The sequence below is a fragment of the Pseudoliparis swirei genome, chromosome 23 (assembly GCF_029220125.1).
Source record: "Pseudoliparis swirei isolate HS2019 ecotype Mariana Trench chromosome 23, NWPU_hadal_v1, whole genome shotgun sequence".
Taxonomy (NCBI): Eukaryota; Metazoa; Chordata; class Actinopteri; order Perciformes; family Liparidae; genus Pseudoliparis; species Pseudoliparis swirei.
Window position 1 is genome coordinate 1,920,956 of NC_079410.1, and position 70,677 is coordinate 1,991,632.

At 43.3% G+C, this 70,677-nt stretch overlaps 4 protein-coding genes and 1 long non-coding RNA gene across 5 annotated transcripts in view; 2 read left to right on the forward strand and 3 right to left on the reverse strand.

Moving 5' to 3' along the window:
• Positions 1–17,320: 17,320 nt before the first annotated feature.
• Positions 17,321–19,028, reverse strand: LOC130188764 (eukaryotic translation initiation factor 1b). The gene is made up of 4 exons (XM_056407244.1): positions 18,855–19,028; positions 18,081–18,244; positions 17,859–17,960; positions 17,321–17,787 (listed from the first exon to the last, which is right to left on the reverse strand). The coding sequence occupies exons 1-4, from the start codon at positions 18,883–18,885 to the stop codon at positions 17,743–17,745; spliced, it is 342 nt and encodes a 113-aa protein (XP_056263219.1). The 5' UTR covers positions 18,886–19,028; the 3' UTR covers positions 17,321–17,742.
• An 835-nt stretch (positions 19,029–19,863) lies between these two features.
• si:ch211-198p11.6 (uncharacterized) lies at positions 19,864–23,772 on the forward strand. Its single transcript, XM_056407242.1, has 5 exons — positions 19,864–20,004; positions 21,159–21,211; positions 21,328–21,438; positions 21,789–21,926; positions 23,566–23,772. The coding sequence occupies exons 2-5, from the start codon at positions 21,188–21,190 to the stop codon at positions 23,650–23,652; spliced, it is 360 nt and encodes a 119-aa protein (XP_056263217.1). The 5' UTR covers positions 19,864–20,004; positions 21,159–21,187; the 3' UTR covers positions 23,653–23,772.
• Positions 23,773–33,481: 9,709 nt separating this feature from the next.
• On the forward strand, positions 33,482–34,569 carry LOC130188765 (uncharacterized). Its single transcript, XR_008830646.1, has 3 exons — positions 33,482–33,562; positions 33,756–33,958; positions 34,119–34,569. It is a non-coding gene; the product is annotated as an uncharacterized LOC130188765 (long non-coding RNA).
• Positions 34,570–41,205: 6,636 nt separating this feature from the next.
• On the reverse strand, positions 41,206–47,719 carry LOC130188446 (transmembrane protease serine 9-like). The gene is made up of 10 exons (XM_056406818.1): positions 47,665–47,719; positions 45,829–45,849; positions 45,025–45,187; positions 44,668–44,936; positions 44,357–44,502; positions 43,928–44,276; positions 43,574–43,745; positions 42,370–42,623; positions 42,144–42,244; positions 41,206–41,787 (listed from the first exon to the last, which is right to left on the reverse strand). Exons 1-10 carry the CDS (start codon positions 47,717–47,719, stop codon positions 41,503–41,505), a joined length of 1,815 nt encoding a protein of 604 aa, XP_056262793.1. The 3' UTR covers positions 41,206–41,502.
• A 19,025-nt stretch (positions 47,720–66,744) lies between these two features.
• The window catches only part of arl6ip1 (ADP-ribosylation factor-like 6 interacting protein 1), a 5,171-nt gene continuing 1,238 nt past the window's right edge, over positions 66,745–70,677 (reverse strand). Inside the window, exons 3-6 of the mRNA XM_056406869.1 lie at positions 70,555–70,674; positions 69,440–69,557; positions 69,107–69,191; positions 66,745–67,557 (exon numbers count right to left, since the gene is read on the reverse strand). Coding sequence (XP_056262844.1) covers positions 67,439–67,557; positions 69,107–69,191; positions 69,440–69,557; positions 70,555–70,674 — 442 coding nt within the window. The 3' untranslated portion in view covers positions 66,745–67,438. The remainder of the gene's footprint in view (positions 67,558–69,106; positions 69,192–69,439; positions 69,558–70,554; positions 70,675–70,677) is intronic.

Here is a 70,677-nt window from a genome sequence, read left to right on the forward strand (position 1 = left end):
TCAGGACTGTGAACTCCGACCTCACCAGGACCCCCACATAGACCCACACAACTGCCTCTTAGGCACACACACACACACACACACACACACACTTACTGTAAATATTGTGTTGTTTTTTATTGTAAATAGTGTGTACTTGTTGCCCTTGCACATTCCTGCTGAGCATTGCCACTTTCATTTCACTGCACACCCTGTGTGTGTATGTGACAAATAAAACATCTTGAATCTTGAATCTTGAATAATAACTTTATCGGTTTTAAGAACCAAACTTGATATAAATTCTGAGAATTCAGATATAAACTCTGAATATGGACCTGGTGGCCGGTACAGAATCACAAATCGAATTGGCTGTAGTGTTTTCCAGGTTGGATGTGAAAGACTAAGAACAAGGCTTTCAAATGAGGTGGAGTGTAATTTTGGTTGAGGATTAATTAATAGGCTCGATTCAAAGATGGCTGCTACTCCACCTCCTCGACCGGTGCCTCGAGGAATGTGAGTATTAATATGACTTGGAGGAGTCGATTCATTCAGGCAGACATATTCTTCATGGCTCAGCCAGGTTTCAGTTAGGCAACATAAATCAATGTGATTATCTGATATTAAATCATTCAGTAACACAGCTTTAGATGACAGAGATCGAATATTTAGGAGACCACATTTAATAGACCTGTTTTGTTGCACTGCTGAAATAATGGTGTTAACTTGTATAAGGTTATTGTGTCCGACTCCTCTTCTGCTTACTTTTGATTTATTTAATTGAAGTGGCCGTGGGACAGACACAGTCTCTACTCTAAAGTCATGGGTGGGTAACTGCTCGAATGGAAGAGCAGAAGGGTGTTAAACTACAACTCTGCTCCGGTTCCTGATCTGAACCCTGGGTTGTCATGGATTAAGTCCGGTGATCAACTTGGTCATATTCGCAGAAATGAGACGCGCTCCGTCCAACGTGGGATGAATGCCGTCTCTCCTCATCAGATCAGGCTTTCCCCAGAAAGTCTTCCAGTTGTCTACGTAGCCCACATTATTCGCTGGGCACCTCGACAGCCAGCGGTTGAAGACGACATTCGGCTATACAATTCGTCTGTCTGCAAATTTGTGTACTTCTCTGTACTTGTGTGTACTTTCCTCTACTTGTGTACTTCTCTGTACTTGTGTGTACTTTCCTCTCCTTGTGTACTTCTCTGTACTTGTGTGTACTTTCCTCTCCTTGTGTACTTCTCTGTACTTGTGTGTACTTTCCTCTCCTTGTGTACTTCTCTGTACTTGTGTGTACTTTCCTCTCCTTGTGTACTTCTCTGTACTTGTGTGTACTTTCCTCTCCTTGTGTACTTCTCTGTACTTGTGCGTACTTTCCTCTCCTTGTGTACTTCTCTGTACTTGTGTACTTTCCTCTCCTTGTGTACTTCTCTGTACTTGTGTGTACTTTCCTCTCCTTGTGTACTTCTCTGTACTTGTGCGTACTTTCCTCTCCTTGTGTACTTCTCTGTACTTGTGTACTTTCCTCTCCTTGTGTACTTCTCTGTACTTGTGTGTACTTTCCTCTCCTTGTGTACATCTCTCTACTTGTCTGTTCTTTCCTCTTCTTGTGTACTTTCCTCTACTTGTGTACTTCTCTCTCCTTGTGTACTTCTCTGTACTTGTGCGTACTTTCCTCTCCTTGTGTACTTCTCTGTACTTGTGCGTACTTTCCTCTCCTTGTGTACTTCTCTGTACTTGTGTGTACTTTCCTCTCCTTGTGTACTTCTCTGTACTTGTGTGTACTTTCCTCTCCTTGTGTACTTCTCTGTACTTGTGCGTACTTTCCTCTCCTTGTGTACTTCTCTGTACTTGTGTGTACTTTCCTCTCCTTGTGTACTTCTCTGTACTTGTGCGTACTTTCCTCTACTTGTGTACTTCTCTCTACTTGTGTACTTCTCTGTACTTGTGTGTACTTTCCTCTCCTTGTGTACTTCTCTGTACTTGTGTGTACTTTCCTCTCTTTGTGTACTTCTCTGTACTTGTGTGTACTTTCCTCTCCTTGTGTACTTCTCTGTACTTGTGTGTACTTTCCTCTACTTGTGTACTTCTCTGTACTTGTGTGTACTTTCCTCTCCTTGTGTACTTCTCTGTACTTGTGTGTACTTTCCTCTACTTGTGTACATCTCTGTACTTGTGTGTACTTTCCTCTCCTTGTGTACTTCTCTGTACTTGTGTGTACTTTCCTCTCCTTGTGTACTTCTCTGTACTTGTGTGTACTTTCCTCTACTTGTGTACTTCTCTGTACTTGTGTGTACTTTCCTCTACTTGTGTACTTCTCTGTACTTGTGTGTACTTTCCTCTCCTTGTGTACTTTCCTCTACTTGTGTACTTCTCTGTACTTGTGTGTACTTTCCTCTCCTTGTGTACTTTCCTCTACTTGTGTACTTCTCTGTACTTGTGTGTACTTTCCTCTCCTTGTGTACTTCTCTGTACTTGTGCGTACTTTCCTCTCCTTGTGTACTTCTCTGTACTTGTGTACTTTCCTCTCCTTGTGTACTTCTCTGTACTTGTGTGTACTTTCCTCTACTTGTGTACTTCTCTGTACTTGTGCGTACTTTCCTCTCCTTGTGTACTTCTCTGTACTTGTGCGTACTTTCCTCTCCTTGTGTACTTCTCTGTACTTGTGTGTACTTTCCTCTCCTTGTGTACTTCTCTGTACTTGTGTGTACTTTCCTCTCCTTGTGTACTTCTCTGTACTTGTGTACTTTCCTCTCCTTGTGTACTTCTCTGTACTTGTGTGTACTTTCCTCTCCTTGTGTACTTCTCTGTACTTGTGTGTACTTTCCTCTCCTTGTGTACTTCTCTGTACTTGTGTACTTGTGCTTTCCTCTCCCTTGTGTACTTCTCTGTACTTGTGTGTACTTTCCTCTCCTTGTGTACTTCTCTGTACTTGTGTGTACTTTCCTCTCCTTGTGTACTTCTCTGTACTTGTGTACTTTCCTCTCCTTGTGTACTTCTCTGTACTTGTGTGTACTTTCCTCTCCTTGTGTACTTCTCTGTACTTGTGTGTACTTTCCTCTCCTTGTGTACTTCTCTGTACTTGTGTACTTTCCTCTCCTTGTGTACTTCTCTCTCCTTGTGTACTTCTCTGTTCTTGTGTACTTCTCTGTACTTGTGCGTACTTTCCTCTCCTTGTGTACTTCTTTTCCTCTCCTTGTGTACTTCTCTGTACTTGTGCGTACTTTCCTCTCCTTGTGTACTTCTCTGTACTTGTGCGTACTTTCCTCTCCTTGTGTACTTCTCTGTACTTGTGCGTACTTTCCTCTCCTTGTGTACTTCTCTGTACTTGTGCATACTTTCCTCTCCTTGTGTACTTCTCTGTACTTGTGTGTACTTTCCTCTCCTTGTGTACTTCTCTGTACTTGTGTGTACTTTCCTCTCCTTGTGTACTTCTCTGTACTTGTGTGTACTTTCCTCTCCTTGTGTACTTCTCTGTACTTGTGTGTACTTTCCTCTCCTTGTGTACTTCTCTGTACTTGTGTGTACTTTCCTCTCCTTGTGTACTTCTCTGTACTTGTGTGTACTTTCCTCTCCTTGTGTACTTCTCTGTACTTGTGTGTACTTTCCTCCTTGTGTACTCCTCTGTGCGTGTGCGTACTTTCTTCTCCTAGTGTACTTCTCTGTCCTGGTGTGTACTTTAGTCTCCTTATGTACTTCTCTGTACTTGTGTACTTTCCTCTCCTTGTGTACTTCTCTGTACTTGTGTGTACTTTCCTCTCCTTGTGTACTTCTCTGTACTTGTGTGTACTTTCCTCTCCTTGTGTACTTCTCTGTACTTGTGTGTACTTTCCTCTCCTTGTGTACTTCTCTGTACTTGTGTGTACTTTCCTCTCCTTGTGTACTTCTCTGTACTTGTGTGTACTTTCCTCTCCTTGTGTACTTCTCTGTACTTGTGTGTACTTTCCTCTCCTTGTGTACTTCTCTGTACTTGTGTGTACTTTCCTCTCCTTGTGTACTTCTCTGTACTTGTGTGTACTTTCCTCTCCTTGTGTACTTCTCTGTACTTGTGTGTACTTTCCTCTCCTTGTGTACTTCTCTGTACTTGTGTGTACTTTCCTCTCCTTGTGTACTTCTCTGTACTTGTGTGTACTTTCCTCTACTTGTGTACTTCTCTGTACTTGTGTACTTTCCCTCCTTGTGTACTTCTCTGTACTTGTAAATACTTTCCTCTCCTTGTGTACTTCTCTGTACTTGTGTGTACTTTCCTCTCCTTGTGTACTTCTCTGTACTTGTGTGTACTTTCCTCTCCTTGTGTACTTCTCTGTACTTGTGTGTACTTTCCTCTCCTTGTGTACTTCTCTGTACTTGTGTGTACTTTCCTCTCTTGTGTACTTCTCTGTACTTGTGTACTTTCCTCTCCTTGTGTACTTCTCTGTACTTGTGTGTACTTTCCTCTCCTTGTGTACTTCTCTGTACTTGTGTGTACTTTCCTCTCCTTGTGTACTTCTCTGTACTTGTGTGTACTTTCCTCTCCTTGTGTACTTCTCTGTACTTGTGTACTTTCCTCTCCTTGTGTACTTCTCTGTACTTGTGTACTTTCCTCTCCTTGTGTACTTCTCTGTACTTGTGTGCACTTTCCTCTCCTTGTGTACTTCTCTGTACTTGTGTGTACTTTCCTCTCCTTGTGTACTTCTCTGTACTTGTGTACTTTCCTCTACTTGTGTACTTCTCTGTACTTGTGTGTACTTTCCTCTCCTTGTGTACTTCTCTGTACTTGTGTACTTTCCTCTCCTTGTGTACTTCTCTGTACTTGTGTACTTTCCTCTCTTGTGTACTTCTCTGTACTTGTGTGTACTGTCCTCTCCTTGTGTACTACTCTGTACTTGTGTGTACTTTACTCTCCTTGTGTACTTCTCTGTTCTTGTGTACTTTCCTTCTGTACTTCTCTGTACTTGTGTACTTTCCTCTCCTTGTGTACTTCTCTGTACTTGTGTGTACTTTCCTCTCCTTGTGTACTTCTCTGTACTTGTGTACTTTCCTCCTTGTGTACTTCTCTGTACTTGTGTACTTTCCTCTCCTTGTGTACTTCTCTGTACTTGTGTGTACTTTCCTCTCCTTGTGTACTTCTCTGTACTTGTGTACTTTCCTCTCCTTGTGTACTTCTCTGTACTTGTGTACTTTCCTCTCCTTGTGTACTTCTCTGTACTTGTGTGTACTTTCCTCTCCTTGTGTACTTCTCTGTACTTGTGTGTACTTTCCTCTCTTGTGTACTTCTCTGTACTTGTGTACTTTCCTCTCCTTGTGTACTTCTCTGTACTTGTGTGTACTTTCCTCTCCTTGTGTACTTCTCTGTACTTGTGTGTACTTTCCTCTCCTTGTGTACTTCTCTGTACTTGTGTACTTTCCTCTCCTTGTGTACTTCTCTGTACTTGTGTACTTTCCTCTACTTGTGTACTTCTCTGTACTTGTGCATACTTTCCTCTACTTGTGTACTTCTCTGTACTTGTGTGTACTTTCCTCTCCTTGTGTACTTCTCTGTACTTGTGTGTACTTTCCTCTCCTTGTGTACTTCTCTGTACTTGTGTGTACTTTCCTCTCCTTGTGTACTTCTCTGTACTTGTGCATACTTTGCTCTACTTGTGTACTTCTCTGTACTTGTGTGTACTTTCCTCTCCTTGTGTACTTCTCTGTACTTGTGTGTACTTTCCTCTCCTTGTGTACTTCTCTGTACTTGTGTGCACTTTCCTCTCCTTGTGTACTTCTCTGTACTTGTGTACTTTCCTCTCCTCGTGTACTTCTCTGTACTTGTGTGTACTTTCCTCTCCTTGTGGACTTCTCTGTACTTGTGTACTTCTCTGTACTTGTGTGTACTTTCCTCTACTTGTGTACTTCTCTGTACTTGTGTGTACTTTCCTCTCCTTGTGTACTTCTCTGTACTTGTGTGTACTTTCCTCTCCTTGTGTACTTTCCTCTACTTGTGTACTTTCCTCTCCTTGTGTACCTCTCTGTACTTGTGTGTACTTTCCTCTACTTGTGTACTTCTCTGTACTTGTGTACTTTCCTCTCCTTGTGTACTTTCCTCTACTTGTGTACTTTCCTCTACTTGTGTACTTCTCTCTACTTGTGTGTACTTTCCTCTCCTTGTGTACTTCTCTGTACTTGTGTGTACTTTCCTCTCCTTGTGTACTTCTCTGTACTTGTGTGTACTTTCCTCTCCTTGTGTACTTCTCTGTACTTGTGTACTTTCCTCCTTGTGTACTTCTCTGTACTTGTGTGTACTTTCCTCTCCCTTGTGTACTTCTCTGTACTTGTGTACTTTCCTCTCCTTGTGTACTTCTCTGTACTTGTGTGTACTTTCCTCTCCTTGTGTACTTCTCTGTACTTGTGTGTACTTTCCTCTCCTTGTGTACTTCTCTGTACTTGTGCTTTCTTTTCTCTCCTTTTGTACTTTTCTTTACTTGTGGGTACTTTCCTCTCCTTGTGTACTTCTCTGTACTTGTGTGTACTTTCCTCTTCTTGTGTACTTCTCTGTACTTGTGTGTACTTTCCTCTCCTTGTGTACTTCTCTGTACTTGTGTGTACTTTCCTCTCCTTGTGTACTTCTCTGTACTTGTGTGTACTTTCCTCTCCTTGTGTACTTCTCTGTACTTGTGTGTACTTTCCTCTCCTTGTGTACTTCTCTGTACTTGTGTGTACTTTCCTCTACTTGTGTACTTCTCTGTACTTGTGTGTACTTTCCTCTCCTTGTGTACTTCTCTGTACTTGTGTGTACTTTCCTCTCCTTGTGTACTTCTCTGTACTTGTGTACTTTCCTCTCCTTGTGTACTTCTCTGTACTTGTGTGTACTTTCCTCTCCTTGTGTACTTCTCTGTACTTGTGTGTACTTTCCTCTCCTTGTGTACTTCTCTGTACTTGTGTGTACTTTCCTCTACTTGTGTACTTCTCTGTACTTGTGTGTACTTTCCTCCTTGTGTACTTCTCTGTACTTGTGTGTACTTTCCTCTCCTTGTGTACTTCTCTGTACTTGTGTGTACTTTCCTCTCCTTGTGTACTTCTCTGTACTTGTGTGTACTTTCCTCTCCTTGTGTACTTCTCTGTACTTTCCTCTCCTTGTGTACTTCTCTGTACTTTCCTCTACTTGTGTACTTCTCTGTACTTGTGTGTACTTTCCTCTCCTTGTGTACTTCTCTGTACTTGTGTGTACTTTCCTCTCCTTGTGTACTTCTCTGTACTTGTGTGTACTTTCCTCTACTTGTGTACTTCTCTGTCCTTGTGTGTACTTTCCTCTCCTTGTGTACTTCTCTGTACTTGTGTGTACTTTCCTCTCCTCGTGTACTTCTCTGTACTTGTGTGTACTTTCCTCTCCTTGTGTACTTCTCTGTACTTGTGTGTACTTTCCTCTACTCGTGTACTTCTCTGTCTTTGTGTGTACTTTCCTCTCCTTGTGTACTTCTCTGTACTTTCCTCTACTTGTGTACTTCTCTGTACTTGTGTGTACTTTCCTCTCCTTGTGTACTTCTCTGTACTTGTGTACTTTCCTCTACTTGTGTACTTCACTGTACTTGTGTACTTTCCTCTCCTTGTGTACTTCTCTGTACTTGTGTGTACTTTCCTCTCCTTGTGTACTTCTCTGTACTTGTGTGTACTTTCCTCTCCTTGTGTACTTCTCTGTACTTGTGTGTACTTTCCTCTCCTTGTGTACTTCTCTGTACTTGTGTGTACTTTCCTCTCCTTGTGTACTTCTCTGTACTTGTGTGTACTTTCCTCTCCTTGTGTACTTCTCTGTACTTGTGTACTTTCCTCTCCTTGTGTACTTCTCTGTACTTGTGTGTACTTTCCTCTCCTTGTGTACTTCTCTGTACTTGTGTACTTTCCTCTCCTTGTGTACTTCTCTGTACTTGTGTGTACTTTCCTCTCCTTGTGTACTTCTCTGTACTTGTGTGTACTTTCCTCTCCTTGTGTACTTCTCTGTACTTGTGTGTACTTTCCTCTCCTTGTGTACTTCTCTGTACTTGTGTGTACTTTCCTCTCCTTGTGTACTTCTCTGTACTTGTGTGTACTTTCCTCTACTTGTGTACTTCTCTGTACTTGTGTGTACTTTCCTCTCCTTGTGTACTTCTCTGTACTTGTGTGTACTTTCCTCTCCTTGTACTTCTCTGTACTTGTGTACTTTCCTCTCCTTGTGTACTTCTCTGTACTTGTGTACTTTCCTCTACTTGTGTACTTCTCTGTACTTGTGTGTACTTTCCTCTCCTTGTGTACTTCTCTGTACTTTCCTCTACTTGTGTACTTCTCTGTACTTGTGTGTACTTTCCTCTCCTTGTGTACTTCTCTGTACTTGTGTGTACTTTCCTCTCCTTGTGTACTTCTCTGTCTTTGTGTACTTTCCTCTCCTTGTGTACTTCTCTGTACTTGTGTGTACTTTCCTCTCCTTGTGTACTTCTCTGTACTTGTGTGTACTTTCCTCTCCTTGTGTACTTCTCTGTACTTGTGTGTACTTTCCTCTACTTGTGTACTTCTCTGTCCTTGTGTACTTTCCTCTCCTTGTGTACTTCTCTGTACTTTCCTCTCCTCGTGTACTTCTCTGTACTTGTGTGTACTTTCCTCTCCTTGTGTACTTCTCTGTACTTGTGTGTACTTTCCTCTACTCGTGTACTTCTCTGTCCTTGTGTGTACTTTCCTCTCCTTGTGTACTTCTCTGTACTTTCCTCTACTTGTGTACTTCTCTGTCTTTGTGTGTACTTTCCTCTCCTTGTGTACTTCTCTGTACTTTCCTCTACTTGTGTACTTCTCTGTACTTGTGTGTACTTTCCTCTCCTTGTGTACTTCTCTGTACTTGTGTGTACTTTCCTCTCCTTGTGTACTTCTCTGTACTTGTGTGTACTTTCCTCTCCTTGTGTACTTCTCTGTCCTTGTGTACTTTCCTCTCCTTGTGTACTTCTCTGTACTTGTGTGTACTTTCCTCTCCTTGTGTACTTCTCTGTGCTTGTGTACTTTCCTCTACTTGTGTACTTCTCTGTACTTGTGTGTACTTTCCTCTCCTTGTGTACTTCTCTGTACTTGTGTGTACTTTCCTCTCCTTGTGTACTTCTCTGTACTTGTGTACTTTCCTCTCCTTGTGTACTTCTCTGTACTTGTGTGTACTTTCCTCTACTTGTGTACTTCTCTGTACTTGTGTGTACTTTCCTCTCCTTGTGTACTTCTCTGTACTTTCCTCTCCTTGTGGACTTCTCTGTACTTTCCTCTACTTGTGTACTTCTCTGTACTTTCCTCTCCTTGTGTACTTCTCTGTACTTGTGTGTACTTTCCTCTCCTTGTGTACTTCTCTGTACTTGTGTGTACTTTCCTCTCCTTGTGTACTTCTCTGTACTTGTGTGTACTTTCCTCTCCTTGTGTACTTCTCTGTACTTGTGTGTACTTTCCTCTCCTTGTGTACTTCTCTGTACTTGTGCATACTTTCCTCTCCTTGTGTACTTCTCTGTACTTGTGTGTACTTTCCTCTCCTTGTGTACTTCTCTGTACTTGTGCGTACTTTCCTCTCCTTGTGTACTTCTCTGTACTTGTGTGTACTTTCCTCCTTGTGTACTTCTCTGTACTTGTGTGTACTTTCCTCTCCTTGTGTACTTCTCTGTACTTGTGTGTACTTTCCTCCTTGTGTACTTCTCTGTACTTGAGTGTACTTTCCTCTCCTTGTGTCCTTCTCTCTGCTTGTCTGTACTTTGCTCTCCTTGTGTATTTCTCTGTACTTGTGTACTTTCCTCTCCTTGTGAACTTCTCTGTACCTGTGTGTACTTTCCTCTCCTTGTGTACTTCTCTGTACTTGTGTGTACTTCCTCTCCTTGTGTACTTCTCTGTACTTGTGTACTTTCCTCTCCTTGTGTACTTCTCTGTGTACTTTCCTCTCCTTGTACTTCTCTGTACTTGTGTGTACTTTCCTCTCCTTGTGTACTTCTCTGTACTTGTGTACTTTCCTCTCCTTGTGTACTTCTCTGTACTTGTGTGTACTTTCCTCTCCTTGTGTACTTCTCTGTACTTGTGTGTACTTTCCTCTCCTTGTGTACTTCTCTGTACTTTCCTCTCCTTGTGGACTTCTCTGTACTTGTGTGTACTTTCCTCTCTTGTGTACTTCTCTGTACTTGTGTGTACTTTCCTCTCCTTGTGTACTTCTCTGTACTTGTGTGTACTTTCCTCTCCTTGTGTACTTCTCTGTACTTGTGTACTTTCCTCTACTTGTGTACTTCTCTGTACTTGTGTACTTTCCTCTCCTTGTGTACTTCTCTGTACTTGTGTGTACTTTCCTCTCCTTGTGTACTTCTCTGTACTTGTGTGTACTTTCCTCTCCTTGTGTACTTCTCTGTACTTGTGTGTACTTTCCTCTCCTTGTGTACTTCTCTGTACTTGTGTGTACTTTCCTCTCCTTGTGTACTTCTCTGTGCTTGTGTGTACTTTCCTCTCCTTGTGTACTTCTCTGTACTTGTGCGTACTTTCCTCTCCCTTGTGTACTTCTCTGTACTTTCCTCCTTGTGTACTTCTCTGTACTTGTGTGCTTTCCTCTCCTTGTGTACTTCTCTGTACTTGTGTGTACTTTCCTCTCCTTGTGTACTTCTCTGTACTTGTGTGTACTTTCCTCTCCTTGTGTACTTCTCTGTACTTGTGTACTTTCCTCTCCTTGTGTACTTCTCTGTACTTGTGTACTTTCCTCTCCTTGTGTACTTCTCTCTACTTGTGCGTACTTTCCTCTCCTTGTGTACTTCTCTGTACTTGTGCTTTCCTCTCCTTGTGTACTTCTCTGTACTTGTGTGTACTTCCTCTCCTTGTGTACTTCTCTTCTCTGTACTTGTGTGTACTTCCCTCTCCTTGTGTACTTCTCTGTACTTGTGTACTTTCCTCTCCTTGTGTACTTCTCTGTACTTGTGTACTTTCCTCTCCTTGTGTACTTCTCTGTACTTGTGTACTTTCCTCTACTTGTGTACTTCTCTGTACTTTGTGTACTTTCTCCTTGTGTACTTCTCTGTACTTGTGCGTACTTTCCTCTCCTTGTGTACTTCTCTGTACTTGTGTACTTTCCTCTCCTTGTGTACTTCTCTGTACTTGTGTGTACTTTCCTCTCCTTGTGTACTTCTCTGCTTGTGTACTTTCCTCTACTTGTGTACTTCTCTGTACTTGTGTGTACTTTCCTCCTTGTGTACTTCTCTGTACTTGTGTACTTTCCTCTCCTTGTGTACTTCTCTGTACTTGTGTGTACTTTCCTCTCCCTTGTGTACTTCTCTGTACTTGTGTGTACTTTCCTCTCCTTGTGTACTTCGCTGTACTTGTGTGTGCTTTCCTCTCCTTGTGTACTTCTCTGTACTTGTGTGTACTTTCCTCTCCTTGTGTACTTCTCTGTACTTGTGTGTACTTTCCTCTCCTTGTGTACTTCTCTGTACTTGTGTGTACTTTCCTCTCCTTGTTTCTCTGTACTTGTGTACTTGTGTACTTCTCTGTACTTGTGTACTTTCCTCTCCTTGTGTACTTCTCTGTACTTGTGTGTACTTTCCTCTCCTTGTGTACTTCTCTGTACTTGTGTACTTTCCTCTCCTTGTGTACTTCTCTGTACTTGTGTGTACTTTCCTCTCCTTGTGTACTTCTCTGTACTTGTGTGTACTTTCCTCTCCTTGTGTACTTCTCTGTACTTGTGTGTACTTTCCTCTCCTTGTGTACTTCTCTGTACTTGTGTGTACTTTCCTCTCCTTGTGTACTTCTCTGTACTTGTGTGCACTTTCCTCTCCTTGTGTACTTCTCTGTACTTGTGTGTACTTTCCTCTCTTGTGTACTTCTCTGTACTTGTGTACTTTCCTCTCCTTGTGTACTTCTCTGTGTACTTTCCTTGTGTACTTCTCTGTACTTGTGTGCTTTCCTCTCCTTGTGTACTTCTCTGTACTTGTGTGTACTTTCCTCTCCTTGTGTACTTCTCTGTACTTGTGTGTACTTTCCTCTACTTGTGTACTTCTCTGTACTTGTGTGTACTTTCCTCTCCTTGTGTACTTCTCTGTACTTGTGTGTACTTTCCTCTCCTTGTGTACTTCTCTGTACTTGTGTGTACTTTCCTCTCCTTGTGTACTTCTCTGTACTTGTGTACTTTCCTCTCCTTGTGTACTTCTCTGTACTTGTGTGTACTTTCCTCTCCTTGTGTACTTCTCTGTACTTGTGTGTACTTTCCTCTCCTTGTGTACTTTCCTCTACTTGTGTACTTGTGTGTACTTTCCTCTCCTTGTGTACTTCTCTGTTCTTGTGTACTTTCCTCTACTTGTGCTTCTCTGTACTTGTGTGTACTTTCCTCTCCTTGTGTACTTCTCTGTACTTGTGTGTACTTTCCTCTCCTTGTGTACTTCTCTGTACTTGTGTACTTTCCTCTCCTGTGTACTTCTCTCTACTTGTGTACTCTGTGCTTGTGTGTACTTTCCTCTACTTGTGTACTTCTCTGTACTTGTGTGTACTTTCCTCTCCTTGTGTACTTCTCTGTACTTGTGTACTTTCCTCTCCTTGTGTACTTCTCTGTACTTGTGTGTACTTTCCTCTCCTTGTGTACTTCTCTGTACTTGTGTGCTTTCCTCTCCTTGTGTACTTCTCTGTACTTGTGTACTTTCCTCTCCTTGTGTACTTCTCTGTACTTGTGTACTTTCCTCTCCTTGTGTACTTCTCTGTACTTGTGTGTACTTTCCTCTCCTTGTGTACTTCTCTGTACTTGTGTGTACTTTCCTCTACTTGTGTACTTCTCTGTACTTGTGTGTACTTTCCTCTCCTTGTGTACTTCTCTGTACTTGTGTACTTTCCTCTCCTCGTGTACTTCTCTGTACTTGTGTGTACTTTCCTCTCCTCGTGTACTTCTCTGTACTTGTGTGTACTTTCCTCTCCTTGTGGACTTCTCTGTACTTGTGTACTTCTCTGTACTTGTGTGTACTTTCCTCTACTTGTGTACTTCTCTGTACTTGTGTGTACTTTCCTCTCCTTGTGTACTTCTCTGTACTTGTGTGTACTTTCCTCTCCTTGTGTACTTCTCTGTACTTGTGTGTACTTTCCTCTCCTTGTGTACTTCTCTGTACTTGTGTGCTTTCCTCCTTGTGTACTTCTGTACTTTCCTCTCCTGTGTGTACTTGTGTCCTCCTTGTGTACTTCTCTGTACTTGTGTACTTTCCTCTCTTGTGTACTTCTCTGTCTTGTGTACTTTCCTCTCCTCCTGTGTACTTCTCTGTACTTTCCTCTACTTGTGTACTTCTCTGTACTTGTGTGTACTTTCCTCTCCTTGTGTACTTCTCTGTACTTTCCTCTACTTGTGTACTTCTCTGTCTTTCCTCTTTGTGTACTTCTGTACTTTCCTCTACTTGTGTACTTCTCTGTACTTGTGTGTACTTTCCTCTCCTTGTGTCTCTGTACTTCTGTGTACTTTCCTCTCTGTGTACTTCTCTGTACTTGTGTGTACCACTCTCCTTGTGTACTTCTCTGTACTTGTGTGTACTTTCCTCTCCTTGTGTACTTCTCTGTCCTTGTGTGTACTTTCCTCTCCTTGTGTACTTCTCTGTACTTGTGTGTACTTTCCTCTCCTTGTGTACTTCTCTGTACTTGTGTGTACTTTCCTCTCCTCGTGTACTTCTCTGTACTTGTGTGTACTTTCCTCTACTCGTGTACTTCTCTGTCCTTGTGTGTACTTTCCTCTCCTTGTGTACTTCTCTGTACTTTCCTCTACTTGTGTACTTCTCTGTCTTTGTGTGTACTTTCCTCTCCTTGTGTACTTCTCTGTACTACTTTCCTTGTGTACTTCTCTGTCCTTGTGTACTTTCCTCTCCTTGTGTACTTCTCTGTACTTGTGTGTACTTTCCTCTCCTTGTGTACTTCTCTGTGTGTACTTTCCTCTCCTTGTGTACTTCACTGTCCTTGTGTGTACTTTCCTCTCCTTGTGTACTTCTCTGTCTTGTGTGTACTTTCCTCTCCTTGTGTACTTCTCTGTACTTGTGTTGTACTTTCTTTCCTCTCCTTGTGTACTTCTCTGTCCTTGTGTGTACTTTCCTCTCCTTGTGTACTTCTCTGTCCTTGTGTACTTTCCTCTCCTTGTGTACTTCTCTGTCCTTGTGTGTACTTTCCTCTCCTTGTACTTCTCTGTACTTGTGTGTACTTTCCTCTCCTTGTGTACTTCTCTGTCCTTGTGTGTACTTTCCTCTCCTTGTGTACTTCTCTGTCCTTGTGTACTTTCCTCTCCTTGTGTACTTCTCTGTCCTTGTGTGTACTTTCCTCCTTGTGTACTTCTCTGTACTTGTGTGTTCCTCTCCTTGTGTACTTCTCTGTACTTGTGTGTACTTTCCTCCTTGTGTACTTCTCTGTCCTTGTGTACTTTCCTCTCCCTGTGTACTTCTCTGTCCTTGTGTGTACTTTCCTCTCCTGTGTACTTCTCTGTCCTTGTGTGTACTTTCCTCTCCTTGTGTACTTCTCTGTACTTGTGTGTACTTTCCTCTCCTTGTGTACTTCTCTGTACTTGTGTGTACTTTCTACTTGTGTACTTCTCTGTCCTTGTGTGTACTTTCCTCTCCTTGTGTACTTCTCTGTACTTGTGTGTACTTCTGTCCTTGTGTACTTTCCTCTCCTTGTGTACTTCTCTGTACTTTCGTACTTTCCTCTCCTCGTGTCCTCGTGACTCGTCTTCAGTCTCAGTCTGAGGACATGTTCACATTCAAAGTTCGCTTCTCGCAAAGCACGGTCAAAATGCCCGGATGTGACTTGATCCTCCCACTTTACCCAGAATGCATCAGAGGAGACTTGTGCGTACTCTGGCCAGCCGATATCCCAGAATGCATTTCACCAGCAACCGGAAACAGTAGCGGAGGAGAGAATAAACTACTGACAGATGACTTTTTATAAATACTACTGTTGGAGTCACGGAATGTAATGTTAGGATGTTTTCAGGCGAGAAGTTAGTAGTTTACAAATCAAATCTGTGGTCGGTTTGTTATGATTCAGCCTCATAAAGATCTGCGCCGTAGATCTGAGGTTCTGCTGCTCAGTGAGCTCCGGAGCGCCGGGCGCTCAGCGCTGTGTGGCCGCCGACAGCAGCCGGATCCATATATATATATATATAGAGAGAGAGAGAGCAGCCTGATGCATATATATATATATATAGAGAGAGAGAGAGAGAGAGAGCAGCCTGATCCATATATATATATATATAGAGAGAGAGAGAGAGAGAGAGAGAGAGCAGCCTGATCCATATATATATAATATATATATATATAGAGAGAGAGAGCAGCCTGATCCATATATATATATATACAGGACTGTCTCAGAAAATTAGAATATTGTGATAAAGTTCTTTATTTTCTGTAATGCAATTAAAAAAACAAAAATGTCATGCATTCTGGATTCATTACAAATCAACTGAAATATTGCAAGCCTTTTATTCTTTTAATATTGCTGATTATGGCTTACAGCTTAAGAAAACTCTAAAATCCTATCTCATAAAATTTGAATATTTCCTCAGACCAAGTAAAAAAAAAGATTTATAACAGCAAAACAAAATCAAACATTTGAAAATGTGTTTCCAGGTGTTTCGAGTTAATTAGACGATTCAAGTGATTTGTTTAATACCCTACTAGTATACTTTTTCATGATATTCTAATATTTAGAGATAGGATATTTGAGTTTTCTTAAGCTGTAAGCCATAATCAGCAATATTAAAAGAAAAGGCTTGCAATATTTCAGTTGATTTGTAATATAATCCAAATGACATTTTGATTTTAACATCAGAATAAAGAACTTTATCACAATATTCTAATTTTCTGAGAGTCCTGTATATATATATAGAGAGAGAGAGCAGCCTGATCATATATATATATATATATAGAGAGAGAGAGAGCAGCCTGATCCATATATATATAGAGAGCAGCCTGATCCATATATATATATATATAGAGAGAGCAGCCTGATCTATATATATATATATATATGAGCAGCCTGATCCATACATATATATATCTATAGAGAGAGAGAGAGAGAGAGCAGCCTGATCCATACATATATATATATATATAGAGAGAGAGAGAGAGAGAGAGAGAGAGCAGCCTGATGCATACATATATATATATATAGAGAGAGAGCAGCCTGATCCATATATATATATATATATATATAGAGCAGCCTGATCTCGGCAGGACTTTTTAAAATGCTCCGCTGGCTGACGTCTCCGTAGCGGTTAAACATGAGATATAATTCGGTTTGGAGGATCTAACGAGCACAAAGTTTATTATTTATTCACAGATAACGTTACATCAGTTTGACTGAGGGTTAAGATTCATAACTTAATATTTTAATTAAACTTTAACCTTGAACTCATGGTCTTTTTACTTTTGACCGAATTGTTTGCAATTACATGTGTAATAGAACTATATATACATACAAATATATATAAATGTATGTATATAACAATCTTTATTATATATATATAATCTAAATATTTATAAACAAAATATATAAATGGTTGGCAATTTTTTTTGTTTGTGTAAAAAATAATTAACAGTTAATAATTAGAGTAAACTCAGGAGCAAGAACAGCTGATGTGGTGACGTCATCAAGTCAGCTGCTGTTCTAATCGCTGAAAGACCTCCTCCCTTGTCCAAAAGAACACAAGTCTGTACTTGGAATTGAGAAACGGCGATAGTGTACTTGTTAGTGTACTAGAGTGGTACAGTGTACCTCTTAGCTTACTACATCTCAGGTATATGACATTCCCGTGAGTATTTGTAGCATTTGGATGTAAACAAACAATGCTTTTCAACTGCAGACATTTTATTGACCCAACAGACCTCAGTCAGGAGCATGGCTTCGTGCTTTGTGTTTTTTTACTGCATTACTTCAGCTTCTCTACATCTTTAACTCAGGTGTATAAATTATTGCATTATATATGAAAATTAAAGATCCAAGTGTCCGTAACCGCAGCTGCGGTACCAGAATAGTTAGCGGAGCCCAGAGGAGGAGGAGAAGTTCCTCCTCCTGTAAATCTGAAAGCATACTCGGGATGAAGTGAAGCGGTACCAGCAGGCGGTTCTGGAGGTTCCCCCGCACCACGGGGCTCGCTCGGACCGAACGCCCATTTGCGTTTAATACTTGGGTTAAATTAACAAAAATAATGATGAAACTCGTGCGAAAAATGTGCCGTTACATGAAGAGCAGAACACAAACGTGCCGGAGGGCGGCGAAGACGGTCCGGACTTTACTTGACGTGTAAACAGCGCCGATGGGCGTCTACAGACATGCCGGGGAAAAAAAACAGACTCCAGCGGTCGTAAAGTCGGGACCCTCCTGTACAAACCCCGCCCCCATTGCCATGAAAACACTCCAATGTGGAGACGCAACGTTTTATTGAAACACCTTGAAGTACAAAACAAAAAAGTTACATGAATCGGTGCCTCCATGTTGTGGCACAAGACCTAAAAAGAAAAATTTAAAAAGTATAGAAACAAACCGGGGGGAAAGGAAGTTTGTGAGGGGGGGTCTCACCACTCATCCCTGATGCTGTGTGGCGCTGCAGTGGCGTGTCTTTGTGAGAGCGAGCCTGCCCCCTGGTGGTGGGGGGGGCGGCGGGGTTACAGAATCCCATTTTTGTCAGAGGTAATTCACATGTTGGCTAATGGGAGCTGGTGGGGCTGCAAGGAGGGAGAGGGGAGAGAGGGGAGAGGGGGGAGGAGGGGCAACAGCAGCACATAGGGGGAGGGGAGTTTAATGGCCTTCTAGTCGAGAAGGAGAGAGGGCTGCGGGCAGCGTCTAGAAGCCGTGGACTTTGAGCTGCTCCTCCTTGGCCAGGCCAATCTGGAAAGAAAAGAGATAAATCAATGGACCGCCCCCCGGTGGGTTCCACGGGCGAGGGACCAGACGCTCACCTCGATGAGGAACTGGCAGATATTCTTGCGCTGGTCTCCCTGGAGCTGGATCACTTCACCATACTCTGGGTGCTCAATCACTGTCCCATTGCACGCAAACTTCTGTCGGGGGTCAGAGAGAGCAGACACAATGAGTCAGGTGTTTGCAGCGGTCGGCAAACCACGGGGAAACAAAACCGCTTCCACCTCACACGACAGACCAGCATGTGTGCATCGCTGTACCTTCTTGAAGGCCTTGACTAGCTTCTTCTTGTCATAGTCGATGGCAATGCCCTGGACAGTGGTGAGGGTCTTCCTGCCGTTCCTCTGCTGGATTCTTATGTGGATATAGTCCTCTGTCCCGGCTGGGAGGCGGTCATCACCCTTAGTTGCATCAGCAAAGGGATCTGGAAGTAGAACGACCACAAGACGGTTAAGCACACATTTACAAAGCTCATTTTAAACGATGTCAAGTCAGCTGTTCGCGTCTCCTTTGTTGTCAGTCTGGCAGACGCCCAGTGTTATTTTTTTTCTCGTTTTCTGGATGAACTGCGCAGGCGCAGAGAAGCCTGGCAGCGTTACTGCGCTAGTTTTAGTTTCCCAACCCGGGATTGCACGCGATTACCAGCCGTGACGTGGCGACTTTAGTCTTCGGAGCGTGAACCCGAGCTCCTACACTACAACCATGTGAAAACTAAAATGGTATTTTGGTGGTAAAAACTGATTCCCCCCCCCCCCCAGCGGCCATTCGACGTGTGTGAAGAATAAGCTAACCGGGCGCCGCTCGGGCCTCCAGGCGGCAGCCCGAGCGGAAGGCCTCCAGTCGGCCGAGTCGCCGAAATACCGTAAATTATACACATTTAATGAGACGCATAGAATACTTTGAGACGGAACGGTGCGATGGATTAAAATAAAGACGATAAAAGAACGACAGACAAGGGGGTGAAAACGGCCGTTAGCTTCGCGGGCACGCGCCCTTCCCCCACCTCACACCTCAGCTCCTTTATGACGACTTACCAAAAGTTTGGAGGTTCTGGATATCGGACATACGATAAGATTTGCTTTCCTTTCGGATGATAACTTGGTTAGCGAGCTAATCGTCGGGTGACTTTGACCGTTTTTTGAAGTCGTTTCTAGGTTTCTTCTTTCCTCGGGGACGCGGCTCTGCTTCGACGGTACTCACAAAATGGAGCTCTTCGGAAGCCCGTTGCTGGAAAACAAGGCTTTGTAGCCCCACCCCGAAACCTACGTCATCACGTTATTGACGTTCGAAAGGGGGGAGGGAGGGGGCGTGGTGGATTGGCTTGCCGCGCCCTAATATTGCTTAACTTTACTGGAAATCTGACGTCATCGTGTCAGGAACACAACAGAAAATAAAGAAATAATTAAATTGTGCATACAAAAAAGAAGAAAACAAATATTTAAATGTGAAAAGAAAATGTAATTAAGTATTAAAATAATGACAAAATAGTAAATAAACCTCAATTAAGGCTTCAGAAAACCAAAAATAAAGAAATAATATAATTGGACATGGAAGAATACAAAAATATATAATAAAATAATATTAAATACAATAATAATGAAACCATTTTTTCCGGTGCATCAGCATTTATACATACAGGGAAGCAATAACATATTTTAAAAATACTATAATTATGAAAATAGAATAGAATAAAAAGAAACATACATAATATATACAACATTAGAATATAATAAGAAAAATGCAAACATTTTACAAAAATATAGAATAATATTTAATTAACTAAAAAAGCAAACAAAACAACAGATGGAGCCAAACAAACAAACAACGCTATTATAGTTGAGTGATACATTTGGCCAGAGGTGATATATTATGTGTTATATATATCTATATTTATATAGATATATATATATATATATTTTTTATATATAGATATATATACCCATAAATCGTAAGCAAGCGTTGACTTTATTTTGCCCTTCGCGCTTCGTGCTCCTGGTTTTGTCCCTTCCGGAGACCCGTCCGCATCCGGCTCCATGGCGACCGTTGATCTTATTCGTTTTCAGCAAAAAACTCTCTTTATGTACAATTAACGATAGAAACCGGTCACGTGACTTCACTACAACTCCGCCCGCGTTCATATTTAGTGCACGCGGCGCGTGCATGAGAATACAGGACTTTAAAAAGGTAAGATGTTGTGTTTATGGTAAATGTTGTGTTTCTGCAGAAGGAAACGTGCACCAAAGCATCGCGAGTTCAAACGTGCAGTAACAAGCAGGATTCATCTTTATGATTACTATTATTATTAATAATAATAATAATAATAATAATATTTTAAAATGAATTCAATGTCTTCAGATCCTCTACTGCCGAAACCTATAAGTACAACACCACACTGCAAATGCGACAAGACCACTGACAATACATGTGTAAGAATAAGAAGAATATACACTTTTATTAATCCCCAAGGGGAAATTAGTTCTCTGCATTTAACCCATCCTTAGTTATTAAGGAGCAGTGGGCTGCGGTGAAGCGCCCGGGAAGCAACTGGGGGTTCAGTGCCTTGCTCAAGGACACTTCGACTTGCAACTAATGGGGAGAGCGGGGATCGAACCCACAACCCTGCGGTTGCAGGACGACCCTCTTACCCCACTGAGCTAAAGCCGCCCCGATAGTAATACTTCACTCTGTACTCAGTGGACATGTACAGTTATGTATTTAGCATGTACTCAGTGTACATGTACAGATATGTATTAGCATGTACTCAGTGTACATGTACATGTATGTATTCAGCTTTGATAGTTGTATTCAGTTAAAGTAGGAATACAACAGTATAAAGTTCTGCTGTCTAAATATTCTAAAAACATAGAAACTAAACCAACCTGAGTACACATAGTACTACAAGAAAAAGTAGGCTATTGTGAACATGTGAAGTTAAAAAGGTACAATACTGGTGAGAAGGAAAGAAAGAAAGAACAAAAGAAGGAAAGACAGAAACAAACAAACAAAAACAGAAATAATTAAAGACAAAGTGATGCTGCCGATACCTAAAATGTGAAATGTAAGAATAATGAACATCTCGTGGTTTCAGAGATATTTATTTATATTTGTAGTTAAATGTATTGAAATCTTTAAAAGTAGAAGAGTTGTACTATTAATACAATAATGTAAACTAACCGGTGGAGAGTTCATGTATTTAATGTGAATATATGTGAAATGTAACTATATTTGATATTGTTGTATACAGAAGTACAACACAGTACACACATGGAGATACACAGCATGTACCTCAGTGTCGTACAAGTACATCAATAAATAAATACTTCCTGTCCTCTCGCCAGAGTCCACAGATGTGAGCCGGGCAGCGAAGATGTCTCACAAAGAGACGGTGCAGGTAGGAAAGCAAACGTTTCTCTGAGCATGTACTCGGCCCTCGGCCCGGCTCGGCCCGGCTCGGCCCGGCTCGGCCCGGCTCCGTGTACTCATGTGTCTGCTGGCCCTGGTCCTCAGGTGGTGCCTATCTGGGAGCTTTCCATCCCGCTGCCGGCGGTGCTGATGATCACGCTGGGCCTCTACATGGTGGTCCTGGGGCTCGGGCTCTGGATCCGGTCCTGCCTCAAGGTCGGTGCCGCCGGACGCGTCTCACTTCTTTCCTGCAGCTCGTGGGATGTCAAATACAACGTGTACAACGTGTACAGCGTGTACAACGTGTACTGGAACTTGTACTGCACGTCGAAGCCGGACGCACACGTGGTCTTTGGCGCCCTCTAGTGGTAGAGAGCAGATACACCAGGAAACGTGACGAAAGGTCATGAGACATCAACATGTCAAACTGCTGCTTGATGAATCTGTCAGTTCTTTTCTTGAAGGGTTGAACTTAAAGTCCAACACGTCTTCTATAAACTCAGCAGCAGATTGCATGACGCGCCCACACAGAGCGGTCCGGCCTGACGCGCCTCCTGCCCCCACAGGACCGCTGCTCCCCGCAGTGCGCCGGCTGCTGTCCGGACGTCTCTCTGTACGAGCAGTGCTTCAGATTTGCGGAAATGTGCGACTGCCACCTGCCGACCGTCCGCTCGTGTCGGGCCGTCTCGTGCCCGTCTCCCTCGGTAAGTGACCTCCGCAGGTGACCTCTAAAGCAGTGGACAGGTGTGGTGTGAGGTGGTCGGGGGTTAAACCTGCAAAGGTAAGAACTCTCAGAGCAACACGAAGGCCAATCACAACGCGGCGCCTCTGTTTGCATGAATGTAAAAGAGGTGATATTCTAACTCAGTCAAATGGTTCGTGTCTGCAGATATCAAGCGCTTTACTTCAGGATGCAGTCCTAGAATTCTTCTCCTTTGTCCTCAGAAGGGCATGAAGGTGTGCGCTGACAGCACCACCAAGTGCTGATGGACAAATTAAATCTCTCTCTCATCATAATTACAATCAGATGCTAAACGACCCACTTAGCAACCAAATGACGTGTTCACATGTTGTGTTCCCGGTTGGCTGGCCTCCAGCCTGACTTCCCCCGCCAGGTGCTCACTGTGCAGGAGAAACCGGTTTCAGCTCGCCAACATGTTATGATCAACGAGCTGAACACTTATCAGAACACACAGGTGACGCTGCTCACACCTTCTGCTGTCAGACTGTGCTGTGGGTCTAAAGCTCCCCATAGATCCATGTCTATGTCTAAAGCTCCCCATAGACCTCAATGTGTGTCTAAAGCTCCCCATAGACCTCAATGTAGGTCTAAAGCTCCCCATAGACCTCAATGTGTGTCTAAAGCTCCCCATAGACCTCAATGTAGGCCTAAAGCTCCCCATAGACCTCAATGTGTGTCTAAAGCTCCCCATAGACCTCAATGTAGGTCTAAAGCTCCCCATAGACCTCAATGTAGGTCTAAAGCTCCCCATAGACCTCAATGTGTGTCTAAAGCTCCCCATGGATCTCAATGTGTGTCTAAAGCTCCCCATAGACCTCAATGTGTGTCTAAAGCTCCCCATAGACCTCAATGTAGGTCTAAAGCTCCCCATATATCTCAATGTAGGTCTAAAGCTCCCCATGGATCTCAATGTAGGTCTAAAGCTCCCCATAGACCTCAATGTAGGTCTAAAGCTCCCCATATACCTCAATGTAGGTCTAAAGCTCCCCATAGACCTCAATGTGTGTCTAAAGCTCCCCATAGACCTCAATGTAGGTCTAAAGCTCCCCATAGACCTCAATGTGTGTCTAAAGCTCCCCATAGACCTCAATGTGTGTCTAAAGCTCCCCATGGATCTCAATGTAGGTCTAAAGCTCCCCATAGACCTCAATGTAGGTCTAAAGCTCCCCATATAACTCAATGTAGGTCTAAAGCTCCCCATAGACCTCAATGTAGGTCTAAAGCTCCCCATATACCTCAATGTAGGTCTAAAGCTCCCCATAGACCTCAATGTAGGTCTAAAGCTCCCCATGGATCTCAATGTGTGTCTAAAGCTCCCCATGGATCTCAATGTAGGTCTAAAGCTCCCCATAGACCTCAATGTAGGTCTAAAGCTCCCCATAGACCTCAATGTAGGTCTAAAGCTCCCCATAGACCTCAATGTGTGTCTAAAGCTCCCCATAGACCTCAATGTGTGTCTAAAGCTCCCCATATATCTCAATGTGTGTCTAAAGCTCCCCATATACCTCAATGTGTGTCTAAAGCTCCCCATATATCTCAATGTGTGTCTAAAGCTCCCCATAGAGGTCTAGTGAACTCTCTCCTTGTATGTTTTCCTGCAGTGTGCTAAATGTGACTGCGCCTGCACCTGTCAGCCTCCCGAGTGCGACACCTGCAACTGCCTCTGCTTCGAGATCAGGATAAAGTAGCTGAGGATGGAGAGAGGTCACAGGAGAGGTGACGGAGGAGAGAGGATGGAGAGAGGTCACAGGAGAGGTGATGGAGGAGAGAGGATGGAGAGAGGTCACAGGAGAGGTGACGGAGGAGAGAGGATGGAGAGAGGTCACAGGAGAGGTGATGGAGGAGAGAGGATGGAGAGAGGTCACAGGAGAGGTGGCGGAGGAGAGGATGGAGAGAGGTCACAGGAGAGGTGACGGAGGAGAGAGGATGGAGAGAGGTCACAGGAGAGGTGACGGAGGAGAGAGAGGATGGAGAGAGGTCACAGGAGAGGTGATGGAGGAGAGAGGATGGAGAGAGGTCACAGGAGAGGTGATGGAGGAGAGAGGATGGAGAGGTCACAGGAGAGGTGACGGAGAGAGAGGATGGAGAGAGGTCACAGGAGAGGTGATGGAGGAGAGAGGATGGAGAGGTCACAGGAGGAGGAGGAGAGGATGGAGAGGTCACAGGAGAGGTGAGGAGGAGAGAGGATGGAGAGAGGTCACAGGAGAGGTGGAGAGGAGAGAGAGGATGGAGAGGTCACAGGAGAGGTGGACGGAGGAGAGGATGGAGAGGTCACAGGAGAGGTGAGGAGAGAGAGGATGGAGAGAGGTCACAGGAGGGTGACGGAGGAGAGAGGATGGAGAGAGGTCACAGGAGAGGTGACGGAGGAGAGAGGATGGGGAGAGGTCACAGGAGAGGTGACGGAGGAGAGAGGATGGAGAGAGGTCACAGGAGAGGTGACGGAGGAGAGAGGATGGAGAGAGGTCACAGGAGAGGTGACGGAGGAGAGAGGATGGAGAGGTCACAGGAGAGGTGATGGAGGAGAGAGGATGGAGAGAGGTCACAGGAGAGGTGACGGAGGAGAGAGGATGGAGAGAGGTCACAGGAGAGGTGATGGAGGAGAGAGGATGGAGAGAGGTCACAGGAGAGGTGACGGAGGAGAGAGGATGGAGAGAGGTCACAGGAGAGGTGATGGAGGAGAGAGGATGGAGAGAGGTCACAGGAGAGGTGATGGAGGAGAGAGGATGGAGAGGTCACAGGAGAGGTGATGGAGGAGAGAGGATGGAGAGAGGTCACAGGAGAGGTGATGGAGGAGAGAGGATGGAGAGAGGTCACAGGAGAGGTGATGGAGGAGAGAGGTCACAGGAGAGGTGACGGAGAGAGAGGATGGAGAGAGGTCACAGGAGAGGTGATGGAGGAGAGAGGATGGAGAGAGGTCACAGGAGGTGACGGAGAGAGAGGATGGAGAGAGGTCACAGGAGAGGTGATGGAGGAGAGAGGATGGAGAGAGGTCACAGGAGAGGTGACGGAGGAGAGAGGATGGAGAGAGGTCACAGGAGAGGTGACGGAGGAGAGAGGATGGAGAGAGGTCACAGGAGAGGTGACGGAGGAGAGAGGATGGAGAGGTCACAGGAGAGGTGATGGAGGAGAGAGGTCACAGGAGGTGGCGGAGGAGAGAGGATGGAGAGGTCACAGGAGAGGTGACGGAGGAGAGAGGATGGAGAGAGGTCACAGGAGAGGTGACGGAGGAGAGAGGATGCAGAGGTCACAGCAGAGGTGACGGAGGAGAGAGGATGGAGAGAGGTCACAGGAGAGGTGACGGAGGAGAGAGAGGATGGAGAGAGGTCACAGGAGAGGTGACGGAGGAGAGAGAGGATGGAGAGAGGTCACAGGAGAGGTGACGGAGGAGAGAGGATGGAGAGAGGTCACAGGAGAGGTGACGGAGGAGAGAGAGGATGGAGAGAGGTCACAGGAGAGGTGATGGAGGAGAGAGGATGGAGAGAGGTCACAGGAGAGGTGATGGAGGAGAGAGGATGGAGAGAGGTCACAGGAGAGGTGACGGAGGAGAGAGGATGGAGAGAGGTCACAGGAGAGGTGATGGAGGAGAGAGGATGGAGAGAGGTCACAGGAGGTGGAGGAGAGAGAGGATGGAGAGAGGTCACAGGAGAGGTGATGGAGGAGAGAGGATGGAGAGAGGTCACAGGAGAGGTGATGGAGGAGAGAGGATGGAGAGAGGTCACAGGAGAGGTGATGGAGGAGGATGGAGAGAGCTCACAGGAGAGGTGATGTAGGAGAGAGGATGGAGAGAGGTCACAGGAGGTGTGGAGGTGATGGATGGAGAGAGGTCACAGGAGAGGTGACGGAGGAGAGAGGATGGAGAGAGGTCACAGGAGAGGTGACGGAGGAGAGAGGATGGAGAGAGGTCACAGGAGAGGTGACGGAGGAGAGAGGATGGAGAGAGGTCACAGGAGAGGTGATGGAGGAGAGAGGATGGAGAGAGGTCACAGGAGAGGTGATGGAGGAGAGAGGATGGAGAGAGGTCACAGGAGAGGTGACGGAGGAGAGAGAGGATGGAGAGAGGTCACAGGAGAGGTGATGGAGGAGAGAGGTCACAGGAGAGGTGACGGAGGAGAGAGGATGGAGAGAGGTCACAGGAGAGGTGACGGAGGAGAGAGGATGGAGAGAGGTCACAGGAGAGGTGACGGAGGAGAGAGAGGATGGAGAGGTCACAGGAGAGGTGATGGAGGAGAGAGGATGGAGAGGTCACAGGAGAGGTGATGGAGGAGAGAGGATGGAGAGGTCACAGGAGAGGTGATGGAGGAGAGAGGATGGAGAGAGGTCACAGGAGAGGTGATGGAGGAGAGAGGATGGAGAGAGGTCACAGGAGAGGTGACGGAGGAGAGAGGATGGAGAGAGGTCACAGGAGAGGTGATGGAGGAGAGAGGATGGAGAGAGGTCACAGGAGAGGTGACGGAGGAGAGAGAGGACGGAGAGGTCACAGGAGAGGTGATGGAGGAGAGAGGATGGAGAGAGGTCACAGGAGAGGTGACGGAGGAGAGAGAGGATGGAGAGAGGTCACAGGAGAGGTGATGGAGGAGAGAGGATGGAGAGAGGTCACAGGAGAGGTGATGGAGGAGAGAGGATGGAGAGGTCACAGGAGAGGTGAGAGAGGATGGAGAGAGGTCACAGGAGAGGTGACGGAGAGAGAGAGGATGGAGAGAGGTCACAGGAGAGGTGACGGAGGAGAGAGGATGGAGAGAGGTCACAGGAGAGGTGACGGAGGAGAGAGAGGATGGAGAGAGGTCACAGGAGAGGTGACGGAGGAGAGAGGATGGAGAGAGGTCACAGGAGAGGTGATGGAGGAGAGAGGATGGAGAGAGGTCACAGGAGAGGTGACGGAGGAGAGAGAATATAAGGAGAGAGAGGATGGAGAGAGGTGACGGAGGAGAGAGAATATAAGGAGAGAGAGGATGGAGAGAGGTGACGGAGGAGAGAGAATATAAGGAGAGAGAGGATGACTGCTCCTCTCTTTGACCTTTCACCTCTAATATGACTTCAGTGTGACTATGGGAGGTGGACGGAGGTCGTGCGTCTCTCAATACCGTCTCACTTCCTGTCTGTGGCTCTCAGCTCCAAATGGTTCCGCCGTTGTCTTAAATATGTAAATACAACTATTTAATAATTCACGAAGGTCTCGTAACCTCCTCACGCGGCGGGTCACATGGCCACAGCGTAAATGTTTCGGCTCAAAGTAATTGTACATTTTTGTCTTTTTTGACTTAGAATATCATTGCAGTTATGATAAATGTTGCGCAACATGTTGTTATGGTGTGCTTAGTATACATGGTACATCTACCCAGCTCATACATTCTGTCTTTCTAAGTTTGATTAAATTCTGAAATGTTTTATGAATGGATTCATCACTTTGGTTTGTTTGTCCTTTATTAATAATCGTGATGAAGAATCTTTACAGCTCTTGCTCTTTAAAAGAGTTTCTGTGTACCTAATAAACTGACCACTGTAACACACCAGGAAATACAACATTTACTTTGCATGTCCTTTAATTTATCATATATTATCCACATGAATGAAACGGTCTCAGACCAAGAGGCAAAGACACAAAGACAAAGCAGATCAAGTGCTTTCACATTTAAAGACTCGGACCAAATAGCGATGCATTTGCAGCTGAAGTATTTCATGAGAGTAAATACTGTTAGTGTAGCTGAATGGCTTCAGGCAGATGTTCCCATTCTGGTCAGAAGCTCCTGTGAATATGAGGTAGATGATTGACAGGCGGCTCAGCCACTCTTCCTCTAAACATGAAGACTTCTTTCGTTCACCAGGAGGTTCCACCTTTTTGTGTCACACGTTGTGGCCTAAAGTTCTGATTTGATCCATTTAACAGTTCTTCAGGTCTGAAAGTGGACAAAATAAAGTAAATATATTCACCAACAGTTTAAAAAATCATTTTATGATTTCACACATTTCTTCATTGTAATGGTTTCAAAACGGTAATAATAATAATAATAATAATAAAACGTCCATCGGCTCCCTGTAGTTTGAGCCCTACTGAGATAAATATTAATATTTAGGGCTGTCAATCGATTAAAAAAAATTAACTAATTAATCGCACATTTTGAAATTCATTAATCGCAATTAAAAGTTTTTTTCTTCTTCTAAATCAATCTAAATGAACGAGTAATCCCTCCAGACAGCGTGTATTTTAGAAACTTGTTTAATTGTATTCTTTTTTAAAGACAAAACTTCACACAGAGCTGTGTTTTCAAAGAGGCTCCTACCTATAAAGTGCCAGCGAGGTATTTAATATCGTGGATGATAAATTGTTTCTTCAGTGAAACATCCAGATTAGTAAAACAAGGTGTATTAGAGACCCCATTGGTCCTGTCATCTTTAACATGAACAGCAGAACCAGTGGCCTTGATAAACTGACAATATGTCACGTTAACCCTCTGGAGGCTGGGGGCATTTTCTCGGTTTTACAAAAACATGTAAATTCACCTTTTAAAGTCTTTTGCACGTGACACATCCCAGTGTTCCCCCACCATTCTATCAGGGTGAGGCCCCGCCCCCCTGTCATGTTCTCTATCGCGCCAGATTACAGCAGAAGTAATGTACGGTTCTTTCCTTAGAGACGTCTTTGTTCTTTATTAAACTAAACGTCTGTTGTTGGTCGTCTCTACAGCAGAAGTAATGTACGGTTCTTTCCTTAGAGACGTCTTTGTTCTTTATTAAACTAAACGTCTGTTGTTGGTCGTCTCTACAGCAGAAGTAATGTACGGTTCTTTCCTTAGAGCGTCTTTGTTCTTTATTAAACTAAACGTCTGTTGTTGGTCGTCTCCAGCAGAAGTAATGTCGGTTCTTTCCTTAGAGACGTCTTTGTTCTTTATTAAACTAACGCCTGTTGTTGGTCGCTCTCCAGCAGAAGTAATGTACGGTTCTTTCCTTAGAGACGTCTTTGTTCTTTATTAAACTAAACGTCTGTTGTTGGTCGTCTCTCCAGCAGAAGTAATGTACGGTTCTTTCCTTAGAGACGTCTTTGTTCTTTATTAAACTAAACGTCTGTTGTTGGTCGTCTCCAGCAGAAGTAATGTACGGTTCTTTCCTTAGAGACGTCTTTGTTCTTTATTAAACTAAACGTCTGTTGTTGGTCGTCTCTACAGCAGAAGTAATGTACGGTTCTTTCCTTAGAGACGTCTTTGTTCTTTATTAAACTAAACGTCTGTTGTTGGTCGTCTCTACAGCAGAAGTAATGTACGGTTCTTTCCTTAGAGACGTCTTTGTTCTTTATTAAACTAAACGTCTGTTGTTGGTCGTCTCTCCAGCAGAAGTAATGTACGGTTCTTTCCTTAGAGACGTCTTTGTTCTTTATTAAACTAAACGTCTGTTGTTGGTCGTCTCTACAGCAGAAGTAATGTACGGTTCTTTCCTTAGAGACGTCTTTGTTCTTTATTAAACTAAACGTCTGTTGTTGGTCGTCTCTCCAGCAGAAGTAATGTACGGTTCTTTCCTTAGAGACGTCTTTGTTCTTTATTAAACTAAACGTCTGTTGTTGGTCGTCTCTACAGCAGAAGTAATGTACGGTTCTTTCCTTCAAGACGTCTTTGTTCTTTATTAAACTAACGTCTGTTGTTGGTCGTCTCTCCAGCAGAAGTAATGTACGGTTCTTTCCTTCAAGACGTCTTTGTTCTTTATTAAACTAAACGTCTGTTGTTGGTCGTCTCTCCAGCAGAAGTAATGTACGGTTCTTTCCTTCAAGACGTCTTTGTTCTTTATTAAACTAAACGTCTGTTGTTGGTTGTCTCTCCAGCAGAAGTAATGTACGGTTCTTTCCTTCAAGACGTCTTTGTTCTTTATTAAACTAAACGTCTGTTGTTGGTCGTCTCTCCAGCAGAAGTAATGTACGGTTCTTTCCTTAGAGACGTCTTTGTTCTTTATTAAACTAAACGTCTGTTGTTGGTCGTCTCTCCAGCAGCATGTCATTCTGTCTCTAGTGTCGGTCACTCTTCGGTCCGTGTATGTAATGTTATTTAGTTTTTTCGTTTCATTCCAAATACGGAATACGGAAATCACGTGGTTTTTTCGTTTTCCGTTTGAAAACCAAAAACGGAAAAACGGAATACCACCTCCGTATTTCGTTTCTGCTGTCTGAAACCAAAAACGACAGAACGGAAGTGCTTAAAATGAAGTCAAAATAAAAGCCAGTGATACATATTCGTATTGACCTTAGAAGAATATTAATTAATCAATATAAAGAATAAATAATTAAACCGGGATATTTTAACGATGCAAACACATAGCAGGGTAACGTTAGAAGAATATAATTTAGTCAATATAAAGAATAAATAATTAAACCTGGATATGTTAGCGACAGTGGTGACGACGGGAAGTTTAATATTCATGTACACAGCAAGAATCACCTTCTCACTTTGTGTGTGTGTGTGTGTGTGTGTGTGTGTGTGTGTGTGTGTGTGTGTGTGTGTGTGTGTGTGTGTGTGTGTGTGTGTGTGTGTGTGTGTGTGTGTGTGTGTGTGTGTGTGTGTGTGTGTGTGTGTGTGTGTGTGTGTGTGTTTGGTTGGAGGAGCAAGAAAGACTGTCCCACATTTACAAAACAAACAATTTGACCGCAAACATAACAGGAGGGTTAAATGTAGTTGACACTACAAAGGGTTGCATTTTGGGTAACTGAGTTTATTCTGTGTTTATCTCCATGATAGACGTGTTTAGGTTCGCCACTGCTATATTCACCCTTTTGCACTGAAGCCGCAGATGGACTCCAGCCTGTTACCTTACTTAGATATTGTACAACAAATGATGCATAGTGGCTGTAGTGATGTGGACATAAAAAACACTTGCTATTTGAATGTGGCTTGTAGAGGAACGTCCGTGGCCAATATTCGGAAGTTTGTAAAGACCACGGGTTAAAAGACAGCAGTGGTAGGACCAACAACTTGAAGCTGCAGTCTCAATGCAATAACACAGGTAGGGTGCAGTTAATTTATTTGCGAAAAATGCATACAGCGAAACTATAAGTGTGTGTAAGGTTAGTATGTTATACTTTAACCCTCCTGTTATGTTTTCTTACATACAGCCGTCATGCTCGGGTCAGTTTGACCCAAAGTGGTCAGAAACAAAAACATCCTAATAACTATAGTTTGTACCTCATCACCAACACCATTACTAACAATCCAATCAGTTTTAGTGGAATTGAGTTATTCACCCTCCATAGATTTAATGAAAATACATGTTCAAACAATTTTTAGGTACATTGAAAAAATCTAAATCTAAATTAAATTGCATTAGTTTACTATAACATGTATATTCTCCTACATTTTATTAGCATTTAGTTAAAAATTGTCATGGGGTGATGTAGATAAATAGAGATGAGACACCTGTGTTCAGGGTCATAATGACCCGCCCACTAAAAATCAAGCCGAATGAATCATAAAGGATTTGTATTGAAAGTAAACTTTAGTTATGTTCATTTATAGTGTTGATATGCATAAATTATGTTATAAAAGATGACCAAAGGCCAGCACATAGTCATCCTCTTGGTGCAGTATGGATCTGCAGAAATGTCACTCTTGTCTGTCTTCAAAACTTGAGAGCCCTGAACAGGTGTGTCACTCTCAGTCACCCAGTCTATTAAGTACTAGAGCACCATATTTATTAGGAGACATGAAAGAAAGCCTTACCTTAGTGTCCCATGTCCAATAAAGGTGTATTCAGGGAAAATGAGAAACATTTGTAAAGTGTGGTTCTCGTGGGGTGATGGCCGGGCACACAGGCAGGATATAGATGGTTCATACAAACAGATGGTAAGAAAGACTGTCCCACATTTACAAAGAGGGGGGGGGGGGGGGGGGGGACTCCATAATAGCTATTGTATTTAGTAGTTATATAGTTATTGTAACACGGTCCGAAAACTGTGCAGCTCCATAGCTCAGCCGCAAATAAATACCTGCCGTAAAGTGTGATCAATGTGGCATCATTCTATAACTTGCTTATATTTATTACAATAACAAATGATACGACATCTTTTAACATTAAAGTTAGACACAGATCTGATTAAAGGTCAACATCTGAATCCAACTAAATAATGTAGCCTACTGCTAATTAAATTTGTCTCTTACAACTATGAAAATGTAATGAGTAAAACATGTTTAAACTGCAACTAGTTTTCATAATCATCTATAATTCAAAACACTTAACAATTAATTGTAATTTAATTGGAGTTGAAGTTGACATTTCATGGCTTAACATTACAATGCAACATGTGTTCCTTTCTTTATCTTCAGGGTGGTCCTACCCAGCTGCAGGTGTCTTCGCATCAGAGGTCGTGTTGGAGCTGTTTTTGCATGACATTCACCCACCTTACCATAAGGCACGATGCCAGGTTTTTTTCTTCTCAAATTAGAATATGTTGTGCTATTCAATAAGGTCATGATGTTCTTTTTGTCTGTGTTTAAGGAGCAAGGAACCTCAACCTCTTCCTTACCATGCAGCCTATGTGGGTCACAAAATCCACATGGACCAAAATGAGAAAGATTGTCATGTTTGGCGTGACTCATGTGCTGGCAATAGATGGCTTCTCCAGCAAAATTGTTGGACAAGCTACTATGCCTGTAAAGAACAACCTCACCATCTACAATGACGTTTACAGGTAATTGAAAAGACTGTTGTCCTTGTACCCTAAACATTACAAATCATCCCCATTTTATGAGGTGTTTTAACAGGGTGTCTGTGGGTCAAACCCTTGTGTTGCCTTAGGGTCATTTGACCCGAATCAATATTCCTCCCCGCCTTAGGATTAATTTAACCCCATTCAATGTTTAATGTCGGTGTTCTTTGGTGAGTCAACAAACAAACATAAAGTGCCTCACTTAAACTTGGAAAACAATATTAATTCTAATAATTTTCTGGAGGTTTTAATTGCTGGCGTCAAATTGAATCAAAGGGTAATATATGTTAGTAAATATAAAAGGTAACAGGAGGGTGAAACATTGAATCGGGTCAAAATGACCCAAAAGCAGGGGAGGGTGTATTGATTGGGTCTAAATGACCTAAGGCAACACAGGGTTAAAAACAAAAAATGCATTTAAAATTAAATATCTTACAATTTCTTGAATACCATTTTGTCAGCTCTGAAAAATGCACTTGATTAGGAAGAGACGCACATTTCGAAAGTGGATTTAAATTAAATATGGCTTGTTAATGTATTAAAAGAAAATGCTCAACTTAAGTGGGATTAGTGTATGTGAAACCTTCATAATATATATTTTTTAGTTTTAGTTTAATTTGAATCAACGTCTAACTTGATTTGACTTATTCAAAAAGGACTTAAAACCCTTTTAAAGTTAAAACTACCTTAAAACTTGAAACCCTTACTACACATTTTGTAAATGTATCTGACACCATTACCCTTACCCTGTACCTGCCAATGTTTTTCTTGCAGGAGTGCAGTAATGGAATATGGGATGGGACCAGGTCAGAGTGGATCATGGAAAGGGTTCTAAGGTTCCTCACTCTTTTCATGCAGGAGAAGTTGGCCAGCCCCACAACACTGAAAGCCCACCATATCTCCAAACACCATCGACAAAGGTGATCGACATACAATGGTTTTGCTGATTATAAAGTTAATCAACATGTAATTAAATAACTATTTCACACTTTCATTAATTATTCAGAATGGTTAACTGAAGATATTGAAATGTGTGAAAGTAAGTTAGTCTGGGGGGGGCGGGGAAAATATTTGTTTATCAAGAATCTGAAAATGTCTATTTTGCAATGACAGAATCACAGAATCGAGAGAATCTGGCCAGAAATTAACAACCGAGTTAACTACCCATTGAAAGCTGCATTGGTCGAACTGGTGGATCAGGAGGAGCTGGACATGGAGGACCAGATGACTCGGTTCTGTGTCATCTTTGACATGCCAGTTGGCCCAGATCGGTGTTAACCGAACTGTGCAAGCATGGAATACACACAGGATTCCTGGTATGTCTTCGGTTGGTCTTTCAAGCCTTTTTAATGTGAATAATTATTTTCAAAATGTTTTACGATTGAATGTTTCTTAAACATGTTTAATCAAATACTAGAAGGAGCATGTTGCAATACATGGCATGGTTGTGACAGCCACATTGAATTATTATTACAGGGAGGGGGATACCAAATGACTTGGCCAGAGATGGATGCCCAAAGAAGCTGTCGACAGACCTTTTGCCAAATGCATCTGTGGCTGCAGACTGGTACGACCAGGAAGTGGGCTCACTGACACGAGTGTCAGACTTTGGCACCAACCCATTTCAAAGGTCACAGGACCAGGAAGCTGCAGTGAGGGAATTTGCTCTGCAGTGCCCTGATACAAGTGTCCTGCTGGACAATGCAGTGAATAATCTGCCACAACCGTTCAAAGATGGACTCAAAGGCCTCATCGACATCTCAAGGAGAAGTTGTCAACGCTGATGTTTTTTTGTGTGTCCAAATTGTTATTGTCTGTGCTTTTTATTTGGTTCAACTGATGGGATGTTTTTTTATTTTCTTCAAATGTTGGGGGTTTAAAGGGAGAAATATGTTCTTTTTGAATAAACACTTATGTCTTCAAAGTCTGGCACGAATTTCATTTTTAATCTCTAATGGGAAAGGCTGGACCTGTAACACCAACTATTGAGAGTGACACGGTGTGTTGACCCCCTGCCAGTGTGAGTAAGGCACTGGAAGATAGCTTGTTCAGTGACCTCTGACCTAGGTAACAAACGTACACCCCAAAATATACACACACAAGACGGTTGCAGCCGGTTTAGGGCGGTGAAGCCATGATAACTTCATACATCAGCCACCATCGTATCACTTGTTTCAGGCTCATAAGTCGGTCTCCCGACAGCGGGTATATTTGGACCCAGTGAAGATTTCCCACTGGAGGAGGACCCCTATGTGGTTAGGAACCTCGCTTGTTTATGAAGGGCAGCTTAAGGACCCTGACACCCTCAGTTTGGATGTCAATCTGACACCTATTGCTTCACTAAGAACACAGCTGATGTCTGAGCACTACAATCACACAGCAGGAACAAACATCAATGATAAACAATCTGAGCCAACCTATAAATCACATCATACTAAACACCATTTTGACCTGAGCTTGTAGCAGGTATGAAGCTTCAGTGAAGCTCAGTCAGGACGGTTCATACATCTGACATTCACTTTTCATTTGGAACAGCTCTTGGAAGGCAAAACTTTGATGATGTAAATCATGCGAGCAGATTGACTGCAGATGGAAGAATCAGAGGAATTGAGATCCAGCAATACAATTCAAATACAAGAATGTAATCCTAATGCAATGCTACCACTAATTCTGAAGGCTTCCTCTTTTAGGGGAGTAGTTAACTTGTGCTTGACATAAAGAATTAGAAAATACCAAAGATTGTCTTTCTTTACGAATCTAGAAGTGTGCAGATGTCATTGGATCAGATATAAGTACATGTGAGCTACTGCTCTGAGCTAAACAAGGCCATGACCTGCTGCTCTGAGCTAAACCTGTTGCTATTAGCTAAACAAGGTCATGACTTGCTGCTCTGAGCTAAACAAGGCCACGACCTGTTGCTCTGAGCTAAACATGTTGCTATTAGCTAAACAAGATCATGACCTGTTGCTCTATAAGCTACACAAGGCTCTGAGCTGAATATGGCTTATCTAAATGTACATGCAGAGATATAGCCAACAAACACAGGCAACAATGCCTAACAATCACGACTGTAAACTATGTGAGACATGTTAGAGATGTGAGGAGCTGTGCTCTCCATGTTTCACTCTGATACAATAACTCATGGAGTCAACTCCTCAAAACATGTTCACACAACACAGAGCTCCATCCTTCTGGAGACCAAAGGACTACATGATGATGATGTGATGTAGTCAGAGGAGTAAAGACACTGACAGCAGAGTCAGAACAGAACAGGTTACATGTTTATGATGATTTAGTTTATTTCGATCAGCAAAATATACAACAATCATAATTCAACAAAAGAAGAAAGTGGCTGACCGAAAATTAAGGCTGAAGCTAACGAGCTTATAAGTGCCCTAACCTATGATTTCTGAAAACTTATTTCAAAGAATCATATATATATATACACGCAGCAGCATACACACATACATATAAACATAAAGCGAAAACAAAACAAAAACGTGTCCCCATTAACTGTTGATGTAATGATGATGTAGTAATGAAGGTTACAGGTGAAGCACAGGTGGTGCTGTGACTGGGTGCTAACTGAAGCTGCTTAATAAGAAAAAATCAACTGTCTCTTTATTTTCAATTGTCAATATGTATTGCCTCGTGGTCATCATCCTCACTCTTCCATGTGGGAATGTTTAGTTCAAAATGACCCAAATAAAACAAGTAAATACATGATGTATACAACTATGCTGAAATTAACCATGAACATAAATATCAGAGAAATAACGGCATTAAATACATATGTATCACTAACAGATATCTGCCATCTAGCGGTATAAAGGTGAACCGTTTACTCTGCGGTGGAAATATAGTCTCTGCACAGAAACATTACTTTGATTAATCTATTAGGAACTGTGTTGCATCAAACAATGCAACGATTAAGTGAGAAGGTGATTCTTGCTGTAGGCTACATGAATATTAAACTTCCGTCGACACCACTGTCGCTAACATATCCAGGTTTAATTCTTTATTCTTTATATTGACTAATTAATATTCTTCTAACGTTACCCTGCTATGTGTTTGCATCGTTAAATATCTCCGTTTAATTCTTTATTCTTTATATTGATTAATTAATATTCTTCTAGGTTAATACGAATATGTATCACTGGCTTTTATTTTGACTTCATTTTAAGCACTTCCGTTCTGTCGTTTTGGTTTCAGACAGCAGAAACGAAATACGGAGGTGGTATTCCGTTTTCCGTTTTGGTTTTCAAACGGAAAACGAAAAAACCACGTGATTTCCGTATTCCGTATTTGGAATGAAACGAAAAAACGAAATAACATTACGTACACGGACCCTCTTCTCTTCTCTCTCCGTCTCGCCGCAGAGCTCCATGCCGGCGTGTCTGCGCGCGCATCGGGGCGGAGCAACAACAAAGTCGGTCCGTGTACGTTTTGTTAGTTTGTTTTTTCGTTTCATTCCAAATGAAATCAAAAACGGAAAACGGAAAACACCTCCGTATTTCGTTTCTGCTGTCTGAAACCAAAACGACAGAACGGAAGTGGTTAAAAAGTAAGTCAAAACAACAGCCAGTGATACATATCCGTGTTAACCTTAGAAGAATATTAATTAATGAACATAAAGAATAAAGAATTAAACGGGGATATTTTAACGATGCAAACACATAGCAGGGTAACGTTAGAAGAATATTAATTAGTCAATATAAAGAATAAATAATTAAACCTGGATATGTTAGCGACAGTGGTGACGACGGGAAGTTTAATATTCATGTACACAGCAAGAATCACCTTCTCACTTGTTGCATTGTTTGATGCAACACAGTTCCTAATATAGATTAATCAAAGTAATGTTTCTGTGCAGCTGTTATTATATTTATATTTCCACCGCAGAGTAAACGGTTCACCTTTATACCGCTAGATGGCAGTATACCTGTTCTTGATACATATGTATTTAATGCCGTTTATTTCCTCCGATATTTATGTTTATGGTTAATTTCCAGCATAGTTGTATACATCATGTATTTACTTGTTTTATTTGGGTCATTTTGTAACTAAACATTCCCACATGGAAGAGTGAGGATATGATGACCACGAGGCAATACATATTGACAATTGAAAAATAAAGAGACAGTTGATTTTTTCTTATTAAGCAGCCTTCAGTTAGCACCCAGTCACAGCACCACCTGTGCTTCACCTGTAACCTTCATTACTACATCATTACATCAACGGTTAATGGGGACACGTTTTTGTTTTGTTTTATTTATGTGTGTGTGTGCGTGTTTATGTATGTGTGTGTGTTTATATGTGTGTGTATATATGTGTGTGTATGTATGTATGTATATATGTATATGTGTGTATATGTATATATATATATATATGATTCTTTGAAATACGTTTTTCGAAATCATAGGTTAGGCATTTATAAGCTCGTTAGCTTCAGCCTCGACCCTTTCGGTCAGCCACTTTCTTTTGTTGAATTATGATTGTTGTATATTTTGCTGATCGAAATAAACTAAATCATCATCAACATGTAACCTGTTCTGTTGTGACTCTGCTGTCAGTGTCTTCCTCCTCTGACTACATCACATCATCATCATGTAGTACTTTGGTCTCCAGAAGGATGGAGCTCTGTGTTGTGTGTGAACATGTTTTGAGGAGTTGACTCCATGAGTTATTGTATCAGAGTGAAACATGGAGAGCACAGCTCCTCACATCTCTAACATGTCTCACATAGTTTATAGGAGTGATTGTTAGGCGTTGTTGTCTGTGTTTAGCCGTATGGCTATATCTCTGCATGTACATTTAGATAAGCCATATTCAGCTCAGAGCCTTGTTTAGCTTATAGAGCAACAGGTCATGATCTTGTTTAGCTAATAGCAACAGGTTTAGCTCAGAGTAGGCCTAACAGGTCGTGGCCTTCTTTAGCTCAGAGCAGTAGCTCACATGTACTTATATCTGATCCAATGACATCTGCACACTTCTAGATTAGTAAAGAAAGACAATCTTTGGTATTTTCTAATTCTTTGTCAAGCACAAGTTAACTACTCCCCTAAAAGAGGAAGCCTTCAGAATTAGTGGTAGCATTGCATTAGGATTACATTTCTGTATTTGAGTTGTATTGCTGGATCTCAATTCCTCTGATTCTTCCATCTGCAGTCAATCTGCTCGCATGATTTACATCATCAAAGTTTTGCCTTCCAAGAGCTGTTCCAAATGAAAAGTGAATGTCAGATGTATGAACCGTCCTGACTGAGCTTCACTGAAGCTTTATACCTGCTACAAGCTCAGGTCAAAATGGTGTTTAGTATTATGTGATTTATAGGTTGGCTCAGATTGTTTATCATTGATGTTTGTTCCTGCTGTTTGATTGTCGTGCTCAGACATCAGCTGTGTTCTTAGTGAAGCAATAGGTGTCAGATTGGCATCCAAACTGAGGTGTCAGGGTCCTTAAGCTGCCCTTCATAAACAAGCGAGGTTCCCAACCACATAGGGTCCTCCTCCAGTGGGAAATCTTCACACTGGGTCCAAATTGTGATATCCGCTGTCGGGAGACCGATTTATGAGCCTGAAACAAGTGATACAATGGTGGCTGATGAATGAAGTTATCATGGCTTCACCACCTAAACCGGCTGCAACCGTCTTGTGTGTGTATATTTTGGGTGTACGTTGTTACCTAGGTCAGAGGTCACTGAACAAGCCATCTTCCAGTGCCTTACTCACACTGGCAGGGGGTCAACACACCGTGTCACTATCAATAGTTGGTGTTACAGGTCCAGCCTTTCCCATTACAGATTAAAAATGAAATTCGTGCCAGACTTTGAAGACAACAGAAGTGTTTATTCAAAAAGAACATATTTCTCCCTTTAAACCCCCAACATTTGAAGAAAAGAAAAAAACATCCCGTCAGTTGAACCAATTAAAAAGCACAGACAATAACAACTTAGACACACAAAAACATCAGCGTTGACAATTTCTCCTTGAGATGTCGATGAGGCCTTTGAGTCCATCTTTGAACGGTTGTGGCAGATTATTCACTGCATTGTCCAGCAGGACACTTGTATCAGGGCACTGCAGAGCAAATTCCCTCACTGCAGCTTCCTGGTCCTGTGAACTTGGAAATGGTTGGTGCCAAAGTCTGACACTCGTGTCAATGAGCCCACTTCCTGGTCGTACCAGTCTGCAGCCACAGATGCATTTGGCAAAAGGTCTGTCGACAGCTTATTTGGGCATCCATCTCTGGCCAAGCATTCTGGTATCCCCCTCCAATAATAATAATATTTGTGTGCTGTCACAACCATGTATGCAACATGCTCCTTCTGCTATTTGATTAAACATGTTTAAACATTCAATAGTAAAAAACATTTTAATAATTATTAATTAAAAAGGCTTGAAAAAGGTGAAAGACAGACCAACAGGAATCACACTAGGAATCCTTGTGTCTATTCTAGGTTAACACCCATTCGTTAACACCGTAAAAGTATGAACACAGAGCCAGATGACACAGAACCCTCCATCAGCTCCTCCTCTCCTCAGCAGCTCCCCAATGATCCACCAGTTGGACCAATGAACAAGTTCTAGTTAACCCGTTGTTGATTTCGGCGATTCTGTCTCTCTGACATTCTGTTTTCAGATTCTTGATAAATATTTTCCCTTCAATATTCTCGCCCAGACTTACTTCACACATTTTAATATCTTCAGTTAACCATTCTGAATAATTAATGAAAGTGTGAAATAGTTATTTAATTACATGTTGATTAACTGTGTTGCATCAAACAATGCAACGATTAAGTGAGAAGGTGATTCTTGCTGTGTACATGTATATTAAACTTCCCGTCGTCACCACTGTCTCCAACATATCCAGGTTTAATTATTTATTCTTTATATTGACTAATTAATATTCTTCTAACGTTACCCTGCTATGTGTTTGCATCGTTAAAATATCCCCGTTTAATTCTTTATTCTTTATATTGATTAATTAATATTCTTCTAAGGTTAATACGAATATGTATCACTGGCTTTTATTTTGACTTCATTTTAAGCACTTCCGTTCTGTCGTTTTTGGTTTCAGACAGCAGAAACGAAATACAGAGGTGGTATTCCGTTTTTCGGTTTTTGGTTTTCAAACGGAAAACGAAAAAACCACGTGATTTCCGTATTCCGTATTTGGAATGAAACGAAAAAACAAACTAACAAAACGTATAAAGACCAATATGGAGCAGCAGACGGGAGGAAGGAGGCGGACTGCCGCGGCTCGACACTCAGGGGAGTGCAACAACTTCAACGACACCGGAAGTAAACAAAGTTGCGTTAATTGCGTTAAAATATTTTAGTGCGTTAATCGCGGCCAAATTTATCGCATAGATTAACGCGTTAACGCTGACAGCCCTAATTAATATACATTGGATCAGTGCAGCTTTCAGGAATTCTTCGTTTCAGCCCGGAAGCTCTTCTTCGAACAAACCGGAAGTGGAGCGTTCGTTTTTCCATCGTTGCGAGTGGAGCCGAATGGAGGTGACGGCCCTTCACAGTAAAAGCACATTTCAACGTATCTTTCTTTTCTTTGTGCACAACCCATTAATATTTATCTCATTCTTCACTGTACAGCACATTTTAAAACGCATATTACTTTTATACATTATAGTTGTTGTGCAAAGAACTAAAAGGCACATTTCTGATTCAGAAAGGAGTTTCCTGGACAATCAAATCATCAGGAATAATTATTCATGTATATATATATATAGCTCTGGTAAATCTACATGTTAGGCTTTGTTAACCTCCAGTGCTGATTGGACTTCATAATCAGATCTTAATATCTGTCTATAAAGTGAACGAGGTATCTCCATCATGTTCACGGCACCAAGAGCTGGAGACACACAGGGAGGAGGAGCAGGAGGAGGAGGAAGGGGCATTGAGCAGGAGCGCCCGCGCTGGTGTTGGAGGTCCCGTTGGTGGTGGAGGTGGTGGTGGAAGACAGGAAGCCCACCGTCTGAGACAGGAAGTTCTGGAAGCTGCTCAGGCTGGTGAAGACCGTCACGGCTGCTCGTTTGGATCTGGTGGCGTTTTGAGACGACAGCACTGCCGCCTGGAACCAGGAGTCCCTCAGCTTACACATCATCGGACCCCCAGAGTCCCCCTGAACACACACACACACACACACACACACACACACACACACACACACACACACACACACACACACACACACACACACACACACACACACACACACACACACACACACACACACACACACACACACACACACACACACACACACACACACACACACACACACACACACACCATTTAGTATCGACGATTCGATGGAGGGCAGACGAGGATCGTAGGGAAATAACTAAATAGTTTATGTACTGGAGTGCTCTCTCTCTCTCTCGCTCTCTCTCTCTCTCCCCCCCTCTCTCTCCCTGTCTCTCTCTCTCTCCCCCTCTCTCTCTCTCTCTCTCTCACATTGAAGTATAACCTCCTCACCTGCTCCAGTGATAAGAGTCCGGTACAGATGCTGTCACCGGACGATGACTCGTTCCCACAGCTTTCCACCGAGGTCTGGAACTCCTGCAGAACTCCTTCCTCTGAAGAAGGAAAAGAAACAAGGAAACGGTGAGAGAAGAAACACCCGGATCAGAACCCGGACGGCGGGAACCCCGGACCGGGCAGATTTGAATCCGGAGAGGCGAGGCGACTGATCTGGACTCACCCCCTCCTCGCCCGGCGCTCCAGCCCGCCACCCAGCATGTGACGCCCACGGCGAAGGTCTGCCCGTTGTCCATGCAGATGGGCTGGATGTAGTCGGACAGGCCGGGTCGGGCCGCCAGCCTCAGCACCGCCACGTTGAACCCATCCTTGGTGCTCATGGTGATGTTGGTCACGTTGAGCGTCACCTCGAATTGGTTGGACCCGTTCTGCTTCAACCGACCCAACACGACGGTCCAGTCAGACGGCGTGGGGGAGCTGTGGGAGAAGAGAGGAGTTCTGATTGGTTTAAGGAGTGCGAGGTTGGTGCAGCGGGCAGCAAGAAGGCCGCGGGTTCGAGCCCCGAACTCAAGCACTCCTTCTGGGTGAAGTCTGCGCTCCAAAAAGAGAAACGTGGACACCTTAACCAGAGCTTTGAATTCCAGTTCAAAGCCTTTAATGAAGTTCATTGTTCCCATAACCAGTTCAACAGCCTTTCCTAGTGTTCATTGTTCCCACAACCAATTAAAAGGCTTTAATAATGTTCATTGTTCCCACAACCAGTTCAAACAGTACGTCTCATGTTCAGCGATATCAAAGCAGCCATGTGAAGCTACGAGACAAAGCTCAGATCTTATGTGCAAACATACCAACTCTGAGAAAAATCCTTATCTCCTCCCTTCAAGACCTGGGTATCTCAGGCTGATCTGTATCTCCTGCCTTCAGGACCTGGGTATCTCAGGCGTATACTTATCTCCTCCCTTCAGGACCTGGGTATCTCAGGCTGATCTGTATCTCCTGCCTTCAGGACCTGGGTATCTCAGACTGATCCTTATCTTCTTCTTTCAGGACCTGGGTATCTCAGGCACTGCACTCTCCCTTTTCTCATTCTACCTCAACGACCGCACTTACCGGGTAACTTGGAGAGAATCTATGTCTGAACCTTGCCCTCTCACTACTGGGGTCCCTCAAGGCTACGTCCTGGGTCCCCTCCTCCAATCCTGGGTCCCCTCCCGTTCAATCCGCTTTGCATCTACCAATCAACTTGTGACTCCGTCACTTCGACAAATCACTCGACAAATCACTCGACAAAATCAAGACTGTTTGCTATCCTGGCTCCTCGTTGGTGGAACGAGCTCCTTGGTTCAGCAGAAAGTCTTTACATCTTCCCACGGAAACTATAAACACATCTTTTCGCAAAACGTATATGACGGGCCTCTGGGTATCACCTGGAAAAGCAGGCGGCGTTGCTCAATACGGCGTCCACGGCGACCAGAGTGCCGCCACACACGTGACTTCCGTTCTTCTGCAGGCTCGCCATCCACGGCCACTCGGCGGTAATCACCACGGAGCCGCCCCCCGAAATACGTGAATTCCTCGGGGCTCGGCCACAGATCACCGCTGAAGGAGCAAATGTCAAAGGTCATGCTTTTGATCTGAGGGGTAACTGTTCCTTCAACTACGAATGTGTGCTACCTAACATTTAACATGTTCTATTCTACCTTTAATCGTACTACATCTCAGAGATACATATTCAGACATTTCATTCAGAGGTAGAATCAGTGTTGATAGGCTAGACTCACGTGGGGTGGTGGTGGTTGCAGGGGTGTTGGTGGTGGTGGTGGTGGTGTTGGTGGTGGTAGTGGTGGTGGTGGTGGGAGTGGTGGTGGTGGTGGGAGTGGTGGTGGGAGTGATTACGGGTTGAGATGTAACACAAATGACGCCGATGTCGCTGTCGGTCCCGATGGACACGAAGGTGATGTAGCCTGGCAGATTTCTGGAGAGCTGGCTGTTGATCCAGGACTTGTACTCTGACACTCTGGCGTAGACCCCTGGGAGTTCAGGCAGTGCGCAACCTATTCCAAAACTAACGACTCCTGTCTGGATCCAGCGAGTGTCCTGCTTGCTCACCAGTGGACCGCCCGAGTCCCCCTGTAAGCAGAGAAACATTTAGGAGGATGACCTTTGCATGGGGTCAAATCTGAACACAACACCGGAGTGAAGAGGATCACCTGACAGGAGTCCTTCCCTCCAGCACGGAGCCCGGCGCAGATCATGTTGCTTGTGATTCCACCCACTCCATAGTCACAGTTACACTGTTTATTCCCCACGATGGGCACCTCCACCTCCATCAGGGCTCCTGGGGCTGGAAGGGACACTAAAGAGACACACATACAGTTCAATAAACAGACTGTTAAAGCTGCCATGTAGACGAAAATGAAAAGTAAAGCCAAAGTTTCATGTGTAAAAGCTGCATTATCTCTCCTGACCACCAGGGGGCGATTCCTCTGGTTGTATAGAATATATATGCATGTTGACACACCTAGACTGCTGATCTTGCCCCAGCCGGTGACCCAGGATTCGATGCCGCTGTGGAGGCTGCTGCTTGGAGCTGCCAGGCAGACGGGCATAATGTAGTTGTTGAAAGTCACTGCCGACGAGAGCTGCAGGAGGCTGATGTCATTGTCGTTGGTCGTGTCGTCGTACTGGGGGTGGTTGATGATCCGCGTCACCGTCCGCTGCACATTATTGGGGTTGCTGCCCTGCTGGTTCTGGCGACCCAGATTCACAACCAGGTCTTGTAGGCTGGTGCTGCAGAGACAACGTCACCCAGAGCGTTAAAGCCGAAGCCCTTCAGGGGCGAGAAGACACAAGAAGGTGCTCCGGTCTCTGTGCTTACGATGGAAAGCAGTGGGCGGCGGTCAACACCCACTCACTGTTGATGAGCGACCCTCCACAGAAGTGGAGCCCACGCTTGGTCAGACTGGCCATCCAAGGCCAGTTGCCCTCGGTGGCCACCTGCCCCCCAACGATCCGGGTGTTCAGAGGAGGCTGACCGCACACTGTAGAGAGACGGACGGCAGAACCACAGTCAGCGCTTATTACCTTCGCATTGAAAATGCGGAAGGTTATGTTTTGATCGGCGTGTATTTATTTATTTGTATGCGTGTTATTCGCAGAACTCAAAAAGTATTGAACCGAATCGCATGGAATTTGGTGGGATGATTGGTTATTATCTGGGGACCAGTTGATTAGATTTTGGGATCAATCGGGTCAAAGGTCAAGGTCAAAGGTCATGAACAGGTCAAATATTCTTGAATGGCATGAAATTTGGTGGGATGATTGGTTATTATCCGGGGACCATTTGATTAAATTTTGGGATCAATCGGGTCAAAGGTCAAGGTCAAGGTCATGGAAAGGTCAACATCTTTTTTTTTACCATAGCACGATACATTTGTGTCCAATTGGCATGCAACTAATGCCAAAATGTTCATAATTCAATGCCCAATCTTGTGATATGCGAAGGTATGCGCTCTACCGAGTGCCCATTCTAGTTACTACAGTATTAGTAATGGTTCCAGCCAGGAGTTTCTACTCTTGTTCATAATAATAATAATAAATACCAATAATGATGAAACTGTGACAGAACAACTGAAGTCCAAACAAGTAAAGAAGTAAAGAAAAACATAAAAGTGTGACTTACCACTTAGTTGTGAGAGAGACTCTGAAAGAAAGAAAACATTATTATTTAGGGTCCAAGCGACTGACCAATGAAATTGCTAGGATTCTTATTATTATTAGGGTCCGAGCGACTGACAAAGTCAGTCCGAGAGAACCCTATTGAAGTTGTGAGGGGTATTATTATTATGCCGCATTTTATTCTTGAACAAAAATTGCTTTCTAGCGCCACCTCAAAGTTTGACCGGCGACACCCCTCACCCAGTATGGTCAAATGACTTGATCTTTCTTATACAAGTCCACTTGGACCTGCTCTACAAAAAAGCCTCTCAGACACCTAAGCTCCGCCTACAATCATTTTCGGGCCATTTTGTATTTTGTGAATAACACATAAATGGCGAGTTCTCCTACATGCTGAGTCCGATTCATACCAAACCTTATGAAGAAAATGATTATTGAAGCTATATCATCTAAGATGTATCATCTCTTTTTAATTATCTGATTGTGTTAAGCATCTATGGCCCAACAAACCTTTTAGGGGCGTGTCTTGTTTTTTAATGCGCATAACCTCAACACTATTGGGACTAAAAAAAATCCAAATTTACAGCATATGTGCTAAATGTATCCTGGAACATACATAACTAATTTCGTGCAATTTAACCAATAAGGGGCGCTACAATAAACTATTGCTTTAACTCTTTCCAAAAATAATCATACATGCTGCCAGTCAAGGCCTGAACACATTAACATGAAGAAACAAACACATTTTTCATTGGAACACCTATTAAAAAGCAAAATAACCATAATTTATTCACTTTCACAATAATGTTACTCCCTACGGCTGATGCAACTTTATCTAATCAGTGGTGCAGAGCTATAGGGGCTTGCCTTGTGACCCAGAGACCTGTGTTCAATTCCAGGCTAAGGCAAAAATAATGTTATCATTTTTTTACATTCAATTTACATGACGTGGTCTACACTTCACTTAGAGACACATGATGAATGAATATGTTCACGTAGTCAAAGCGCCACCTAGTGGCTCAACTGGACTTGCTTGAATCTGCCCCAAACTTGTCGCGCTCGATACAAGTCCCGCCGGCGCCCCCGACTGGCGCAGATGAGCGAGGACCCGTTCATCGCTGCTCGCAGCTTTTATGAATTATTTCCAAAAATAATCATGCATGATGCCAATCAAGGCCTGAACACATTTACATGCAGAAACATTCACACCTGAACACCTAAAAAAATTAAATGACAAGTTTAGACTCGAATCTACCCCAAACTTGTCATGCTTGTTACAAGTTACGGCCTGAAGATATCGGAAAGCTTATTTTCACTCATAGTCAAAGCACGTGACAAACGGTTAAACGTCAAACCTCGTTCTCGGTCGAGGTTTATTGACAGATATTTGTTGTGATCATTTTCAAACATAGAAAACGTGCTTGCAGAAATCCTTCAGCTTCAATCTAAACGTTGTAAATTACTGCTGAAGAAGTTAGTTGTCATTGTCCTCAAACTGTTATTATAGTCCGTGATGATGGAGACAGAGATGAAGACACATGTGTTCTAGTGAACGCATCATGGGTGAAATGCAAATAGCATATCGCATTACAAGTTAAATACAACACACGTCAGAATGTACAACATGTTCTAAACCGTTGTTTCTCGGGAATGAGGAAACATTTCAAAGGATCCAGGAAACCATCTCCTGAAGCTCAGAGATTCCGGACGCCACTAATTTGCATGCAGGGTTCACTGAGCCCTTCGCTCCCGTCCGTGCGTTTCAACGCCGTGCTTCCTCCTCAGTCAGCGGAGCTCTCACGTGATTGGTTCAGGTGTGTGCGCTAAGGAGGCTCCTTACCTGGAGTCAGCAGGGTCAGCAGAGTCGCCACAGAGATCCATCTGGAGAGAACCATGACTGAGAAGTGCCTCTCATCAGCTCTGCTGCAGCATTAATAACCTCCTCCTCCTACGAACTCATGCAAACCTGTCCAAAGACACGCCCACCACCTCACCTGTTACACCACATCAGTCATGCAACATCTCTCAACACACATAAAGCATGTTCATTTTACTCCACTAGTACTACTTCAGTAGCACTACTTCACTAGTACTACTTCACTAGTACTACTTCAGTAGCACTACTCCACTAGTACTACTCCACTAGTACTACTCCACTAGTACTACTTCAGTAGCACTACTCCACTAGTACTACTCCACTAGTACTACTTCACTAGTACTCCTTCAGTAGTACTCTGTATCCCTGACGCCGTGAGGAGAAGGAAGTATATTTTAAAGTATATTTCAGGTCTAACTTCCCAGCAGGAAACACTTTGAACTCTCGTATCTGATCGCTGAGACTCGGAGCCAGCGGTTCCTCTGCAGGGCTCCAGGCTCACAAGGTCCTGGCTGAGTCCTCGAACCAGGCCCTCTCTGAGGAGAGGCCATGTTTATCTCCCCTTAGCGAGAAAGACATTTCCTCATGCCTACTTTGCTCCTGTGTCAGATTGGAGGGTCGCTCTAATGAGTTCATGAGGGAGAGACCTAGCCGCCATTTTAGTTTACCAACCACTTCCGCTGTCATTCTTCTTGCCTAAGATCTGCCCGGGCGCCTATAGAGGGCGCTTCCCCCCCAGTTGACTCAGACCCCTTGAGCAGTCAGCTATTCCTTCGGTGTATCGGGATCATTGCGAGTCCTTAACCCTTGTGTTGCCTTCGGGTCATTTTGACCCGATTCAATATTTAACCCTCCTGTCGCCTTCGGGTCAATTTGACCCGATTCAATGTTTAATGTCGGTGTTCTTTCGGGAGTCAACAAACAAACATAAAGTACCTCACACTTAAACTTGGAAAACAATATTAATTCTAATAATTTTCTGGAGATTTTAATAGCTGGGGTCATATTGACCTCAAGGGTAAAATATGTTAGTAAATATAAAGGTAACAGGAGGGTTAAACATTGAATCGGGTCATATTGACCCGAAGGCGACAGGAGGGTGAAACATTGAATCGGGTCAAATTGACCCGAAGGCAACAGGAGGGTTAAGAAGCAGGCTCCTTCCCGACCCCCGCACCGGCCCTATGACTGTGCCATCGATCTGCTGCCTGGTGCTCCACTACCCTCCATTTGGTTATTCAACCTGTCCTGAGCGAGAGATCATGGAGACTTACATACAAGACTCTCTTGCTGCAGGGATCATTAGGCCCTTGTCCTCCCTGGTGGGGGCTGGAATTTGTGTCCAAGAAGGCCCGTTCACTACACTCCTGTATTGACTAGCCGGGGTTAAGTCACATTACCATTAAGAACAAGTAACCTCTTCCCCTTATTAACTCCGCCTTCGAACCCCTACATGGAGCAGCCATTTTTTCAAAAGCTAGATCTTCGGAATGCATACCACCTTGTCGGCATCAGGGAGGGGATGAGTGGAAGACTGCCTTCCGGACCCCGCTAGGTCACTTTGAGTAAGTCTTTTGGGGTTACTCAAACTCTAAGTCTGATCAATGATGTCTTACGTGAATTCCAGAACCAAACTGTTTTATTTTACATCAGACGTTTGAGGCAGGTTCTCCAGCGGCTACTGGGGAACAAACTCTACATTAAAGCGGAAAAGTGTGATTTTCGTGTGCTTCGGTGGAGTACCTAGGCTACATCATCGAGAGCGGGCAGGTGAGGACGGACCCAAAGAAGACGCAGGCGGTGGCTGAGTGTCCGACACCCACTTCCTGTCCTGTTGAGACTCCGCCCACTCATCCTCTCTACCGCCATCTGATGGATCGTGGAGGTCTCCATCGTGGAATATGCCTACTATGAACTATTCATACACTCTGTCACATTCATTGAATGTATTTTAACTCTAAATCTGTCCTTCTGGTCACATGACATCTATTGCATCTGTCCATCCTGGAGAGGGATCCTCCTCTGTTGCTCTCCTCCAGGTTTCTTCCCTTTTTTTCCCCCTGAAGGGTTATTTGGGAGTTTTTCCTGGTCCGATGTGAGGTTTTGGGGCAGGGATGTCTATGTGTACAGATTGTAAAGCACTCCGAGACAAATTTGTAATTTGTGAAATTGGGCTATACAAATAAACTGAATTGAATTGAACTTCCCTGAAGCAACTCCAACGGTTTCTGGGGTTTGCACACCTTTACAGGAGGTTCATGGTGGCGAGAGCAGAGTAGTCACCCAACTTACTTCCCCCGGTAACCCCTTCTCCTGTACCCCAGCGACAGCAGCCGCTTACATCTGGATCCCCTTCGTCAGTTCCCCGTAGAGGTGGATGCTTCTGACGCTGGAGTGGGGGCCATTCTGTCCCAGGAGCTCAGCCACGGACCAAAAGCTCCATCCTTGTTCCTTCTACTCCCGCCATTTATGAGTGTAATTACGATGTTGGCAACCGAGAACTGCTGGCAGACACTGGCTGGACGGAACCGCAAAACCATTCATCGTTTGGACGGATTACAAGAACCTGTATTATATCCAGACCGCCAAGCGCATCAACTTCAGGTCGATTCAACTCTACGCTCACCTACCGACCCGTTTCCAGAAACCTCAAGCTCGATCCAGAATATTCAGTCTATACTCATAATCATCCGGGAGGGGGCCCCTATAAACTGCCTTTCTGTACCAGAGTCCGCTCAAAGGTTCTCCAGTAGGTTCACACCTCATGTTTCGCCTGACATCCTGGCATCAACCCAACAGTGTCTCTCCTGAAGAGGCGATTCTGGTGGCCGTCCATGGACACGCCTTTGTCCTGCACGATGTGTGTCCTCTACCCAGCCTTCCACAGGCCCACTCCGTCCCCTTGGAGCCACACTGTTCTAAACTTTGTTGCCGGACTTCCTCCTTCTCGAGGTAAGACGACCATTCTCACAACAGTCGACAGTTTTAAAAAAATCTTCTAAAGATATTCTGTGGGACAGGATTCCTGCCGTCACCCGTGGGTTTCCCCCCAAAGCACCAGAGATTATCAGACACACGAGAGATACTTGGCAACATTCTTTATTGCACTCCAGCAGACCGCACGACGGCGCCTCTGCTCACTACACTTCTCCCCATCCCTTTCTCGACTGCTCCTTTTATGAGAGCAGCGTCAGCTGCTGGCTGACTGCCAATCAGCCGAGGCTTTCACCTGATGGTTCTGGCCTTGCCTCTGACGCTGTCTTTGTGATCTCAGTCGTCCGTCCTCCCAGTTCCCCAGTCGGTCGGCCGTCCCCTGCCTGCATTTACCTGCCATTCCCTGACTGTTCCTCTGTAGATGTTTCCATGGCAATAAACTATTTCCCCCTTCACTTCCTGGTCTGCGTTTAGGTCTGCCACCATTGATCTCTTTAAAGAATCAGAAGTAGAAGTAAACAAGTGTAACCAACTTCCTATAGTGAAAGTATTTATACATGTGACATTATTGATATAAACCTACTTGTATATTCTACATAACGTTTCTACTTTACACAAGTCTCCCCTTTACACACATTGACCTTTGACCTTCAGCCGTCTCCGCTGACAAAGAGAACAACCCTGGTTAGTTTCTTTAGATAACGATAGTTAGTAGTTAGAAAGAATAACCAGAAAAAATCTGTCAGCACCAAAAAGCTCAAATGTCACGGTTTGAACTAATCTAAAGCGTGGGATCAAGTCTCAGGTGAGCTGTTTGAAAAGGCTCAGGTGAGTATAATAGTCAACACGTCAGCGTTCTGTTGTTCATGATCACCTGCGTCCGGTTCCTCTAGTCCCCTGAACCGCGACCTGGAAATATGAATAGCACAATGTCAACATACTCTTTTCAAAAGACGGAGAAATGTTCTTTCGTGTAAAAACTTGTACCAAAGGTGTACTGGTAACACAGGTGTGCAGTAACATAACTCATTTGAAAATCTCAGTCAGCTGATACACATGTTGCTCATAATAAAATAACAGATCAATCATTATTATTACTATAATTATAACTATTTTTAATAATAATAAATGCTTGAAATAGTAACAGTTCGAATCATTATAGTTATGTTGCTGATTCATTAACATTACAAGATCAAACACCTTTAATGATGGCCATATGTACATTATAAAAGGTGTACATCTTTTATGATGTTCATGTGTGTATATGTACATAACAGACCGCTTGGTGAGCGCCTGAGGGGGTTTGTGGAGGAAGTTCTGTTGGACGATTCCTTCCAGGATCTGTGAGGAGAACCGGAGCGGCCGGTTGGAGGAGATCAACATTCTTTGACTCTGAGTTTAACGTCGGCGTCAGAGAGCTGCCAGGTGAGTGAGCGCCGCTCGAATCTGTGGCATTTATGATAAATTATGAACTCATCATTCCTGAGTAAAAAGAGCAGAAACGGTTCTCAAAAACAAAAGTTAAATCAGAAGCGACGACGTCATGCTTACCTAACCTCACGCAGGTTAATACAGTTTTCTTTTCTTTCTTCAGACACTGACCCTCAATGTTGGCCTGTAAGAGGCCGAAGGTCACAAAGGTCACAAAGGTCACTGCTCACGTCGTAACATTCACGTCCTAGAGGGAGGAAAGGCTCCTGCAGAGTTCATGGCTGTGATATGATGTATTAAAATCATATTATGAGACGTTGTTTTGCGGAACATTTCAGAACTTCTTAAAGCCTGAGGCTACATCGTTCGAGGAACTACCGCTGAAGACAAGGTCATTAAAGGTATCGAACTGTCATAGATAAACATTCAGCCCTATAAACACAAACACACCGAACACGATAACTGGTGCAGGTCTGAGCCTCAGGCCTGTCGGTGGCTCCTTGGGCAGCTCCTCCCCTTCATGGTTCTCATTGGTCCACACAGTGCGTGTTCCTGCTCCCACACTGTGCTCCTATTGGAGCGGAGTCTGAGGGTTATATAGTTATGTATATTTATATACATATATGTATACATACATAGTTATACATGTAGATAGTTTTAGATATACATAGTTATACACATATATAATGATGTATATATATATATATTAGGGCTGTCAGCGTTAACGCGTTAATCTATGAGATTAATTTGGCCGCGTTAACGCACCAAAATATTTTAACGCAATTAACGCAACTTTGTTTACTTCCGGTGTTCGTTGAAGTTTTTACACTGTTTCCGTTTTTAAAAGAATTATTTCTCCGCGAAAATAAGGATCATAAATCAGTTTAACTCGTGGATGAATCAGTCGGGTTTCCTCCTGCTCCTCCTTCCTCCCGTCTCCCCCTCTGATACACAGAGGAACGGAGGGGCGACGTGTCGGGGGACGCGGCGCGGAAAGAACTCGTCACACGAAACCTTCACCGTGATTTGTCAATCCGTTTGTCTGTCAACATTTTGCGAAATAAACAACCAATGAACACTCAGTAAATCACAAAGGACCTCCCACCTCACAGGTTAGGCTCATTAGCAGCCTGTCAGTCAGAGAACCAGAGAACACGGCGTGAGGACAATGAGCCTCATTGAATAGAGCTGAGATTGTTCTGGAATGTTTGATGTATAACACGTGGGTATGTGTCACATGCAAAACACTTTAAACGGTGAATTTACATTTTTTTGTAACATGGAGAACATGAGCCCCGCCTCCAGAGGGTTAACGTGACATATGTGAATGTCAGTCAGTCACCAAGGCCACTGGTTCTGCTGTTCAGTGGTAAAGATGACAGGACCGATGGGGTCTCAATATACTTCTTTTTTTTTACTAATCTGATGTTTCACTGAAGAAACAATTTATCATCCACGATATTAAATACCTCGCTGGCACTGTATATGTAGGAGCCTCTTTGAAAACACAGCTCTGTGTGAAGTTTTGTCTTTAAAAAGAAAAGAAAAAACGTTGTCGCGATTAATCGCGATTAATGAATTTCAAAATGTCCGATTAATTAGTTTTTTTTTTTAAATCGATTGACAGCCCTAATATATACATAATTATATATATGAATAGTTATATTACTTTATAGATCTATTACATGACGTCTTTTGTTGGTTTGTTTGTACTTCAATTTAAATTCAACACACAATATAAACACATGAACACACAATGAAAACACACACAAACAATGAACACACTCACACACACAATGAAAACACACACACAATGAACACGCACACACACTCTCTTACACAATGAACACACACACAAACACTCTCTCACACTCACACTATCTCTCTCTCTCATACACAATGAAAACACACACACACTCTCACATCCACCTGTCTATCTATCTACCTGTCTGTCTGTCTACCTGTCTGTCTGTGTACCTGTCTATCTATCTGTCTGTCTGTGTACCTGTCTGTCTACCTGTCTATCTATCTGTCTGTCTGTCTGTCTGTGTACCTGTCTGTCTGTCTGTCTGTGTACCTGTCTGTCTATCTATCTGTCTGTCTGTGTACCTGTCTGTCTACCTGTCTCCCTCTCCATCCCCTGCACTCTCCTCGAATCATTAAATTCTCAGCATATCTTCACAGCTGTGCGTTTCTTTGTTCATGTGTTTAAGAGGCCTGAAGCCTGTTGACGACTTGAAGAGTTTGATCTTTCTGCTTCACGCATCATTAGTATTGTTGTTGTTATAATATTTCTTTAAAATAAAAGAAGACCTCCTGAAACCGGGTCCTCCGGGTCTCTCGGTCCTTAAGGGAGCAAAACCAAACGGAAACGTAGAGTGGAAAATATCAATAAGTTCTAAACCCCATGAGCCCCTTGACCCTGACCCCTCTCTGGAGGACGTCCACCAGACTCTTCTCATGTGATATGATCATGAGTCATCCTTATCATCTCGGAGGATGGAGGACATTCTTTGAGCTTCCTTGTGAAATGCGGCACACCTTTTCTTAGGAATGACTGTGTCACCGTGAGAGTCTTTACAGCTGGACATCAGATGTGAAACTGGAGGCTCCGCCTCTCTGTTCTTTCATGTTTTATGAGATTCATGTGACTTAAAAAGGTCAGAGCAGCTGCAGAGACCTCGTCATAACAGGAGGCAGCACCACCACTCAGGTCCAACCGAGAGGCCTCACGCCCACATGGTGACCTCTGACCTCCAAGTCACGCTGACCTCTGCTAGTTACTCTGACCTATGTGCATCACGTTGACCTCTGTGCATCACTCTGACCTCTGTGCATCTCGGTGACCTCTGTGCATCTTGTGTATGTTGTTATTCACAACAATAATAAGCTGTGACCCAACATGGCTGCATGCTACACACAGGTGTAGTTAGAGCCGGCTGCACGCCAACATGAATGTCTGTTCCATAACATCTGACCACGAAAGAAGACACGCCCCCAGACACACCCCTCACGAGCCCACAGGCGTCAGCCCGGTTCAGAACACAGCCGGCGGTGTTGTCCCTGATGTTTGACTTGTTATTAGGAAATCAGCAGCATTCCTGCTTCACATAATGTTCCTTATTCCGTTACGGGTCGTGTTCCACAGCCGAAACCCGCGTGACACCTGACACCTCCGCCTGGGCTTTGAATGCGTCACTCCATCGGGTGAAGATGAACTTCTTGGTTCAGGTTTTAAGAGCCAGAGCCGTGAAGACAAACGAGCCCTGTAGCTCCCTCTAGTGGGCAGGAGCAGCCAGACCACCGGGAGCGCCTCGCTCCCACCAACCACGAACTGGTTCAGGACCTGAACGTGAGGGTTCCAGGAGCTGGAGAGGCCTCTTCAGGGCCCCGAGCCCCTAAAGGACCACGCCCCCCCCGGAGCCCAAGGGTCCCCCTCTCAACAGGGGAGAACCAGAGCTAATCGGTGGGAGAAATATAAATATATAGATATAAAATATAATATATATAATATATAGTTGATATATATGTATAATATAATATATATTTGATATGTATTATATATATATATTTAAAAACTACATTTATATAAATAAGTCAGTGTTTATATGACATTACTTACCCCTGGCCAGATGTTTAAGAATAATCTATGAAATAAAGAAAATGGAGGGTTAAAATAAAAATTAAAGATGTTTCACAGTAAAGATCTAAAACAAAACATTCACACTGGAATCAGCTTCAACGTGTAGTTATGTGAGATGAAACATGGAGGTGAAACATGGAACAAGGAGGTGAAACATGGAACAAGGAGGTGAAAAATGGAGGTGAAACATGGAGGTGAAACATGGAACAAGGAGGTGAAACATGGAGGTGAAAATGAAACAAGGAGGTGAAACAAGGAGGTGAAACATGGAGATAAAACAAGGTGAAACATGGAACAAGGAGGTGAAAAATGGAGGTGAAACATGGAACAAGGAGGTGAAACATGGAACAAGGAGGTGAAAAATGGAGGTGAAACATGAAACAAGGAGGTGAAACATGGAGGTGAAACATGAAACAAGGAGGTGAAACATGAAACAAGGAGGTGAAACATGAAACAAGGAGGTGAAACATGGAGGTGAAACAAGGAACAAGGAGATGAAACAAGGAGGTGAAACAAGGAGATGAAACAAGGAGGTGAAACATGAAACAAGGAGGTGAAACATGGAGGTGAAACATGGAACATGGAGGTGAAACATGGAGATAAAACAAGGAGGTGAAACATGGAACAAGGAGGTGAAACATGAAACAAGGAGGTGAAACATGGAACAAGGAGATGAAACAAGGAGGTGAAACATGAAACAAGGAGGTGAAACATGGAGGTGAAACATGGAGGTGAAACATGGAACATGGAGGTGAAACATGGAGATAAAACAAGGAGGTGAAACATGAAACAAGGAGGTGAAACAAGGAGGTGAAACATGAAACATGGAGATAAAACATGGAGATGAAACAAGGAGGTGAAACATGGAACAAGGAGATAAAACGAGGTGAAACATGGAACAAGGAGGTGAAATATGGAACATGGAGGTGAAACATGGAGGTGAAACAAGGAGGTGAAACATGGAACAAGGAGGTGAAACATGGAGATGAAACAAGGAGGTGAAACATGGAGATGAAACAAGGAGGTGAAACATGGAGGTGAAACATTAAACGAGGTGAAACATGAAACAAGGAGGTAAAACATGGAGGTGAAACATGGAGGTGAAACATGGAGATAAAACAAGGAGGTGAAACATGGAGGTGAAACATGGAGATAAAACAAGGAGGTGAAACAAGGAGGTGAAACATGAAACAAGGAGATGAAACAAGGAGGTGAAACATGGAACATGGAGGTGAAACATGGAGATAAAACAAGGAGGTGAAACATGAAACAAGGAGGTGAAACATGGAGGTGAAACATGAAACAAGGAGGTGAAACATGAAACAAGGAGGTGAAACATGGAGGTGAAACATGGAGATAAAACAAGGAGGTGAAACATGAAACAAGGAGGTGAAACATGGAGGTGAAACATGAAACAAGGAGGTGAAACATGGAACAAGGAGGTGAAACATGGAACAAGGAGGTGAAACATGGAGATGAAACAAGGAGGTGAAACATGGAACAAGGAGGTGAAACATGGAGATGAAACAAGGAGGTGAAACATGGAGGTGAAACATGAAACAAGGAGGTAAAACATGGAGGTGAAACATGCAGATAAAACAAGGAGGTGAAACATGGAGATGAAACAAGGAGGTGAAACATGGAGGTGAAACATGGAGATAAAACATGGAGATAAAACAAGGAGGTGAAACATGGAGGTGAAACATGAAACAAGGAGGTGAAACATGGAGGTGAAACAAGGAGGTGAAACATGAAACAAGGAGGTGAAACAAGGAGGTGAAACATGAAACAAGGAGGTGAAACATGAAACAAGGAGGTGAAACATGGAGGTGAAACATGAAACAAGGAGGTGAAACATGAAACAAGGAGGTGAAACATGAAACAAGGAGGTGAAACATGGAGGTGAAACATGGAACATGGAGGTGAAACATGGAGATAAAACAAGGAGGTGAAACATGGAACAAGGAGGTGAAACATGAAACAAGGAGGTGAAACATGGAGATGAAACAAGGAGGTGAAACATGGAACAAGGAGGTGAAACATGGAGATGAAACAAGGAGGTGAAACATGGAGGTGAAACATGGAACAAGGAGGTGAAACATGGAGATGAAACAAGGAGGTGAAACATGGAGATAAAACAAGGAGGTGAAACATGGAGATGAAACATGGAGGTGAAACATGGAACATGGAGGTGAAACATGGAGATAAAACAAGGAGGTGAAACATGGAACAAGGAGGTGAAACAAGGAGGTGAAACATGGAACAAGGAGATGAAACAAGGAGGTGAAACATGGAGGTGAAACAAGGAGGTGAAACATGAAACAAGGAGGTGAAACAAGGAGGTGAAACATGGAGGTGAAACATGAAACAAGGAGGTGAAACATGGAGGTGAAACAAGGAGATGAAACAAGGAGGTGAAACAAGGAGGTGAAACATGAAACAAGGAGGTGAAACATGAAACAAGGAGGTGAAACATGGAGGTGAAACATGGAACATGGAGGTGAAACATGGAGATAAAACAAGGAGGTGAAACAAGGAGGTGAAACATGAAACAAGGAGGTGAAACATGAAACATGGAGGTGAAACATGGAGGTGAAACAAGAAACAAGGAGGTGAAACATGGAACAAGGAGGTGAAACATGGAACAAGGAGGTGAAACATGGAGATGAAACATGGAGGTGAAACAAGAAACAAGGAGGTGAAACATGGAACAAGGAGGTGAAACATGGAACAAGGAGGTGAAACATGGAGGTGAAACATGGAGGTGAAACAAGGAGGTGAAACATGGAGATAAAACAAGGAGGTGAAACATGGAACAAGGAGGTGAAACATGAAACAAGGAGGTGAAACATGGAGGTGAAACATGAAACAAGGAGGTGAAACATGGAGGTGAAACATGAAACAAGGAGGTGAAACATGGAGGTGAAACATGAAACAAGGAGGTGAAACATGGAGATAAAACAAGGAGGTGAAACATGGAGATGAAACAAGGAGGTGAAACATGAAACAAGGAGGTGAAACATGGAGATGAAACATGGAGGTGAAACATGGAACATGGAGGTGAAACATGGAGATAAAACAAGGAGGTGAAACATGGAACAAGGAGGTGAAACATGAAACAAGGAGGTGAAACAAGGAGGTGAAACATGGAACAAGGAGATGAAACAAGGAGGTGAAACATGAAACAAGGAGGTGAAACATGGAGATAAAACAAGGAGGTGAAACATGAAACAAGGAGGTGAAACATGGAGGTGAAACATGAAACAAGGAGGTGAAACATGGAGATAAAACATGGAGATGAAACAAGGAGGTGAAACAAGGAGATAAAACGAGGTGAAACATGGAACAAGGAGGTGAAACATGGAGGTGAAACATGGAGATGAAACAAGGAGGAAACATGAACAAGGAGGTGAAACATGGAGATGAAACAAGGAGGTGAAACATGGAGGAAACAAACAGGAGATGAAACATGGAGGTGAAACATGAAACAAGGAGGTGAAACATGGAGATAAAACATGGAGGTGAAACATGGAGGTGAAACATGGAGATAAAACAAGGAGGTGAATCATGGAACAAGGAGTGAAACATGAAACATGAAACATGAAACATGGAGATGAAACAGGAGGTGAAACATGGAATGAAACAAGGAGGTGAAACGAGATGAAACATGGAGGTGAAACATGGAGGTGAAACATGAAACAAGGAGGTGAAACATGGAGGTGAAACATGGAACAAGGAGGTGAAACATGGAGATGAAACAAGGAGGTGAAACATGGAGGTGAAACATGGAGATAAAACAAGGAGGTGAAACAAGGAGGTGAAACATGAAACAAGGAGGTGAAACAAGGAGGTGAAACATGAAACAAGGAGGTGAAACAAGGAGGTGAAACAAGAAACAAGGAGGTGAAACATGGAGGTGAAACAAGGAGATGAAACAAGGAGGTGAAACATGAAACAAGGAGGTGAAACATGAAACAAGGAGGTGAAACATGGAGGTGAAACAAGGAGGTGAAACATGAAACAAGGAGATGAAACAAGGAGGTGAAACATGAAACAAGGAGGTGAAACATGGAGGTGAAACATGAAACAAGGAGGTGAAACATGGAGGTGAAACATGAAACAAGGAGGTGAAACATGGAAACAAGGAGGTGAAACATGGAGGTGAAACATGAAACAAGGAGGTGAAACATGGAGGTGAAACATGAAACAAGGAGGTGAAACATGGAGGTGAAACATGGAGGTGAAACATGGAGATAAAACAAGGAGGTGAAACATGAAACAAGGAGGTGAAACATGGAGGTGAAACATGAAACAAGGAGGTGAAACATGGAGATAAAACAAGGAGGTGAAACATGAAACAAGGAGGTGAAACATGGAGGTGAAACATGGAACATGGAGGTGAAACATGGAGATAAAACAAGGAGGTGAAACATGAAACAAGGAGGTGAAACATGGAGGTGAAACATGAAACAAGGAGGTGAAACATGGAGATAAAACATGGAGATGAAACAAGGAGGTGAAACATGAGGTGAAACATGGAAACATGGAGGTGAACAAGAAACAAGGAGGTGAAACATGGAACAAGGAGGTGAAACATGGAGATGAAACATGGAGGTGAAACATGGAGATGAAACAAGGAGGTGAAACATGGAACAAGGAGGTGAAACATGGAGGTGAAACATGGAGATAAAACAAGGAGGTGAAAAATGGAGGTGAAACATGAAACAAGGAGGTGAAACATGGAACAAGGAGGTGAAACATGGAGGTGAAACATGAAACAAGGAGGTGAAACAAGGAGGTGAAACATGGAACAAGGAGATGAAACAAGGAGGTGAAACATGGAGGTGAAACATGGAACATGGAGGTGAAACATGGAGATAAAACAAGGAGGTGAAACATGAAACAAGGAGGTGAAACATGGAGGTGAAACATGGAGATAAAACAAGGTGGTGAATCAAGGAGGTGAAACATGGAACATGGAATTGAAACAAGGAGATAAAACAAGGAGGTGAAACATGGAACTGAAACAAGGAGGTGAAACATGGAACAAGGAGGTGAAACATGGAACAAGGAGGTGAAACATGGAGGTGAAACAAGGAGGTGAAACATGGAACAAGGAGGTGAAACATGGAGATAAAACATGGAGGTGAAACATGGAGATGAAACAAGGAGGTGAAACATGGAGATAAAACAAGGAGGTGAAACATGGAGATGAAACAAGGAGGTGAAACATGGAGATGAAACAAGGAGGTGAAACATGGAGATGAAACAAGGAGGTGAAACATGGAACAAGGAGGTGAAACATGGAGGTGAAACATGAAACATGGAGGTGAAACATGGAGATAAAACAAGGAGGTGAAACATGGAACAAGGAGGTGAAACATGGAGGTGAAACAACGAGGTGAAACATGAAACAAGGAGGTAAAACATGGAGGTGAAACATGGAGGTGAAACATGGAGATAAAACATGGAGATAAAACAAGGAGGTGAAACATGGAGATGAAACAAGGAGGTGAAACATGGAGATAAAACAAGGAGGTGAAACATGGAGGTGAAACATGAAACAAGGAGGTGAAACATGAAACAAGGAGGTGAAACAAGGAGGTGAAACATGAAACAAGGAGATGAAACATGGAGGTGAAACAAGGAGGTGAAACATGAAACAAGGAGGTGAAACATGGAGGTGAAACATGGAGATAAAACAAGGAGGTGAAACATGGAGATGAAACAAGGAGAAACATGGAGGTGAAACATGGAACAAGGAGGTGAAACATGGAACAAGGAGGTGAAACATGGAGGTGAAACATGGAGATAAAACATGGAGGTGAAACATGGAGGTGAAACAAGGAGGTGAAACATGGAGATAAAACAAGGAGGTGAAACATGGAGATGAAACAAGGAGGTGAAACATGGAGATAAAACAAGGAGGTGAAACATGGAGGTGAAACATGGAACATGGAGATAAAACATGGAGGTGAAACATGGAGATAAAACATGGAGGTGAAACATGGAACAAGGAGGTGAAACATGGAGGTGAAACATGGAGATAAAACAAGGAGGTGAAACATGGAACAAGGAGGTGAAAAATGGAGGTGAAACATGAAACAAGGAGGTGAAACATGGAACAAGGAGGTGAAACAAGGAGGTGAAACGAGGTGAAACATGGAACAAGGAGATGAAACAAGGAGGTGAAACATGGAGGTGAAACATGGAGATAAAACAAGGAGGTGAAACATGAAACAAGGAGGTGAAACATTAAACAAGGAGGTGAAACATGGAGATAAAACATGGAGATGAAACAAGGTGGTGAATCAAGGAGGTGAAACATGGAACTGAAACAAGGAGATAAAACAAGGAGGTGAAACAAGGAGATAAAACAAGGAGGTGAAACATGGAGATAAAACAAGGAGGTGAAACATGGAGATAAAACAAGGAGGTGAAACATGGAGATGAAACAAGGAGGTGAAACATGGAGATGAAACAAGGAGGTGAAACATGGAGATGAAACAAGGAGGTGAAACATGGAGATAAAACAAGGAGGTGAAACATGGAACAAGGAGGTGAAACATGGAGGTGAAACATGAAACAAGGAGGTGAAACATGAAACAAGGAGGTGAAACAAGGAGGTGAAACATGGAACAAGGTGAAACATGGAGATGAAACAAGGAGGTGAAACATGGAGATGAAACAAGGAGGTGAAACATGGAGGTGAAACATGAAACAAGGAGGTGAAACATGGAGATAAAACATGGAGATGAAACAAGACAAGGAGGTGAAACATGGAACAAGGATGAAACAAGGAGGTGAAACATGGAGATAAAACAAGGAGGTGAAACATGGACATGGAACAAGGAGGTGAAACATGGAGGTGAAACATGAAACGAGGTGAAACATGAAACAAGGAGGTAAAACATGGAGGTGAAACATGGAGATAAAACATGGAGGTGAAACATGGAGATAAAACAAGGAGGTGAAACATGGAACAAGGAGGTGAAACATGGAACAAGGAGGTGAAAAATGGAGGTGAAACATGAAACAAGGAGGTGAAACATGGAACAAGGAGGTGAAACATGGAGGTGAAACATGGAGATAAACAATGAAACATGGAGAAACAAGGAACATGAAACAAGGAAACATGGAGGTGAAACATGGAACAAGGAGGTGAAACAAGGAGGTGAAACATGAAACAAGGAGGTGAAACATGGAGGTGAAACATGGAGATAAAACAAGGAGGTGAAACATGGTGAAACATGAAACAAGGATGAAACATGGAAGGTGAAACATGGAGGTGAAACATGGAGATAAAACATGGAGATGAAACAGATGAAACATGGAACATGGAATAAAACAAGGAGGTGAAACATGGAACTGAAACAAGGAGAAACATGGAACTGAAACAAGGAGAACAAGGAGGTGAAACATGGAGATAAAACAAGGAGGTGAAACATGGAGATAAAACAAGGTGAAACATGGAGATAAAACAAGGTGAAACATGGAGATGAAACAAGGAGGTGAAACATGGAACAAGGAGGTGAAACATGGAGGTGAAACATGAAACAAGGAGGTGAAACATGGAGGTGAAACATGAAACGAGGTGAAACATGGAGGTGAAACATGGAGATAAAACAAGGAGGTGAAACATGGAACAAGGAGGTGAAACATGGAACAAGGAGGTGAAACATGGAGGTGAAACATGAAACAAGGAGGTGAAACATGAAACAAGGAGGTGAAACAAGGAGGTGAAACATGAAACAAGGAGGTGAAACAAGGAGGTGAAACATGAAACAAGGAGGTGAAACAAGGAGGTGAAACATGGAACAAGGAGATGAAACAAGGAGGTGAAACATGGAACATGGAATTGAAACAAGGAGATAAAACAAGGAGGTGAAACATGGAACATGGAATTGAAACAAGGAGATAAAACAAGGAGGTGAAACATGGAGATGAAACAAGGAGGTGAAACATGGAACAAGGAGGTGAAACATGGAGATAAAACATGGAGGTGAAACAAGGAGGTGAAACATGGAGATGAAACAAGGAGGTGAAACATGGAGGTGAAACATGGAACAAGGAGGTGAAACATGGAGGTGAAACATGAAACATGGAGGTGAAACGTGAAACATGGAACAAGGAGGTGAAACATGGAACAAGGAGGTGAAACATGGAGGTGAAACATGGAACAAGGAGGTGAAACATGGAGGTGAAACATGAAACGAGGTGAAACATGAAACAAGGAGGTAAAACATGGAGGTGAAACATGGAGATAAAACATGGAGATAAAACAAGGAGGTGAAACATGGAGATGAAACAAGGAGGTGAAACATGGAGATGAAACAAGGAGGTGAAACATGGAGATAAAACAAGGAGGTGAAACATGGAGATAAAACAAGGAGGTGAAACATGGAGATGAAACATGGAGGTGAAACATGGAACAAGGAGGTGAAACATGGAGGTGAAACATGGAACAAGGAGGTGAAACATGAAACAAGGAGGTGAAACAAGGAGGTGAAACAAGGAGGTGAAACATGGAGATAAAACATGGAGGTGAAACATGGAACAAGGAGGTGAAAAATGGAGGTGAAACATGAAACAAGGAGGTGAAACATGGAGGTGAAACATGAAACAAGGAGGTGAAACATGAAACAAGGAGGTGAAACATGGAACAAGGAGGTGAAACATGGAGATAAAACAAGGAGGTGAAACATGGAGATAAAACATGGAGGTGAAACATGGAGATAAAACATGGAGGTGAAACATGGAACAAGGAGGTGAAACATGGAGATAAAACATGGAGGTGAAACATGGAGATAAAACATGGAGGTGAAACATGGAACAAGGAGGTGAAACATGGAGATAAAACAAGGAGGTGAAACATGGAACAAGGAGGTGAAACATGAAACAAGGAGGTGAAACAAGGAGGTGAAACATGGAACAAGGAGATGAAACAAGGAGGTGAAACATGGAGATAAAACAAGGAGGTGAAACATGAAACAAGGAGGTGAAACATGGAGGTGAAACATGAAACAAGGAGGTGAAACATGGAGATAAAACAAGGTGGTGAATCAAGGAGGTGAAACAAGGAGATAAAACAAGGAGGTGAAACAAGGAGATAAAACAAGGAGATAAAACATGGAGATGAAACAAGGAGGTGAAACAAGAAACAAGGAGGTGAAACATGGAACAAGGAGGTGAAACATGGAGATGAAACAAGGAGGTGAAACATGGAACAAGGAGGTGAAACATGGAGATAAAACATGGAGGTGAAACATGGAGATAAAACAAGGAGGTGAAACATGGAGATGAAACAAGGAGGTGAAACATGGAGATAAAACAAGGAGGTGAAACATGGAGATGAAACAAGGAGGTGAAACATGGAACAAGGAGGTGAAACATGGAACAAGGAGGTGAAACATGAAACGAGGTGAAACATGAAACAAGGAGGTAAAACATGGAGGTGAAACATGGAGATAAAACATGGAGGTGAAACATGGAGATAAAACAAGGAGGTGAAACATGAAACAAGGAGGTGAAACGAGGTGAAACATGGAACAAGGAGATGAAACAAGGAGGTGAAACATGGAGATAAAACAAGGAGGTGAAACATGAAACAAGGAGGTGAAACATGGAGGTGAAACATTAAACAAGGAGGTGAAACATGGAGATAAAACATGGAGATGAAACAAGGTGGTGAATCAAGGAGGTGAAACATGGAACTGAAACAAGGAGATAAAACAAGGAGGTGAAACATGGAGATGAAACAAGGAGGTGAAACATGGAACAAGGAGGTGAAACATGGAGGTGAAACAAGAAACAAGGAGGTGAAACATGGAACAAGGAGGTGAAACATGGAGATGAAACAAGGAGGTGAAACATGGAGGTGAAACATGAAACAAGGAGGTGAAACATGGAGATTAAACAAGGAGGTGAAACATGGAGATAAAACAAGGAGGTGAAACATGAAACAAGGAGGTGAAACATGGAGATAAAACAAGGAGGTGAAACATGAAACAAGGAGGTGAAACATGGAGGTGAAACATGAAACAAGGAGGTGAAACATGGAGGTGAAACATGGAGATAAAACATGGAGATGAAACAAGGAGGTGAAACATGGAACTGAAACAAGGAGATAAAACAAGGAGGTGAAACAAGAAACAAGGAGGTGAAACATGGAGATAAAACGAGGTGAAACATGGAACAAGGAGGTGAAACAAGAAACAAGGTGAAACATGGAACAAGGAGGTGAAACATGGAACAAGGAGGTGAAACATGGAGGTGAAACATGAAACAAGGAGGTGAAACATGGAGGTAAAACATGGAGGTGAAACATGGAGATAAAACAAGGAGGTGAAACATGGAGGTGAAACATGGAACAAGGAGGTGAAACATGGAGGTGAAACATGAAACTAGGTGAAACATGGAGGTGAAACATGGAGATAAAACAAGGTGAAACATGGAACAAGGAGGTGAAACATGGAACAAGGAGGTGAAACATGGAGGTGAAACATGAAACGAGGTGAAACATGGAGGTAAAACATGGAGGTGAAACATGAAACAAGGAGGTGAAACATGGAGGTGAAACAAGGAGGTGAAACAAGGAGGTGAATCTCCCGGTGTAACCGAACGGAGGACCGGGAGAAAGATGGACGCACCAGAGCACCTGCATTTCCTCCAGCGGCCGCACGGGGGCGCAGTGGCAACATCTTCATACAAATAAAATATAATTAAGATTATACATAATAAAACCGGGAGATGGAAATAAAATAAATTAAAGCAAGGAATGGAAAATGAAATAAACGAATTCAGAATCAATGTTTCGGGTTAATATAAAAGTTCTTTAACAGAAATATATTTAATATGTCTATTAAAGCAGCAGGAGCATTGTAGTTTAGAGTATATCTACATCTGGTTATATATAACAAACAGATAGTCAGTCCAGACGAGACGCATTTATGGATCCAGTCTTCTATCAACCACCTGGGATAAAAACTCTGGAACTGAACCAGCTGCTAACGAAAACAAGACAAGGACCAGTGAAATTAATTTAAATCAAATTTTATTCATTTTCGTACAGAAATCCAATAACGACAAAAAAAATGAAATGAGTTGAAAGACAAACCAGAAAGACGGAGGAAAGAAGACATAAATAAGAGGAGCGAGTGAAGGAAATACATGTGGTTCTATTTACAGAGACACCCCACACCAGTTAGGGGGTCTGGGGGGTCTGGGGGGGTCCAGCTAGCAGCACATCGAGAGCTCAACCATAATCCAGTTTTGTTTCAGCGTTATCATTTTAAATACAACCAAAGCAGAAGAAGCAAGAACTGGAACAGTGACACGACCGGCTGGTCCGAACGCGACCGACGCAAATAATAAAACAGAAATACTGAGAGGAATCCACGAGGTTAAAACGATGACGCAGCGCAATCAGCTGCTGAGTCGCTGAGTGGAGGGGGAGGAGCTTAAAACATGACGTCCCAAAGGAAGGGAGAGGAAACCGGAGGGTGCGTGTGTGTGGCTCAGTGCTGTGATCATGCATGGCAGCGACACTAGAGAAAACGAAGCGGGCGGCGGCCGTTTCAAATGTCGGTGGCGAGAGAACTGAAACTTATTAACGTGATGAAAGGAGGAGGCGCGTCTCGCTCTGGGCGGAGGGCGAGGCGCAGGAGGCTCTCCTCCAGCTCTCCTTCTCAAACGACTTCCTTCAACTTCCCGTGGCGCTCCGCCCCTCCGCTACTCGTTCTTCTTCTCCTTCTGTTTGAGCAGCTTGTTGATCTCCCTCTTGGCCATGGAGGCGTACTTGGTGATGACGCCGTGCTGGTTGAGGCCGGGCAGCAGCAGCAGAAAGCTCACTGAGGAAGACCAAGAGGATGAAGATGAACCGCCACGCCAGCAGAACGTGTCCATGGAGGAGAAGACGGGGCGCCATAGAAACATGACGAGTCAACCCTCTGACGTCATGACAACATGAGTCTGAAGTACTCGTGTCACGTTTCTCACTAACCGGTTTGTGTCCTGCAGCCGGAGAGACGACCTGTTCATCTTTTCCTCTTTAACCACATTTAGATTATCGTTTTATTCAATCTAAACATTTGGCTCAGTAGACACTTCATGTGTGTATATATATTAAATACAAAATATATAATTTAATTATTTTTCAAAATTTCTGGAAATACACATTTTATTATATATATATACAGGACTGTCTCAGAAAATTAGAATATTGTGATAAAGTTCTTTATTTTCTGTAATGCAATTTAAAAAACAAAAATGTCATGCATTCTGGATTCATTACAAATCAACTGAAATATTGCAAGCCTTTTATTCTTTTAATATTGCTGATTATGGCTTACAGCTTAAGAAAACTCAAATATCCTATCTCTAAATATTAGAATATCATGAAAAAGTATACTAGTAGGGTATTAAACAAATCACTTGAATTGTCTAATTAACTCGAAACACCTGCAAGGGTTTCCTGAGCCTTGACAAACACTCAGCTGTTATAAATCTTTTTTTTACTTGGTCTGAGGAAATATTAAAATTTTATGAGATAGGATTTTAGAGTTTTCTTAAGCTGTAAACCATAATCAGCAATATTAAAAGAATAAAAGGCTTGCAATATTTCAGTTGATTTGTAATGAATCCAGAATGCATGACATTTTTGTTTTTTTAATTGCATTACAGAAAATAAAGAACTTTATCACAATATTCTAATTTTCTGAGACAGTCCTGTATATGAACATTAATAACATATAAATATTCAATTTAAAATATATAAAAATCTACAATTTTTAAAAAATATATATATATTTATATGTAAAAAAACTTTTTTTCTATTAAAAATAAATAAAAAGAATTTAAAACTAGAAATATATTACTTTTAAAATAAAAAACGACACACAATTAATAGAAAGAAAAAAACTACCCACATATTATTTTTAAATAGAAAAATATACATATCTTTTTATGGAAAATATATATATTTTTCTATAGAAAAAATGTGTGTGTGTCCATATATAAATCTCATCTGTTGCCTCGGGGTTACAAAATGCAAGCAAAACCGCTGCCATTGAAAGATTTAAACGCATAACAACTCCCTTCACAGGCAGAACACATGACTAAACAATTTCCCCGTGAGGGATTAATAAAGTATTTGTGCATATTTCATGAGCCGCAGCAACATTTTGCAACTGCTGACAAACTGACTTCGTTTCCCAGCGACCGCACATAAAACCACGAGCAGAGCGTTTCCCGACTTCGGGGACCAAACCTTCATTTCAGACACGCATCTCGTCTCAATGGACCTACAGTCTCATCCAGTAATAACCTGTGGATTTGAAGTATTAATCCGTTTGGCATGTAAACCCCGTGCATGTTGGATGTCGAAAAGCCGATACTCACCGATCAGGTAGGTGAGGAACAGGTTGTGCACCTGCTGTCCGATCCAGGCCACCGCCAGCAAGCTGCTGATGACGGAGGCAAAGTACTGTGGAGAGCAGGAGGATTACATCACCTCACTCGGTATCAAGGAACACGCGCCGGCATCTCAAGACGGCGACAAAGCGCCATTGAATTAAGGAATGCGCCTTCAGGGCGTGTCTAACCCGGTTAGCCCGTAGCCCAGTTCTGCTAAGTGGAGCAGCGAGTCGGCCGAGGATACGCTATGTGGAGCACAGAGACGGTCCCACGGGGACGGGAGAGTTCTGAATGTGCGTTCGTCGCATTTTTATCTACCATTTTGGGCTTCTCCTCCTTCAGGGCGCAGAGACGCATCCACCAGCCCGCCGCGCGGCGCTGCGTCTTCACCAGGTTCCCACAGATCTCATGGAAGCGCTGCTGCTGCTGGCTGGTCCTGTTCACAGGGAGAGGTCCAGCTCAACACACTCACCTCTTGACCCGTGTGTGCCTCACTCATTGATGGAGGAAATAGAGAAGACATGCCCCACCTTTACGCTCCTCATGAGGCCTCAACCCTTTAGAACGCGATCAAAGGAACCTAAACCTCGGCTTCATCGTTTCCAGACATCTTGTAACATTGAACTTCTCGTTGGAGACGAGAGACCCGGCTGAAGACCACGGCGGTCTGTTGGCGTGATGGACGGCGCCACCGGAGCAAAGTGGCCTTTGTGTTCTGCTGAGCCATCGGCCACTATTTGTGTCCTTGTTGTCACACGGCCGGTAGCCCCGTTAAGCCCCGCCCCCACGGCTGACTGTGCAGCCACCCAGCCTGTTGCTGCCTTTAAACCCAGGCGGGGGTCTCGTTAGTCCCTCTCCCCTCAGCCCCAACACAACCGCTTCTGGAGTCAGAACACACCGACTCTCCACTTGAATGGTCACCGTTCAAACTCTTTGGGTTCTAATCTGCTGCAGAGGGGGGAGGGGGGGGCAGGCGGCTGTTACTCTATCCTGTCGCGGTGTCTGTTGTCTCCATCAAACACGGCTGAGAGACGGAGAGCTCGGCAGAAAAAGAGAACAGACGGACACCGTGAGGCCGATATGAATAAATAAAGAGAACTCGTCTTCCTCCTCAGGAGTGAAGAACCTCAACCAACGGCTCCAATAAATCACCTGCGCCGGTCCCGGCTTGCTTTCATATGAATATAATATATGCAGAAGTGCAAGTTCTCTCCGCTAAAAGCCAAACATGTAGTTTCTTTTCAGCGCTCCAGACAGAAGAACTATTTAGACGGCGATGAGCAAGAAGGATTTACGGCTCATTTCACTGCTCAGCTGCCAGTTCTTTCTATTTTTAAAACCTGGACACAGAACACAAACATCCCAGAGAGCTGCGCATGAGGAACGGGTCAGAGAAACACAGAGCAACGCGAGGAGGACGAGGCCGCGCTCACCACTTATTGGCGCCGAAGACTCGGGGGGCGAGGGTGGGCACCAGGTAGTCGGCGAGGCAGAGCAGCATGATGGCGCAGGAGAGCCCGGTCAGCACCGACGGGTCCAGGTAGTAAATCAGCCTG

What these genes read in the sequence shown, in the direction of transcription:
- LOC130188764 (XM_056407244.1), bottom strand. Translation starts at nt 18,885, where the DNA reads ATGTCCGATATCCAGAACCTCCAAACTTTTG. An exon ending in TAGTCAAGGCCTTCAAGAAG is followed by an intron (nt 17,961 to 18,080) that starts GTACAGCGATGC and finishes GACCCCCGACAG; the next exon opens with AAGTTTGCGTGCAATGGGAC. An exon ending in TCTGCCAGTTCCTCATCGAG is followed by an intron (nt 17,788 to 17,858) that starts GTGAGCGTCTGG and finishes TTTTCTTTCCAG; the next exon opens with ATTGGCCTGGCCAAGGAGGA.
- si:ch211-198p11.6 (XM_056407242.1), top strand. Translation starts at nt 21,188, where the DNA reads ATGTCTCACAAAGAGACGGTGCAG. An exon ending in CTCACAAAGAGACGGTGCAG is followed by an intron (nt 21,212 to 21,327) that starts GTAGGAAAGCAA and finishes CCTGGTCCTCAG; the next exon opens with GTGGTGCCTATCTGGGAGCT. An exon ending in GGATCCGGTCCTGCCTCAAG is followed by an intron (nt 21,439 to 21,788) that starts GTCGGTGCCGCC and finishes CTGCCCCCACAG; the next exon opens with GACCGCTGCTCCCCGCAGTG.
- LOC130188446 (XM_056406818.1), bottom strand. Translation starts at nt 47,719, where the DNA reads ATGGTTCTCTCCAGATGGATCTCTGTGGCGACTCTGCTGACCCTGCTG. An exon ending in GCCGCCCACTGCTTTCCATC is followed by an intron (nt 44,937 to 45,024) that starts GTAAGCACAGAG and finishes TTGTCTCTGCAG; the next exon opens with CACCAGCCTACAAGACCTGG. An exon ending in GAGCGCCGGGCGAGGAGGGG is followed by an intron (nt 42,245 to 42,369) that starts GTGAGTCCAGAT and finishes TTCCTTCTTCAG; the next exon opens with AGGAAGGAGTTCTGCAGGAG.